The sequence below is a fragment of the Sorex fumeus genome, unplaced genomic scaffold (assembly GCF_029834395.1).
Source record: "Sorex fumeus unplaced genomic scaffold, SorFum_2.1 ptg000064l, whole genome shotgun sequence".
NCBI classification, from domain to species: domain Eukaryota; kingdom Metazoa; phylum Chordata; class Mammalia; order Eulipotyphla; family Soricidae; genus Sorex; species Sorex fumeus.
Genome location: NW_026606121.1, coordinates 6,148,635 through 6,216,167, shown reverse-complemented (window position 1 = coordinate 6,216,167; position 67,533 = coordinate 6,148,635). Strand labels below are relative to the sequence as shown.

The following is a 67,533-nucleotide window of genomic DNA, read 5'->3' as shown; positions in this document are numbered from 1 at the left end:
ATGGAGCTCAGGTGGAACTGCTCCAGCGTCTTCTGCAGCCCCGGGTGCGGCTGGAAGCCGCCGCGGCCGCCCGCCGCCGCCTCCATGGCGCGCTCGGGCGCCCCGGGCCGCTCCCGCTCCCGCGCGCCCGGGCCCCCGCGGCCGCCGCCCCGCGCGCCCCGCCGCCGCCCGCGGCCCCGGCCCCGACCGCCCGCCGTCGCCGGCTCCCCGCGGCCGATCACGGCCGCCGCCTCGGCCGCGAAGGCGAAGGCGGGCGGGGCGAAGGGGTCCCGCCGCTGGAGCCCGCCGGCGCCCGGGCCCGGCGCCACATCCACGCGCCCCGTGCCCCGCCCGCCGCCCGGGCCCCCCGCGCGCCCCCCGCGCGCCCCCCGGGCCCTAGGCGCGGGGCATGCCCCGGCGCGCGCCGCCAACGCCAACGCCAACGCTCGCGGGCCCGGGGCTCGCGGGGGGCGCGCGGGCAGGTGCCGGCGCCGCGAGGCGCGAATCGCCGCGGCGGCCGAGGCCGAGGCGCCCGGGAGGAGCGGGGCCGCGGGGCCCGCCGGGCCGTCCTCGCGCGGCGCGCCCCCCGCCGCCGCCGCCCCGCTCCCCCCACCGCGCGCCGCCCGCCCGGCTCGTCGCGCCCGCCCGCCTCGCGCCCTCGGGGGCGGCGGGAGGCGCCGCTCGGCGGCGGCCCTCAGCGCGCGGCGGCCGCGGCGGCGCGGGGCTCGGCGCACATCCTCCCGGCGGCTCGCTCCGGCTCGGACTGAGCGCCCGGCGCTGAGCTCACGCCGCCGCCCCGCCCCGCGCCGCCGCCCCGCCCCGCGCCGCCGCCTCGACGCGAGCGCCGGCCTGGAATGCGGCCGCCTCCCGGCGCGGCGCTTCCAGGAACGCGCGCTCGGCCGCGCTCGGCCGCACTCGGCCGCGTCCGCCGGGGCCTCGGTCCCGCCCCCCCTGCCGCGCCTCGGCCCCGCTCGGCTCCGCCCGGCCGCGCTCGGCCGCGCCCGGCCGCGCCCGGGCCCCGCTCGGCCGCGCTCGGCCGCGCTCGGCCCCGCTCGGGTCCCGCTCGACCCCCGCCCGCCCGGGCCTCGGCCGCGCTCGGCCCCGCTCGGCCGCGCTCGGTCCCGCTCGGCCGCGCTCGGCCCCGGCGCCCCGCCCGTCCGCCCGCCCGCCGGAAGGCCGTCCGCGGGGGCGGCGACGGCGCCCGGGGCCCCCCTTCCGGCCGAGGCCGCTTCCTGCGCGGCTGGGCAGGCGCCCGTCCAGCCGCCGCCGCCCCAAACCCACACGCGGGCCCCCACAACCGCAGGCAGCCCGGGGCGGTCGGGTCGCGCGGCCTGACCCCGCGGACGCGGTGCCCCCGCTCAGGAAACCGCCGCGGGCGCCGGCTCGGGCCACCACGCGCTTAGCCGAGACCCCCCCCCAGGGGAACCGCGGAGGGGCCCCGGGCCCAGCCCCGCACTCCGGCACGGGAACGCCGGGGGCCAGCGCCCAGGAGCCCCCGGCGTGGCGGCGCGCTCCAGCCCGGCCACGCATCCCGAGACCCCGGCCCGAGAGGGCAGCGTGTCCAGAGCCCCCCAAGCAGGGCTGCTCAGTGAGGTGGACCCCAGAGCCAGCGCGCTCTCCGGGGACCCCCAGTGTGCACGTGCACTGGTGCCGGCTGTGCAGGGAATGGTCGCTTGCCCCGCTGTGCCCCCACCCCGCTGCAGCGCTCCCTGCCCCTTACCCTGAAGGGCCAGGCCTGGGGTCCCAAGCCTGGGGGCAAGTGGGGCTGGTGGCAGCACTTACCAGCCCAAAGGGCCTCGCCCCAGGGGCCCCGTCGGACAGGTCCCGTGGGACAGGCCCCGTCGAACGCTCTGTATGGGCTGAGCACAGTGACCGGTGACCTTCAGAGGACTTGCTCGGCGCTGGCCACGATGCCATGTGCCTGCAGCACTCAGCACTGACTGATCCCGCACATGAAGCAGGATCCCCCACCCCCAGCCTTCTTGTTAGGTTTTTGTAGCTTGAGGTGGTTGAAAAAGACAAAACTTTCAAGATGTGTGGTAGGGGCTGGAGCACAGTGGAAGGCATTTGCTTTACACTTGGCCAACCTAGGTTCGATCCCCAGCACCCAGTAGGTTCCCTGGAGCACCGCCATGGAGGAGCCCCTGAGTCTCACCGGTGTGACCCAAAACAAAGTCAAGGTGTGAGGGTCCAGCCATAGTTCACTGGGCAGGGTGTTTACCTGTATGTGGTGACCCAGGTTCGAAATCCAGCACCCTCTAAGTTCCCCCAAGTCCACCAGGAGTGAGAACTGAGCATCACTGGGTGTGGTCAGAGGGCTGAACAGGCCTGCGTGAGGTGCAGGTGTGAGCCCTCAAAACCACCATGAGCCCTGCCCTGAAGTAGGGTCGGGAACCCCAGAGCACCACCAGGTGGTACCCAAAAGTCGGCAGCTGGTCTGTTCACGCTGGTCTTGCACATGTGACATATTCCTCATTACATCCCAGCTCACACGGTCTCCTGGGGGGGAGTTCTGATACCACACGGATCATTATCCAGGCCTGGTCACGGGGGCGGGGGGGGCACCCCTAGGTCCCTGAGCACTGCCAGCAGTTCCCCTCAGAGACGAAAGCAGGGGCGAGTAGTGCGCTCTGCCTGTCCCTGCAGAACTGGGCCCACACTGGGATGCTCTACAGCGGCCCAGCACTGGGCATTGTGTCTGCCCACCAATGTAGGCAGAGCAGCAGGGAAACCAAGTCAGGGAGTCTGCGGTGCCTGTACCAGGATCGGAAACCCGGGCCACAACACGGCGCCACCCATCAGAAGGCAGAGAGACACCTGAAGAACTGGAGCATGAACTTGGTAGGAAGGAGGCCTGGGTGCATCCCTGGCACTCACGCTCAGCACCAAGCCCAGAGGAGCCCCTGAGCACTGCTCCACGGGCCTGGGAGACGGATAGGAGTACTCTGAATCTCCAGCAGCAAAAGCATAAAGGAGGGACCGGAGCAACAGAACAGGGGAGGGCCTTTGTCTTGCATGCAGCGAACCCAAGTTCAACCCCAGGCATCACATATGGTCCCCCAACACCGACAGGAGTAGTTTCTGAGTGCAGAGCCAGAGTAACCCTTGAGCATCGCCAGGTGTGACCCAAAAAGTCAAAAAAAAAAAAGCACAAAGGAGGGGCTGGAGCGATAGTACAACGGGTGAGGTGTTTTCTTTGCACGCGGTGGCCAACCCAGGTTCGATTCCCAGCATCCCATTTGGTCCCCTGAACACTGCCAGGAGTAATTCCTGAGTGCAGAGCCAGGAGTAACCCCTGAGCATCACCGAGTATGACCCAAAAAGTCAAACAAACAAAAAGCACAAAGGAAGGGCTGGAGTGATAGTACAACAGGTAAGGCGTTTGCCTTGCACACGGCCAACCAGGGTTTGATTCCAAGCATCCCATATGGTTCCCCTGTGCACCGCCAGGAGTAATTCCTGAATACAGAGCCAGGAGTAATCCCTGTGCATCGCCAGGTGTGACCCAAAAAGCAAAAAAAAAAAAAAAAAAAAAAAAAAAAAAAAAAAAAAAACCCAAAACACAAAGGAGCAGCTAGAAAACAAGTGAGCACCGCTGCCCTGCATGGCCGGAGCACAGACCCTGGGACATGAGCCCGGTGCCATCTGCAACCTGGACTCAGTGACAGAGGCATGTGCTCATGCTTGTACCGACCCTCCGACTACTGGGCACGCAGAGGGGTGTTGCAGAGGCGTGTGGAACGGAAAGCACCATCCAGCCCCTGGACAGGCGTGCCCAATTCCCACCCACCCAGTCATTTTGATAGTAGCGCACTTTAGCCTTCTGTGAAGGCTGGGTGATGAGTGGACAAAACCCCGATGGCACTGAAGCAGACGGTGCCCCAGTGGCCCCACGGGCGAGCTCTGGTGTCCCTCCTAGAGAAGATGAGGGCAATGCTAACTGGAAAAGGCACTTTGGGCCCTTCCTCTTCAGTATGGATGAGCCCGGAGCGGTACAGCCCAGTGGCAGGGTGAGGCCCAGAGCTCACCCCAGCTCAACCCAGGCTGTCCTGCCGGCACCGGAACCTCCCAACTAAGTCCAAGGCTCCCGGGTATCCCAGGGCTCTCTGCTGACCCTCAGGAGCCACCCCTCAGGCTGGCCCCACACCATGCGGGTGGCCAAGCCGCAGTCTACCTCTGGGGATGGGACATGTGGCTTGCACATGGTGTCCAGTGGGTTCACTGGCCTCTGGAAGTGGAGAGCCCACTCATTACTGCAGACAGTGGCCCCCTAATCCCTGCTGGGCAGTGCCCAGCAATCTGTCCTGGCATGGGAGGCCTTTCCCCACCACCCCTCATGCCGCAGGCCCGAGTGCCCAGTCCCACCCAGGCAGCATGGGGGGTGTGGGGCCGGCCACGACCAAGCCAGCCCGTGCTGCCTGCAGGACCCTGACTCTCGGAGCGTCCCGTGCCGCTGTGGAATGTGGGCCTTGCTGGCCATGACCGGCCTGGGGCTGGCCACACCCAGCCGATCACAGGCCACCGCCTCCTGCCTGTGTAGCCCTGTGGCCTCTGGGCCCCAGGCCACACTTGCTCCTCGGGGTAAGGGCCGGGGCCCACAGGACCCTCTGTGGCCTACTGGGCAGAAGGGGCCAACTGGTGGGGGGGACGAAGCAGGTGCCCTGGGGATGCTGAGGCCCAGCAGGACCTTCTGGTTGGAACCAGGTCCCGGCTCAGATCACGGCTCATGTGAAAAAGGGGGGCAGGGGTGCCCTGAGACCCCAGGCACAGGGAGGAAAGGGACACCCTCAGACACTGGCTCCCAGACATCAAAGGGCCCCAGTCTAAGCCCCAGCCAGGCATGGCCTGAGCATCACCCACTGAGTCCAACCCCTCTGTCCGCCTGTCCTGTCCTCCTGCCCGCCCTGGCCCTGTCCCCAGCCTGGGGGGGGCTGTGAAGTGAGCCAGCCCACTGCCCACCCCAGTTCCCTCTTCTGCACTAGGGCTGCCCCCCAGGGCACAGGAGCGGGTGGGAGGCTGGGGAGGCAGCAGAGGGGGGCAGACAGTGCCCCCCCAGAACGCAGGACAACCTTGGACCGGAAGAGGTGGAAGCACTTGGGAACAGCACCTGGGGGGGCCCGGCAGAGGCGGGGGTGGGCGGCCACGGCCCCTCCCGCTCCGGGGGAGAGGCGGGATGGGGGCCTGGCGGGGGGGGGGGGGGGGGGGGCCGCGGCGGCCCCTCCCGCGGCCCCTCCCGCGCTGGCTTCCCGCCGCTCTGGCTGGGCCCAGTGAGCTCACTCTTACATAAGGCATGTGAGCTATTTCTTGGGGGATGGAGCGCCCCTGCCTGGGGCCCCAGCCCCCTCCCCCTCTCCAAACACCCGCGAGGCGGCCTCGAGTGGGCGTGGCGGGCGAGACCCCCGCCCCGGCGGCGGGGGACCCCTCCCTGTGCGCGGGTGTGCAGGAGGGGGCGGGGAGGGGTCTTCCCGCTCGGCTGCATGTGTGCACGCCCCCCCCAACCGCCTGGGGCCTGGGCCAGATTCGGGCGGGGCTGGGGGACGGCGAGACGTGGCGGGCACGGCCGGGGTCCCCGCTCGGGTCCCAGGATGTGGTGGGGGCGGCCTGGGCGAGGCCGGTCAGGGTCCCCGCCCCGAGCACCGGGCACTGGGGGGCGAGCCCGGTCCTGGCCGGGAGGGCTCCGGGGGCATGGCCGGGGGTCCTGGGCGCCGCGGACCCCGCGGGCGCCCCTCCCTGGGCTGGCGGGGTCGGCGCTGCCTCCGGGGCTATTTTTACCCGCCCTGCGCCTTCCGGTCTCCATGGCGACGCCTCCAAACAGCAGATTCCAGGCGCACTGACGTCACCTCCCTTCCTGCCCGGGCCCGGGCGCCCGCCCCTCCCCTCGGCCTCCCCGCCAGACCCCCGGTGTCGGGAAACAATCCCGCAGCTGCGCGGGCGGCCCGCTGCCCCCCGGGGCAGGCGCCCGGCCGGGGTGGGGGCGGGGGCCGCCGCCTCCCTGGCCCGACGCCCCGTGGCCCCACATAGAAACAGGTGACCAGGACCGGCCAGCTGGAGCCGGAGGCCGCCGGGGCCGGTGTGGGTCCAGGCGCCCCCCGGGGTGGCCCTCGGGCACGACCGGGGACCCGCCGTCCCCGCTGCCCGGTCCTGGCGGCCTCCGCTGGCCCCGGCCAGCACGGTGGGCCCGAGGCCGCGCCTAGCGACCGCGCTGCCCGGCGAGCAGGGCCGGGTGGGCGCCTGGCGGGCAGGGGAGGGGGCTCTGTGCGCGCATTCCTGCCGACGCGGGGTACAAAGTCCCAACTCGCCTCCTGATGGCGGGCAGGCGGGCACGTCACAGGTTTGGGCACGAGGCGGGCGGCTCGGGAGCCCCGAGCTGCACGTGCACAGAGGGGGTGCGCAGGACCCCCCAGCCCGCCCGGGTGGGGTGGGAGGGGCCGCCCCCTCTTCTGCGTCTCTCCTGCGGCTTTGGGGAGGCCCCAGGCCAGGTATGAATGCAAACTTGGCTCACTCCCCACGCCCCCGTGGGCAGAGGGCCAGGGATGAGCACAGAACCCGGGGTGGGGGGCGAGTGGTGATGGGAACTCAGGTCCTGGGGGAGCGGCCGGGAACAGGGCTGGCCCAGCAAGCCCCAAGTCCTGCAGCAGGTGGGTGCTGTTCCCTAGGTGCATTCCTGGGATGTGGGGGGTCACCCCTAAAGCACTGCTTGGGAGGAAGAGACCCCACCACCCAGCCCTGCTGCCCCTCCACGTCACTGCCCAGGAAATCCACACTGGAGCATTGGCTCAGGCTGTTTTCCTGAATGCTTCGGCCTGGAACTGTCCCCTCCTGGCTCTGCCCAGCATCTCCCACTGCCCACTGCTAGGGATCCGAGGACAGCGCGTCTGTGCCCTCAGTTACCAAGCAGGGAGCTCCACAGCTGTAGGAGCTCAGGGGGCACTGGCCAGACTGCAACAGAGGCAGGAAAGGATGGGGATGGGTTGCCTCCTGGAGCCTGTACCTCAGCTCAGCGATGGTACTGGACACAGGACACCCCAGGCACAGGGCCATACAAGCACCCAGCAGAGACAACATTCGCATTCATGTATGTACGGCCGCGTACATATATATACACGCTCAACCTCAATCATGCAGTGCACAGCACATACAAACATGGGCTATGGGAGCAGTCATACATGTGATTACACATGCACACACAGCACATGCCCGGAGCATGTATGAACATGTGGGCACATAAATATACACGGGATGCACACACAAGCAGAGGCTGTACACTGAACTGGAAGCACCGAGTGGGTGTTGCAGGAGAGAAGCTGTAAGGGGCGGGGTTTCCTGAGACTGGGCGGGGCCCCCTGGGGCGGGGCTTCCCAAGGCAGGGCGGAGCCTCCTGGCGGGGCTTGGATGGGGATGGGCCTTCCTGGGGCGGGGCTTCCTGAACTAGGGCGGAGCCGCTTGGGGTGGGGCTTCTTGAGGTGGGCCGGGCCTCATCACCTCCGGGGTAGGGTTTAGCAGAGGTCAGGCCTGTCCCTCCCAGTGGGGACAGTGGGACCTGGCAGCAAGGCCCGTGCAGGGACCAGGAGAGAGGCCCTCCACTGCCCGCATCTGGACAAGCAGCTGGGCCCCCAACCTTGTGCCCCTTCCCCCCGGAGTCCCATTTGTCTTGGTTGCTGTTAGTAGCATAGGAAGCACTCACAGCAGCCTGCAACGCTGTCGCTGTCCCATCTGCCCTCCTGGGCTGGGACCCCTCACCAGGGCAGGCCAGACCTCCCCCACTCTTGGGACATTGGCTCCGGCCTCTGCCATTTGCCCTATGAGCCCCCAGCACCTTTCTCAGGCTGCGGACCCCCAGTCCTGCCCTCTGCTCTGCCCCAAGACGTGCACTGGGGAGGGTTGTCGGGGGCAGGACACTCTCGGGGGACACCAGCTCCAGGCCTGATCCAGAAGTTGCTCATCTCCCTCCTCCCCTTGTGGGACTGGGGAGGGCATAGTAGGGTGGGACTTGCACCCCTCCTTGGCCGTGGCCTCTGCAGCCATGGGACAGCCAGGGCTTCACCGTCTCTCCTGAGGGGAATCAGGGGCCAGCTGGGGCCCAGGCAGGCGGACGGGGGAAGAAGTGCCCGCCCTTAGCGGGAGACTCGTGGGGCTGCGAGAGAGGCTGTGCCTGCCACTCTAGCCCATGTCAGAGGCTGGGTGGAGGGGCCTGGGGGGAGTCACAGGCCCTGAGCTCTTGGAGACAGTGAGGTGGAGGGTGGCCATGGAGGTGTGAGGTGGGTGGCTCCCTGCTTGCAGTTGTGGTGGCCTTTTGCCCTGTCTCAGTCCCTGTTGGGCAGCTGGTCGCTCGCCCCATCCTAGCAGGTCCCACTACCAGCCCCCTACCTGCCTCTTTGTTAAGTGACCTGACTGGGTCCTGTCAGCCTCAGGCCAGTTCCCGTCATGGGGTCAGCAGTGATGGAGGCTGGGGAGGGTGGGAGGACGCTCTGTCAGCACCTGGCCCGGTCCACCGAAGGAGAGTGGAAGGAGGCCGGTGGGCCTGACTGGGGCTGGCTCAGGGAGGGACTGAGGGGCTGGGAGGGGGAAGCAGGAGTTGCTGGAATCCCTGGGGGCACCGTAAGGGTGGAGAGCTTGGCCACCTCCTCCAGGTGTCACTAAGGGACTGTGGCCAGCGAGGCAGTACAGTTTCCTGCGCAGGCCACTGTGCACGACACCTCCCGGGGCCCCACACGTTCTGCATGACCGTGGACATTGGTGCACATTTTTCTTTCCATTTTGTGCTCGGGCCTACTCCATAGGACCCAATGGTGTCCTGTGGATGGCACCCAGGTCAGCTGCAAGGCACGTGGCCTGCGGATGCGGACCTACCTCTGTCCTTAGCTATCCCGAGCCCCTGGTTCCGTGCTCATCTCTGAAAAGAATGTGTTTTCCTGGGACCAATCTGAGTCCTTGCCTTGCACTTGGCTGACCAGGATTCCACCCCTGGCACCCCATATAGTCCCCAGAGCAGTGCCTGAAATGAGCCCTGGATGCTGCTGGGTGTGACCACCCCCCCTTTTTCCTGTCACCACTGGGGGCCCAGCCCTGCCCAGCCCCCACCTTGCTCCCGACGCTTCTCTGCTGGGGGGTACAGACTCCACCGATCTCCGCAGGGAGCCAGCCCTGTACCAGGTCACCCCACCCAGTGGGGAGGGCCTGCAGGGGTCAGCCTCTAGCCCGGCCGTTGGGCTGGGGCTGGGGATCATCTGGAGGGTCAGGACTGAAGGGGCCCGGGAGGGTGGGGAGAGGCACCTGGGCATTGGGAGGGTGTAGTTCCACAGAGGGGCCAACTGCAGGGGACACCCTGTTCTCCTGGGTCTCCAGCCTCTAGGGTGTCCCTGTCACAGTCATCCTCATGCTCAGGCTGGGGGGCCGCGCTGTTCTGAGGGGCCACGGGTGGCGGCGGAGTCTTGGCTGGGGGCTGGGAGGGCGGAAGCTGCCGGGATCGCGCGCCCCTACCCGCAGCGCGCAGGCTCCGAGGTCGCGGCGCACGTGGCTGCGCGTCTGCTGCCCCCCAGTGGCGGATGGCACGATGGCCGGGAGGTGCCCCTGCCTGTACCCCAACACCTCCGCTGGCCACTTGGTCACCTCATTTAACTCATTCATGGGGGGGGGTCATACCCGGCGATGCTCAGGGGCGCCTCCTGACTCTGCACTCAAGAATCACTCCTGGCGGTGCTCGGGGTGCTCTGGGGTGTCGGGGATCGAAGCCAGAATTCGCATGTCCGCTCCGACAGGGTCGGGCTCAGCGCTGGCACGGACTGGCCCCGCCACCAGGATGATTCTGGCCTCCAACTCACTGTGGTGATGTCAAGGGTCCAGAACCCGGTACCACACAACTGGGGGCACTGTCAGAAGGGCTGTGAGTGTGCACTGTGTCAGTGTGTGTGTACGTGCGAGAGGTTATGTGTCAGTGAGAGGTGCATACGCAAGTCAGTGCGTGAGGGTGTGCGCGCGTGTTGGTATGTGAGGTGTGTCTGCGTGTCAGGTGTGCGTGTCACTATGTGAGGGTGTGTGTGTATCTGTGTGAGAGGGTGTGTATGTCAGTGTGTGAGGGTGTGTGTGTTCCCATGTCTGCGTGAGAGTGGATGTGTATGCACCTGTCAGTGTGTGAGAGGGTGTGTGTCAGTGTGTGTGTGCGCCGTGTGTGAGGGTGTGTGTGTGACAATGTGTGTCAGTGTATGTGCGTGTGTCAGTGTGCACGTGTCATTGTGTGTGCATGTCAGTGCGTGCATGTGTCATATGTGTGCATGTGTGTGTGAGGGTGTGCGCATCAGTGAGGGTGTGTGCGCCATGTCTGAGGGTGTGTGTGACAGTGTGCGTGTGTCAGTGTGAGGGTGTGTGCGTTGTCAATGTATTAGTGCATGTGCGTATGTGCATGCGTCGGTGTGTGCATGTGTCATTGTGTCAGTGCATATGTGTGTCAGTGTAAGGGTGCGCCATGTCTGAGGGTGTGTGTGCGACAGTGTGCGCGTGTTCAGTGTTAGGGTGTGTCTGTGTGTGCGTGTCAATGAATGTATCAGTGCATGTGTCTGTGCATGCATCAGTGTGTGTATACGTGTTAGTGCGTGCATGTGTGTCATTGTGTGCACGTGTGCATGCGCGCGCGCGCGCCCGTCGGCGCCATGGGCGGGCCGTGCCGCGCGACCGGTACCGGGCGGGGCAGGGCAGCGGCCGCGGCCCGTCGTTTCCTTCCGGGCGGATGGAGCCGGCGCGGAGGCCGCGGCTGTCGCTCAGCCGCCGGCGGCCCCCCGAGCCCGAGCCCGAGCCCGAGGCCGAGCCCGAGCCCCGCGCGCCCCCCGCCGGTCCCTGGACCCCGCGCGAGCACGAGCGTCCGTGGTCGGCGCTGCTGCGCGTGGCCAGCGCGGAGCTCGGCGCCGACGGGGCGTGCCCACCGCTGCCCGCGCGGCCCGGCCGGGAGTCGCGCGCGGCCCCGAGCTCCCTCCGGCCCCCGCAGGAGCGCGCGCGCGCCCCCGAGGTGTTCTCCGTGGGACGCGAGACCTTCACGTGGCTGCCCCTCCCGCCCCGCGGCTCCGCCGAGCTCCCGCCCGCGTGAGTAACCACCGCCCCTGCGGGTCCGGGAATCCCGAGCTGCCCGGTGGCGGGAAGTGGCCGTGCAGGACCCCCGGCCCGGCCGGACACGCGCCCGCGGCCTTGCGCCTGCGCACGCGCCGTCTGCACGCTGCCGACTCCAAGGCTCCGGAGCGCCCCCCTGTGGCCGAGCACGGAGCCGGGCCGGGTGTCCGGTTCCACCTGCTGGGCGGGGGTCCTCTCCCCAAGGAGCTGTCCAAGGAGCTTGGAGAAGCCCGTGGTGAGGCTAGACCTGTGGCCTGCGGGGGCACCCTCCACGGAAGCACACCCTGGAGCAGCTGGGCTCGCGTTTGGGCTGGATGGAGCAAGGTCTGCGGTGCTGGGCAGGAGATGCAGTGAGCCCGGGCGGGTGAACACTTAGGCCAGGGACCCAGACACCTGCCTGTGTCCTGCGGGGTGACGACTGCCCACGCCTTGGTGGGTGGGCTTCACCAGAGAGGCCATCCCGGGGACTCATGCCAGCCCTCACCCAGTCCATCTGCTTCCCAGGCACTGGGTGGGGGAGCGCTGGCCTCTTCTTTGCAGGCCTCAGGTGGGCTGGGGGACGGACTGCCTGGCTCCTACTGGCTTCCCTGTCCTGCACCCTGGGGAGGGGGGTCCCCCTAATCTGCCTTGTCCAGCCACCAGAATGTCAAGGGTCTGCTGGCTGTTGTGGTGTGGTGGGCACTGGAGGGGACTAGCCTTGTGGATGGCCCCTGACATTGATGCTGTCCTCTCCTTGCAGGCTGACCCAGCTGGATGTCGATGGCCACCTGGCCCAGTGCCTGGCAGGAGGTACCACGGCCGAGATGTGAGGAGGGCAGGCCTGTTTGCCCTGGCCCCGCTGTGTGCTGGGCTCGCCTGTGCCCCCCTGTGCCCCCCACCCGCTGTGACCTTAGACCTGAGCACTGGTCTCTTCCTCCTGCCAAGTGACCAGAGGGTGTGGCACTCAGGAATCGCCAGAGCAGTGTCTGGTGCAAGAAGACTCTCTGAAGGCTAGGCCGGGCCACCCTACATCACCTAGCCGGAAGCCCTGATTCTCACCTGGAGAGACCCCATAGGGGTTCTGCCTTGCACAGTGCAGAACCAGGTTTAATGCCTGGCATCCCTATGGTCTGCACACCATCAGGAGTGATCCCTGGGCAGAGCTCATCTTCCACCCCACTGGCCCTGGCTTGAATTCCTGGCACTGCATATGGTCCTGAGCACGGAGCCAGGACGACGCTCTGAGCATTCTGCTGGAAGGGTCCCTCCCCCAAATAAAAGTCTTCAATCTCAGCATCGTTATTACTGAGAGAAACTGCCCGGTAGCCTAACGGACACATGACGTGGGCCCTGCTCGTGTTTCCAGAAATGTATTTGTGTGGCTGAGTCTGTGAGTCCTTTCTCCTCGTCGGTCTGGCGGGACCCAGGGCCCCTCAGCAAGCGCGCACGCGAGGCCAGTTCCGGAGCAGTTGCAGGCACGGCGCAGGTGTGCAGCCGAGTGCAGGCTGCTGGCTCGGGCCTTTGCTGGGCTGTGTCCGGGCCACCCAGGACCATGCGGAAAGGAGGCCCAGCCTAGCCGTGGTCTGGGTGTGGCCATGGCCGCGGGTACAAGCTCTGTTCTGGGGCAAGTTCTCACCCTCGAGTGTGGACGCATCTCCCTCGAGCACCGGGTCCCTGGCACCGCGGCCCTGGCCAGCATGCATGCGCTGGGCCTCACACGGACTCCTCGGTGGACAGCAGCAGTGGGCTGATATACTCGAAGCCTTCAAACTCGGACTGGTCAATCCTCTTGAGGGCGTCCCTGCGGGCACAGGGGGCCGTGGCTGCCCTGCCCCCCCAGCCTGCCCTGCTGCCGTGCGAGGGGCCCCGGGCTTACTCATCGTCCGGGGTCAGCTGCACCGGCTCGCTGGTGAACTGGGTATCAAAGTTGTCCAGTCCGTAGTCATCGGTGATCTGTGGCTGAAAAGGCGGCAGCGCCTGCTTCTTCTCCAGCTGTGGACACAGGGTCACTCTGGCCACGGGGTAGAGGCACGGCACCCAGCACAGGGACCCTGACACCATATCCACTCCCTGTCTGCCCCCAAGACCCTCCCCGGGGCCTTCCTGCTCCTTCTGCCCCCGAGCTAATGCTGCGTGAGACCCTGCTTTATGCCTGGACACGTGGGTGTGCCATGGGCCTGTGCCCACCACCTGTGCCCAGCGCTGAGCTGGAGCCGTGAGGTGCCTTGTGTCTCCCTGGGCCACACTGCAGTGGGGCTAGACCCGACTCCCTTCCAGGAAGGGCAGGGTCTCCCCCAAGGTGGCCCCACGGCTTCCCTTCCTGTTGGACATGCTGGTGTCACCTGATGACCAGGGGTGCCTCGTCCTGGCACCAGTTGCCCAAGAAGTGCCCTCACCCCGAGCAGGCCCTCCCCGCCAGCCTCATGCCTGACCCCTCTTGCCCACCACCAAGGCCCCGCAGTCAAGTATGGGAAGCGTGTTTGTGAGTGCATCTGTGTTGTGTGCAGGTGTGTATCTGCTGTGTGTGCATGTCTGTGCAGATGTGTTCATGTCTGTGTGCAGGTGTGTATCTGTAGTGTGTTAATGTCTGTGCAGGTGTGTATCTGCCTTGTGTGTGGGTATGTGTGCAGGCACGTACTGCCATGTGTGTGCCTGTGTAGGTGTCTGTCTGCCATATGTGCGTGCCTGTGTGTGCATGTGTATCTGCCATGTTTGCCTGTCTGCAGTGTGCATCTGCTTTGTGTGTCTGTGCGTGGGTGTGTATCTGCAATGTGCATGTGTCTGTGTGCGGGTGTGTATCTGCTGTGTGTGCGTATCTGTGTGCAGGTATGTATCTAGCATGTGTGCAGGTATGTATCCTCAGTGTGTGCGTGTCTGTGTGCAGGTGTGTATCTGCTGTGTGCGTGTCTGTGCGCGGGTGTGTATCTGCCATGTGTGTGTCTGTGTGTGGGTGTGTATCTGCCATGTGTGCATGTCTGTGTGTGGGTGTGTGTGTAGGTGTGTATCTGCCGTGTGCATGTCTGCAGGTATGTATCTGCTGTGTGTATGTGTGTGTGTGTGTGCGGGTGTGTATCTGCTGTGCGTGTGTCTGTGCAGGTGTGTATCTGCCATTTGTGATGTCTGTGTGTGGGTGTGTGTGCAGGTGTGTATCTGCCGTGTGCGCGTGTCTGTGTGCGCGTGTGTATCTGCCATGTGCATGTCTGTTTGTGGGTGTGTGTCTGCCGTGTGAGCACTGCATGTCAAAGCTTTACCAGGTCCCAGTCGATGCTGCGGAAGAAGGCGTGGGATTTGATGTCAGAGAAGCCTGTCTGTGACCGGCAGCCGAGCCTTTCTTTGGGGTCCTGGGGTCAGAGTGGAAGTGGAAGGTCAGCGAGATAGGACACGACAACAGTGGCGCCTCGGGCTCGTGGGCGTGCGGGACCCACCTTGTTGAGGAAGCCCTTCAGGACGTGCGAGGCCTTGACCGAGAGGAAGCGGGGGATGCGGATGGGCTTCTCCAGGATGACTGTGGGGACAGGGCCGTGAGGGGCTGGCGGGGCAGGGAGGTCAGCAGGGGGGAGCGGGTGGGGGCTCACCCTGGAAGAGGTAATCCTCGGTGTTCATGTCAGGGTTGTCGGTGATGATGTCGAAGGGGGACCGCCCTGCCATCATCTCAAACATCAGCACGCCCAGCGCCCACCAATCCACGCTGAAGCCTGCGGAGTGCCCAGGTCACACGCACGCACGCACGCCCAGCCCAGCCCCCAGGAGACCTGCACGGAGTGTTTCCTGGGCAGAGGGCCCGGAGAGGACACCAGGTCACAGATGCCCTCTCTGCTGATTCCTCTGCCCATGGTACCTGGAGTCCCTTGTCCCATCACTGGGACCACAAAGGTTACCATGGCCTCACAGAACCCTGCTGGACACACACATGACCCTGCTCTGAGCACATGTGACCCTGTGCCTTCTCGCACCCACAGGGGCTACAGGTTTCGGGCCACTCTGTTGGGGGGGGACAGACTCCAGGCCTGCCCATCACCCTGCCTCCGCCTATGGCATTGCTGTGCAGTGGGCAGGGCTTGGGGCCCCGAGGACAGAGACGGCAGGGGCTGTGTGCTGGTCTTGCCAGACTGGTCAGGGATGTGGCTCTGGGGAGGGGCCCACTATCACACCACCTCACCGTACTCCTCTCCCCGCAGGATTTCAGGGGCGATGTAGTTCGGGGTCCCACAGAAGGTGCTCGTCGTGTCCCCGGGGCCCAGGCCCTCCTGTGAGGACAGAGCGGTTACCGGGAGGCTGGAGTTGCACGCCCACGCCCACTGGAGGGGGCCTTGCCTTGCACATGCCGTAGTCTGTCAGTTTGATGTGGCCGTCGGCGTCCAGGAGCACGTTGTCCAGCTTCAGGTCCCGATAGATGATTCCTCTCTCATGTAGGAAGTTGAGGGCGACACAGATCTCAGCGGCGTAGAATCTGGGGGCAGGCAGGGGACTGTGAGGTCAGCAGAGGGGCAGCATAAAGCCTCGGCGACCCACAGCACACAGCAGAGCAGTGACTGTTCCTTCAGTGCCTGTAAACAGGCCACTGTTCCCCGACACACCTACACCTGTAAGCACACGTATGTTCCACATGCCTGCCTACACACGCATGCCTGTACCCGCACACCTCTGCACCTGTATGCACTCCTGCATCTGTATGTGCCTGCACAAACATGTACATGCCTACATACCAGTATGCATCCCTGCACTTGCTGATACACCTGTACACACCCCTGCATCTGTATGTGCCTGCATATATCTGTACATGCCCCTGTACCATACATGTCTACACACCTGTATGCAGCCCTGCACCTGTACATGCCTACACAACAGTACGCATCCTGCACCTGTACACGTCTACATACCTGGATGAAGTCTGCACCTGTACCCGCACACACCTGCACACAGCCTGCACCTACACCTGCACACACCTACACGCAGCCTGCACTTATACCTTATATACCCGCATGCAGCCTGCACCTGTACCCGCACACACCTGCACATCGCCTGCACCTATATCATTATACACCTGCACACAGCCTGCACCTATACCCGCAAACACCTGCAGACAGCCTGCACCTGTACCCGCACACACCTGCTCATCGCCTGCACCTATATCATTATACACCTGCACACAGCCTGCACCTATACCCGCAAACACCTGCAGACAGCCTGCACCTGTACCCGCACACACCTGCACATCGCCTGCACCTATATCATTATACACCTGCACACAGCCTGCACCTATACCCGCAAACACCTGCAGACAGCCTGCACCTGTACCCGCACACACCTGCACATCGCCTGCACCTATATCATTATACACCTGCACACAGCCTGCACCTATACCCGCAAACACCTGCAGACAGCCTGCACCTGTACCCGCACACACCTGCACATCGCCTGCACCTATATCATTATACACCTGCACACAGCCTGCACCTATACCCGCAAACACCTGCAGACAGCCTGCACCTGTACCCGCACATACCTGCACGCACCCTGCACTGTATCCACACACACCTGCATGCAGCCTGAACCTATACCTGCGCACACCTGCATGCAGCCTGCACCTGTACCCCCACACACCTGCACTCAGCCTGCACAGACAGCCTGCACCTATACCTGCACACACCTGTAGACAGCCTGCACCTGTACCCACACATATCTGCACGCACCCTGCACTGTATCCGCACACACCTGCATGCACCCTGCACCTGTACCCGCACGCAGCCTGCACCTGTACCCGCACACACCTGCATGCAGCCTGCACCTGTACTCGTACACACCTGCACGCAGCCTGCACCTGTACTCGTACACACCTGCACGCAGCCTGCACCTGTACTCGTACACACCTGCACGCAGCCTGCACCTATACTCGTACACACCTGCACGCAGCCTGCACCTGTACTCGTACACACCTGCACACACCCTGCACCTGTACCCGCACACACTTGCACGCAGCCTGCACCTTTACCTGCCTACATACTTTTTTTGTACCCATATGTGCCTGCACACACCTGCATGCACCCTGCACCTGTATATGTCTGTACACACCTGCTAGCTGAGGTGATCAGTGCAACAGAGGGGAGGGGCTGGACCTGGGCACTCTAAGGGACAGTGGGGATCCTGGGAAAACGAGGGTGGGGTCCCAACAGCTCAGTCCCTTGGCCTGCACCCGTGCACTGGCAGGCAGGACCCTACCGAGCTGCTACGCCCCAGTTCACAGCAGCACAGTCCCTGCAGTGCCAGGAAGACCCTTCCCCATGTCCAGCACAAGTCTCATCCCCGAACCATCTGCACTGGGTGTCTGCACCACAGACTGGAGGTTCTGGCCCATGAGGACAGTCCATCAGACCTGAGGACAGACCCAGATGAGATCCACCCAGGGAGGCCCTGGCAGCCCCCAAGTCCCAACAGGCGGAGGTGGGGCGGGCAGTTTCGGGGACATGCTCTTTTCTGGGCAGATGGAAGGTTCTGGTGGTGGGAGGTGTGGTTGGCACCCCAGGAGATGCATGGAATGGGGGTGCAACCTGTGAGTCTGCCTTTCCTCAGAGATCACCTGGGTGATCACTGCCATTCTGGAACTTTCAGAGAGAAAGTAAGGACAGGGTAGGGGTGAAGACAGGAGAGACAAAACGGTGCTTGGGACCCCCATCTCCACCAAGCACTGAGCCAGGCCAGGATGCACCTCCTGTGGGTCCACAGCGGGCTTCTGAGCCAGGCCATCTGCTGGGGTGCCAGCAGGAGCAGCCATGCAGAGACACTTCCCTCCTGTCCCACCCACACCCTCCCCTGTCTCCACGCCCCCTACCTGCCTGCCCAACCCTCCCCTGCGCCCATGCCCCCCCTCCTGACTGCCCAGAGCCTCATCTGCGCCCATGGCCCTATTCCCACCTGCCCGCCCAGACCCTCACCTGTGCCGGCACCCACCTGGCGTGCTCCTCTGGGAGCTTCCTCTGCCTCTGCATGTGGAACATGAGGTCCCCCCCATTGACGTACTCGATGACCAGGAACAGCCTGAGGGGACAGGTGGGGCACTGAGGGGCTCCTTCTGGCGCCCTCCTGTGCCAGGTTGGCTGGGTGTCTGCCTACTGTCTCCTTGGGGGGTCAGAGTGGAGCCATCTTGGGGACAGATCCTTAGGGTGAGCAGGGAAAGCACCCCAAGGGCAAGCAGTGTGAGGGTCAGGGGACAGCCCAGAGGGGTGTCCATCTGTCTGTGTGTGCAGAACAGTGCGTGTGGAGGACCGTGAATGTGGAGGAGCATATTATGCAGAAGACTGCGTGCATGCAGAAGAGTGTTTGTGTCCGTGCAGGAGAGTGTGTGTGCAGAAGTGTGTGTGCGGGAGTGTGAGTGCAGGAGCATGTGCATGCAGGAGACGGCATGTGTGCAGGAGGGTGTGTACACAGGAAAGTGTGTGCAGGAGTGTGTTTGCACAAGAGCATGTGTGTATGCAGGAAATTGCATGTGTGCAGGCAACTGTATGTGTGTAGGAGCCTGTGTATGAATGTAGAGATGTATGTGTGCTGGAACGAGTGTGTGCAGGAGAATGTAGGTGTGCAAGAGACTGTGCGCAGGAGACTGTGTACAGGAGTGTGTGCACAGGAGCACGTGTTTGTGCAGGAGATTGCATGTGTGCAGGAGAATGTATGCATGCAGGAGACTGTGCAGGAGAGTGTGTGTACATAGGAGAATATGTGTACAGCAGTGTGTGTGTACAGCAGAGTGCACATAGTGCAGGAGAGTATGTATATAGGAGCATGTGTGCACAGAAAAATACATGGGCACATGTAAGAGTGCATGCCTGGCTCTGTGTGAATGTGACTGTGTGCTGTGCTACGGGCCCAGGGCCCAGGAGGGGTGGGCAGGGGAAGGGGAGCATGTCAGCTGGATGAGCCGGGCTGGGGGCTTCCAGCAGAGGGTAGGTGCAGTGTTGGTGCCCCAGCACCAGTGAGAAGAGGCAGTGGAGGGCCGTGAGGCTGAGTGCAGGCCCCACACACAGGAAGCCTGGTCTGACCCAGCACAATGGCCCACACACAGCAGGAGCAAGCCCAAGGCGTGGCCCCTGAACCAGAAAGACCCAGAGGTGGGGATGAAGCGCAGGGTCCCCTGCACTGCCCCCACAAGGTCTTTCTCACATTTGACAAGATTCCCCATTCAGGGCAAACCCACTCGAGTTTCAGAAACATGGGCTGTGAGGTCAGTGCAGCAGAAGTGGGGGGGGGGCACGAGCCAGCCAGACCCCTCTTGGTTTGGTTTCTGTGCCACACCCAGGGGTGCTCGGGGGACCACATGGGATGTTGGGACGAGCTGGTCGGCTACAGGACAAGGGTGCTCACAGCTGTGCCATCACTATGGCTCCAGCCCTAAGTGCTCCCCGCCCCCCAGGCCCAGGCCTCCAGGTGCTCCTTGGAAAGCCACAGCCAACTCCATTCCAGGAGAGCAGTGATGGGTGGGTCCAGGAGCCGTGCAGAGTGAGGTGTGTCATGTGCATGTAGGAACCATGTGGTGTGGGGTGTGAGCTGTAAAGTGTGAGTGTGAGGTGTGAGCTATGTGGTGTGAGCTGTGTGGTGTGAGGTGTGAGCCATGTGGTGTGAATGTAAGTTGTGAGCTGTAAGGTGTGTAAGGTATGAGCCATGTGTGTGAGTCATGTGTGAGGCACGTGGTGTGAGCCTCGTGGTGTGTGGTGATCTGTAAGGTATGTAGTGTGAGCTGTAAGGTGTGTGAGGTATGAGCCATGTGGTGTGAGCAGTAAGGTGTGAGCCATATAAATCACCAGATGTGAGTCTCCTATGTGGTGTGACCCATGTGATGAAGGTGTGAGCTATGAGCCATGAGGTGTAAACTGTGTGGTGTGAGCTATGTGCTGTGAGCTGTAAAGTGGTGTAAGCCATATGAGCTGTGTGGTGTAAGCTATATGAGCTGTGAGGTATGAAGGCACATACCATGAGCCGTGTAGTATAAGGTGTGAGCTGTAGCCATGTGTGAGGTGTGAGCCGTGTGGTATGACCCATGAGGTGTGAGCTGTGTGGTAGCCATGTGGTGAGAACTGTGTGGTGTGAGCTGTGTCATGTGAGTCATATGGTGTGACCCATGAGGTGTGAGCCAGGTGGTATGAGCCGTGTGGTGGTGGTGTGAGGTGTGAAGCGTGTGGTATGAGCCATGAGGTATGAGCTGTATAGTTTGAAGTATGAGCTATGAACTATGTGGAGCCGTGTGGTGTGAGCCATGTGGTGCGAACTATGAGCCGTGTGATATGAGTCATATGGTATGATCCATGAGGTGTGAGCCAGGTGGTGTGAGCCATGTGGTGTGAGGTGTGAAGCATGCGGTATGAGCCATGCAGTGTGGCTGTACAGTGTGAGGTATGAGCTATGAACTGTGTGGCATGAGCCGTTGGTGTGAGGTGTGAACTGTGTGGCATGAGCCGTGTGGTGTGAGGTGTGAAGCATGCGGTATGAGCCATGCAGTGTGTGATGTGAGTAGATGCCAGGATTTTATCAGTGCATGTCTGTGGCTCACCACCCTCCACGTGGTGCTCTCAGCCCCACAAGGGTCACCAAGCCTCCTGAGGACAGTCCCTGCCTTGTGCTTGGTTGCCAGGGTCAGCCCTGGCTGGATGCGTGTCAGCCTCCTCTTGCCCCCTCCACAGCACACACCAGCACGTGGCTGTATTGCCCCCTCCTTCCTGCCTGAATCACTTCCGGAAGCGCATGCTCTGGCTGAGCTCCTGTCCTGTTTCCGCCCAAACAAGCTCGGCCCCTTCCCCCAACACTGGCCCTGCCAATGTGCCTAGGCTGCCCCAAGGATGGGGATGGGCCTGCCCGAGGCGCCCCACGGAGTCTGGGGGCGCTTGGAGGAACCTCCTGACCAGGGCTGTCCTCACACACACACACACACACACACACACACACGTGCACCTCGCGCCCCTGACTCGGAGGGGACAACATTCACTCCTGGACACTCAGGACGTCCATGGGCTGCTCTGAGCCAGCCACCATGTGTGATCTGCTTCAGCCCCCCTGCTTCCGATTGGCCATGGGTGGCTTCCCCTCGGGGGACTCTCCTGCCATGGGACAATGCTTTCTCCCGCCCCCGGGGCTTCTCCAAGGTGGCCTGGATGCTTGTGCCCGCGGAGTGACTCTGGCAGATGTGGCGTTTGGCCCTGGCCCCAGTCCTGGGGTAACGTGATTGGGGAGAAGCCGTGGGGTAGGGAGTCAGTCAGGAGACTGGCAGTGCAGGGGGCATCCGGCGCTGCTGGCCTGGGCATCTCTAACTTGGCAGGCTCAGAGTAACAACCACCCAGAAGGCCGCTCCTGGGAGCAGAGGCCAGAGCAGCCCCCGTGGAGGGTCCTGCTGACCCACAGTGCAGGAGAGCATGGGACAGGTCATGGACAAGTTGACCTGAGGAACAGTACAGAGACCAGGCACTGGGTGGGGGTGTCTATCTGAGATGCCCACTCGCCTGAGCCACTCGCATGACTGGGTCCCTCCCTTGGCCCTAACATCGGGCAGAAGAGCCACACCTGAACTAATCTGGGGGCGTCCGAGGCACCAGGGCTCAGTCTAAGCCTGGGGCGAGAGCATGGTGGGGAGGGTGCATGCCCTGCATCCCACAGGGGCCCCGAGCTGCACCAGGAGACGTGTCAGGCCTGAGCACAGCCCCTCCTGAGCCAGGAATGGGGGTCACTGCAGAGGCGACACAGCTAAGTGCACGAGGACCCAAGGCTCTTACCGGCTCGTCGTCTGGAAGCAGGAGTGCAGGCCGACCAGGAAGGGGTTGCTGGACGCCTGCTCGAACACGTGCTTCTCCGTCTGCACCCAGTCTATGTCCTGTGGCAGAGACACGCGTCAGTCCTGCAGCCTCTGTCTCTGCTGGCTCAGGGGCAGCACCACACCCTGACACCCTCCCACCCCCCCACCCCCTTCCACACCACCCTGACCCGGGCCCCGCTCCCTGGCCCCCAGTGCCCGTACCCCATCCCTGTCCTCCCCCGCCCTGTCCCCAGCTTCTTTCCTTCCTGCCAAGATGAGGGGAGTGTGTGGAGGGCAGCGCAGGGCCCAGCCCTCATCTCCAGATGAGCAGCCCCCACACTGGACTGTGTCCCCACCTCTGCTGCCGGGTTCCTCATTCTGAGGGGGCCAGGCAAGTGAGGGGCAGCGCCCTCTGGTGGATGAAGGCCATGTGCGGCCTCTATGGGACCCTGCCTCCATCCACTAGGCCCCACTCACTGCTCCACAGGTCAGCAAACTGGAGGCCAGCTCTGCACCCTGCGCCTGTCTGCTGGTGCGGGCCTCCACCACCACCCGCCCCTGCCCCGCACCTGTCCCTCCTCCCTGTCCATTTCCTTCCACCCTGCGCCTGTTCCCTGGTGCCTGCCTCTCTCCCCGCTGCACCTATCCCCACTCCCCTGCCTGCCTCCCTCCCCCCTGCACCTGTCCCCTGGTGCCCACCTCCCTCCTGCACCTGTCCCCCTGCAGCTGTCCCTCCTCCCCTGCCCACTTCCATCCCCCCTGCACCTGTCCCCTGAATGCCCTCCTCCCTTCCCCCTGCACCTGTCCCCTGGGTGCCCGCCTCCCTCCCCCTTGCACTTGTCCCCTGGATGCCTGCCCCTCTCCCTGTGTGTCATCCTGTGTCTTGCTTGTGCCTTTCTTTGAACTGACACTGACCCTGGTCTCAGGTCCCCAGGGACCCAGGCAGCACCAGACAGAGCTCTATGTCTCTAGCCTCACTTTAGGGTCTGCCTAGTCTCGTGCCAGGCTCGGTGTGTGCCCTGAGCTTGGGGAGACAGTTGGCAGGGCCTGGCTTGTGGCCACTGGGCACCACTGTCATCCCATCTGCCCATTCCCCCGCTTCCTGGAGGCCACCTGCTGGACACTCTTCAGCATCTTGGGGCCCAGGGGTAGCCCCAGCTCCTGGGCGTCTGTCAGGGTCCTTCAGGCGCCCCTGCTCCTGTGCCAGACTCCCACCCCGGGGGCAGACCTGTGCCAACGAGCACAGACGACAGAGAGTGTGTGGGTGCCCGGCCCTGAGTTTTGTGCCAGACTCAGTGGTGGGATGACCAGCAGTTCCGTAATGGACCGGGCTGGCCGTAGGTAGGGCTGGTGGGGGAGGCAGCACCGTGAGGGGTGTCAGGGAAATAGGGGAGCCTCTGGTCACACGGGGCAGAGCACTGACAGTTGGGCGATGAGGCAAAGTGGTGCCAAATGTGAGGGGCCACGTGCATGAGGTCTGCGGGGGTGTGGCGCGGCCAGGGAGTCCCTCTTTTGGGGGCGCACTGTCCCCAGCACCCGTGAAAGCAAAGCAGAGGCTGTGAGCTGGGAACAGTGGAGCAGGACACAGGCCCACATCTCCTGGGACCGGCCCCTCAGGGAGCCTCGCTGCCTCTGTCTGGCCCCACCCTATGGGGCAGAGCATCGAGGCACTCGTTTACCTAAGCCCGTACCCCTCAGGCACACACGGCCCAGCACATGACCACGAACCCTCCTCACATGGATCTATCTGCGCGAAGCAACCACTCCGCACATGCAGCCTCTATGGCACATACAGCACAAGCATGCACTCACACTGCACACCCACATACAACACACACGTGCACTCCTGCTCGCCTACCTACATACACCACACATGCATGAATTCCCGTTCGCATACCCACCCACATCCATGTACTCACCCTTGCACAACCACCCCCACATGTGCACACTCATCCCGCAAACCTGCCCAATAGGCTAACACTTGGCTCAGACCCCGCCCCAGCACGCCCGGGCGCACCTCGTCATCATGCACCAGCTCCTTCTTCACCACCTTCATGGCGTAGACCTGGTCGTTCTTCTTCAGCCGCACCAGGAGCACCTTGGCGTAGCTCCCGCGCCCAATGACCCGGATCAGGTCAAAGTCGTGCAGGCCGAGCCCCTGAGAGATCTGGATGCCGTCCATGCCGGCAATGACAGGCTTGAGGTCCTGCAGAGCAGACGGTGCGGGGTGGGCCTCTAGGAGCTCATGGCCCAGCCCAACTACTTGCCCCGGACCCTCAAGCTGCAGGGGATGGGCCACACAGGTGAGCCCGAGGGGGCAGTACTTCTGGACACGGCCTGAGGCGGCGGCCCGTGCTGTCCTGTGAACACTCCCGGTCACCCTCCCACACCTCCCAGCAAAGCATCCTGTGGCCAGAGTGCTCCTGATCCCGGCTCACACCAGGCCCAGCCGATGGCCCTGCCAGACCAGCTGCCAGACCAGCCTGGCCCTGCTGCCCGCCAGACCAGGTGCAGTTGACACCAGCCCCAGGCCCCAAGCACTAGTTCCTGTTTAGATTCTCGAGTGTCAGAGATGAGCCAGGGGACTTCTCAGAGGGACACTGAAAAGGGCAGCGAGCCACTCTGCACACTCACCTCAGAATCATCTTTAATGTTGTCATGTTTCCGGCTCGAAGAGATATAGGCAACTAGTGAAGAGAGGAGGGAGAGAAGAGCTGGGGCCGGCGGTGCGGCAGAGCTGAGACAGACTGTCACCCGCACATACCGGAGCCCAGAAAACACAACTTCCTGGGCCCATCCAGGCTAGTGCTCTGAGCATGTGGGGCCCGGGGGCCTGTCAGGTACAAAGATTCATCTAGAGGGGACCAGGGAGAGGTCAATCTTCCACTTTCTAACCTGAGAGAACACAGGTGGGCAGAGAGGGACAGGTGGGAGGGTGGCTGCCGGGCAGAAGTTGATGAATAAGTGGGTGAATGAGTGGGTGGGGGGTAGGTAGGTGAGTGGGTAAATGGGTGGGTGAGTGGGTGGATGGATGGATAAGTGGGTAGATGGGTGGGTGATGGGTGGGTGGATGAATGAGTAGGTAGGTAGGTAGTGGATGAAAGGGCAGGGGTGTGGGTAGATGGGTGGATGAAAGGACAGGGTGGGTGGGTAGATGGGTGGACGAACGGGTGTGTGAGTGGGTGGATGGATGGATGAATGGATAGATGGATGGGTGGGTGAGTGGGTGGGAGGGTAGATAGACAGAAGGGTGGATGGGTGGGTGGGTGGATGGATGGGTGAATGGATGGGTGGGTGGGAGGATGGGTGTAGACTGGCTGCAGGGGCCGGTCTGGGGGGCCCAGCTGGGGCAGTCCCAGCACCGAGTTCCTTCTAGAATCTCTAGGTGGGAGGAGAGAAACTCTCCACTGCACACTGGGAGACTTGGGGCGCACCCGGGCCCACCCGGCCCGGCAGATGGGGGCTGGTCGAGTCGCTTACTTCCGCCGGTGTCCTCAGAGGGCACATCGCCACCACCGTCGTCCGCTGCAGGTTCCTGGGCAGGCATGACAGAATCCTGAGGGAACAGGGAGTGCCACAGTGACTGGGACAGGGCCCGAGGCAGAGGCCACAGGGTCCACCCGTGATACTCAGCTCTCCCCCCTTCCCCCCACAATCACACCCCAAGCACCGTCCCAGACCCTGGGGTCCGAGGTGATGTCCTAGTAGAGGCCCTTGGCCTGTGTGTGGCCCGGAGGCTCAGAAGCTGGGCCTGGCAGGGCAGTGCCCTGACCCCTGACAGACTGGGGACAGACCCAGAGTGGCCTTGAGCACTTGCAGGCTCAGAAAGAGGACCCCAGCCCAGCTACAGCCAAGTTTAGGGCAGAGAGAGGCACGGCCCAACTGGACCTGTGGGCCACGACTGGCACTGCTTGACCCCTCCCCTCCCCCCTCACATACGACCCACCGCAGGGTGGCTGGAAGAAGCCATGTCCACTCATCATACGGCCCCCGCAGGGTGGCCGGATGAGGCCGTGGACACTCACCATACAGCCCCCACAAGGTGGCCGGACGAGGCCGTGTCCACTCACCATATGCCCCCCGCAGGGTGGCTGGACGAGGCCGTGGCAGCGCTTATGCACCAGCAGCTGGCAGTGGAGGCACCTGTAAGCCTGCCTGGCGAGGCCCCATATCCTCTCGCTGCACTGTCCGCAGGACGCTCCCTATGGAGATGGGACACAGGGGCCACTGTTAGGCCAGGCCCCCGAAGCCCGGCTGCACTGAGGCAGAGCACTCTGGTCAAGCTGCTGGGGTTCTGCCAGGTCCTGCTGTGGGTCTGAGCCTCCCCCCAACCCCACTGGGTACAGGGAGGCTTCCTGGTAGTGAGGGGGGCAGCTCACCCCCACCTGCAGCCCGGGTGATGGTCAGGGCTCCCTCCCGGGCTGCTTGGGGACAGGGTTTATTTTGGTCTCTTGGGCCACATCCAACAGTGTTCAGGGGTTCCTCTTGCTGTGGGGGGGGGGGTCCAAGCAAGTGCCCGCTCTGCTGAGCTGCTCTCAGCCCCTGGGGCAGGGTTACTAATCGACTCTGTGGCTCTGGGGAGTCTGAGTCTCATGCATGCGGGGTCTATACTATACTCCAAAGCCACACTCTGACCCAGATATGTTCTAGATTTTGGGGACTGGGGCTGTACCCAGGGACGTGCAGGAATGACTGGCACTGGGGTCGGCTGCAAGGGTGGCACCTTAACCCTGTGTTCCACTTTGGAAGGACGAGTGCTGGCACACTGCAGGGGAGGGGGCTACAGGTCAGGGCCGCGTCTGCCGAGCAGGAGCCCAAGGGCTGCTCTCATCAGCATGTGCGCAAGCCCAGCCCTGCATCCACTGCTGGCCACCAGCCCTTGCCTGCAGCAGCCCTGCCCACCACATGGGCAGTGAGGAGTGCTGGCTGCCCTGGGGCCCCGCACCCGCACTCACCCGGTTAAAGCGCTTGGCCTGGAAGAGATGACCGTTGGTACAGTGCAGCTTCCGCCATCTCCGAGCCCCACGGCGGTAGATGGACTCTGCGAAGGGGGACACAGTGAGCAGGCCCGGAAGCGACGGGCAGTGGGAGTGGGCACGGCCAGATGGGCCACGCCATGTGCTTGGGTGGGTGTGTGTGTCACACCACACAGTTCTGTGTTCTTATGTCACATGTCATGTGCCTGTAGGCTGTCACGTGTCCAAGTCGTGTGTGTTGTGTCACTGTTATGTGCCTGTATGGCATCATGTCCCATGTGCTTCTGTGTGCTGTCACATTCCATGTCCTGTGTCACATGTCTCATGCGCTTGTGTGTTGTGTGTGCTGTCATGTCCTGTGCTCACACACCCTTGTGTCATGATGGGCGCAGGTGCCAGGGGTCGGATATGACCCTGCTGCCTGCCTCAGCCTGTGCCACGGGGGCACCAGGAAAGGGCCAGGGCCTAGCAGGGTCCAAACTAGGAGGTGCTTCAGCCTGTGCCCAGCAACGCCCAAGTACAATGGGCCCTGTGCACGCCTTATGTGATGACACATGGGTTGCATATCATACCATACGTGACCTACACAAGACTCACATGTCCCATGTGGCCCTGCACATGTTCCACAAGTCCCTCACATGTGACCTACACACAAGCCAGACAAGTCTCACATTCAACACACGACCTACACACAAGTCAGACACAGCCCTCGTGTCACATGTGACCCTGCATGTGGCCCATGGGCACCACCAGCACCCAACCCCGCATGCACACGTGACCCGGGTGGCTGCACAGTCTGGAGCACGGGGCGTGGGTTCCCAACTCCGCTCAGCTCGCACCTCAGAGGAGGCGTCCTCCCGGATTCTATAATTAGGCGGCGGACGCTAACAACCCGTTTCCAGGGCAACCAATATCTGAGCACTGCCAAGGCACAGAAGGCGCTCAGGAGCTCAGAGCAGCAGCCAGGAGCACAGGCCCCACCCTCCGTGTGTGGGCGGGAGGCCCAGGAGGTCAGGGACAGCCCTGTTTGACTCCCCACAGCCTGCATCCCCCCCCCCCCCGCCCCCCCTGGAACGCCGGCTGGGGCAAACAGCATATGCGTCCCTAGGCCTGAGAGTAGGACCATGGCCAGCTCCTCCCTGGTCTCACCCCTGCGGGGCCTTGGTTACTGGCTTTATTCTGGATGCCATGACTGGTCTCAAACTGGAGCTTGGGGTTGGAACGTGCCCGGATGGAGCGGTGGGGTAGGGGGTGGTCCTGAGAGCCAGGGGCAGGTGTGGGCACCTGCCCAGGGAGAGGCACTGTCAGTACAGATGGTCCTGGGACAGTGTGGCTCGGCCCTGGGCAGCATGGGGAAGGTGGCAGAGTAGTGTGTGTGGGGGGGTCCCACAACCCCCTCCCCCCATAAAGCCCAACAATGCCAGGTTGGAACCCAAAAGAAGGCATGGTCGCCACTGGGCAACCAGCTGACCCTGTGCCCAACTGCACCTGCCACCTTTGGTTCCTGCAGTGGCCACATGTCACCTTGTGCCAGGGCCTTCCTGGGAGGTGCTTGTGGGTCTCCAGCCCTCACTGGGAGGCCTGGTGGGCCACACACAGGAGCCCTGTCCCTGCAATGCTTCCAGGTCGGAAGGGAACAACAGAGGGATAGAGGTGTCAGTCACTGGAGTCTGCATGGAGGCAGCGGCTTTATTCCAGGTGGGGCTGAACCCCAGAATCTGGCAGCAGCAAGGAGGTATGACAGTGGCAGTCGGCCTTCACTGTGGAGATGGAGACAAGGCTGTGCTGGTTCCGCCTGCGCCTAGTGGACGCTGCCCAATCACCCTGTCTCTCCAGGGTCCCTATCTCTGTAGCGCCTGGTATCTGTCCTGAAGTAGTCTCAGGCTCCAATGTCAGACCACAGGCTGCTGGGGGACCCGAGGGGTGCCTGACTTAGGGCAGCACCCCTTCCTTGCCCCCCACACTGGCCAGGTCCGCCCCTTCTGCCTCTGACACTTCTGAAGACTTCCCAGACGGACTGTCCGACCCCTCTGGTCTCCTTGCCAGTCCTCAGCCCAGGCAGGGTGGCCGCCATCCCCCAAGCCCCAGTGACCAAGACAGCCTGTGGTGCCCTTGCCGGGGTAGGGCTGCAGGAAAGCCCACAGCACCCGGCCTGGGCCCCAAGGGAGGCACACGAGACTGTGGACTGCACGCCCCTGCCCTACACCCTCCCCAGGTTGGCAAGCCTGAAGCCCGGTGCAGAGGGTTTCTGGCACTTCCTTAGCCCGCCCAGAAGATTGGTGTTTCATTAGCCCTGCCCAGGTCAAGCCCCGCCCAGGAGGCGTGACCGGCACTTCCTCAGCCCGCCCAGTAGTGTGATTGATGCTTCATCAGCCCCCCCCCCCCCCATGCTAAGCCCCACCCAGGGCGTGACAGGCACTTCCTCAGCCCGCCGGGTGCTAAGCCCCACCCACAAGCATGATTGGTGCTTCATTAGCCCCCTCAGTGCTATGCCATGGCCAGAGGGCGTGATTGGCGCCTCATTAGCCCGTCCTTACTGAAGCCCTCTGAAAGGTGACCAGAATTTCATGGTGTAGATTGCAAGTACAGGAAGTATCCCCCCCACAGATCCGGCCAGGTACACCGGTGGGAAGCGGCTACTCTGCATGGTGGCAGGAGGCCAGCAGGCTCAACACAGCACCTCGGGCACTGGGCTAGGGGCTGGTCTCTGCCCAGAAGACGTGTGGGTAATCCAGACATTCCATATACGAGATGCCCCGTCTCTAATGCACACCTGCAGCTCTGCTCCCTGCTCCCATGGGCCTGCTGGGTAGCTGGTGTGGATCTCCTACTCAGCATCTATTACACACAGACTAGGGTTCCCGCGTAAACTTCTATGGCAACCCCCAGTGTCTCACACATGCAAGGTTAATACTCGACCACTGAGCCACAGGAACGTGACCGTGTGTCCATTCAGCTCTCTCATGATCCACTTTGGGCCTAGTACTCTGAGAACCGGCTGCAGGACCCACGCTGGTCTGCAGCTTAAGGGGGTGTGGTCCAGCCTGGGCTAGCACGTGTTGTTAGCCCAAACCCATGGGCATCTACTGCGGGTCAGCTATGCGTCTGTCCCACCCCTCAGTGTCTCCCAGGGGTCTCTGGGTCTGCATGATCTCTGCATCCGCCATCATCTGCCCCATGCTGGGGGCCACAGTGTCAGGAGGCAGATGGACACACTTGTGTGATGGGCAGGGCTGCCAAAGGGGACAATGCCTGGACTCTGTCACCTCTTTTCCCAGACCCACCTGATCCCTCACCCCCAAGTAACAAGACCACAGGTGTGAGAGTACAGAGCTGGAGGAAGTGCATATGAACACACGCACTCACACCTACACAGACACACCTGCCAGCACCTGCTCACGCTGCACACCCACACACAGCCCCACCTGCACACACCCGCACATACAACCCCCACACCTATGCATGCACACACACACACACCTGCATACATACACCTGAACACACACCCCCACTTGACCTGCACACCTGCATACACACACCTGAACACATACCCCCACCCGACCTGCACACCACACACACGCACACCTGCACATACACGCACACCTGCATACACACACCTGTGCCTGCACATGCAGCAGCAGATGCCCCACCAGGGCTCACAATGTGTGCACACACACACTCCTGCACAGCATAGGCCAGACACCGCTTCTGTGAACATCTCCCTGTGGGGGTCTCTGTGGGGCAGTGACGGAAAGGGGACACTGAAGGAACAGGCTGGAAGCTGGGGCCTGGGAACGTCATAGCACCCTCCTTGTTTATCAGAAGGGGACTGAGACTGGGAAGAACGAATGAAACATGTCCAAGTCGAGTCCGCCATCCCAAGCCCATTATTGGAGCTTTGGCCCCGGCCCTGAGAGCCAGAGGTGCAGCCGTGGACACCCCTTCAGAGGCCTGGGTCCCACACCGTGAGGAGCCTGGTGGCATGACGGTGTGGCCGCTGACTCGGGAGATGCTGACCTTGGCCTGCAGGGACAGTGGCCGAGCACAGGGGCGCTGAGGATATGGGTAATGCTACCGCCTTCAGAGGCCCCCCAAGACTCCTCTGTCTGCCTGGCCATCTCCCGCCAGCCCCCATCCCGCCCACACCCTCGGCTCGATGACTCCAGATGACTCCATGTGTGCCTGCCGCAGACATGTCCAACCGGATCTCCAGGTGGCGATTAACCTTCGCGGCCACCTGGGGAGCCAGGTCCAAGGGTTGGGGGTGGGAGGCCCAGGAGGCCTCGGGGAGAGGCCTGCTTGGGGGAACAGTGCTCTGAGTGAGGAGCTGAGTCAGTGACGGCCAGACCGGTGCAGCCACTTCTCACTCCCGTCCCACAGAGCATCTGTCCGGCTCCTGATGACTCCACAGAGGGAAATCCTGAACCTCAGGTCAGAACGGTAAAGGGAGGTGGCACCGTTGGCAGAGATAAAGGCGTGGGAGGCGGTGGCTCTGATGGCAGAGGCTCTGTGGCTGCAGCTGATAGCAGAGGTTCCGAGGCTGCGGCTCTGATGGCAGAGGCTCTGAGGCAGTGACTCCAGGAATAGAGGTTCTGACAGTCATGGCTCCAAGGCTGCCTCCAGGGACCTAGGGGTGGCCAGACTGGCCTATACAAGTTCCCTTCTGGCCACTCTCTGCACAGATTGGGAAGCTGCAACTCACTGGGCGTGCCGCCTCGGGGATGGGTCCCAGGTCCTTGCACCTCCAGATATGCCCTGGCCCTCTGTGCCCTGTGCAGGGGGCCCGGGGTGCCCCTCAGGCAGCCTCTGATGAGAACTTGCTCTCCCAGCCTGTCCCCACTTGGCACTTCTGGCACCCAGCCTTGCACCCCGCAGGCATCATCAGAGCACCCGTAGGCCCGGGCCTGGGAATCACCATCTGGGAGGAAGACTCCACGACTCAGCACACCGAATGGGCAGGAACCTGGGGACCTGGAAAACAACTAGCCCAGAGCTCGAGGCTGTCAGATCTAATGGGCAGCAAGGAGCAGCTGGCCGTGTCCACGTCCCTGTTCGACGGGGGCAATCACTACAGGCTACCTGGGAGGCAAACCAAGCTGGGATGCAGTGACTGGCCCCCAACTGGACAGGGAAGAAGATGAGGCAGAGACTGGAGAGATGACTTCTGGGAGTCCACAGCACCTGCATGCACCTGCCCACGGTCCCACACCTGTCCACACAGTCCCACACTTGCCCACACCTGTCCATATAGTCCCACCCCTGTCCACACGGTCCCACACCTGCCCACACAGTCCCACACCTGCTCACATAGTCCCATACTTGCTCACGCTCCCACACCTGCCTGTTCCAGCCTATGAGCCTTCTGTGTCTACACTGTGTTTACAGTCCACTCTTTCCTGCCAGTGTAATCTATGCCCCACATGGCTGACGCAGGGCTCAGCACCCTCTACCCACACAGGTACCTGGGCACCATCAGGTTCTGACAAGGAAGAAGGTTCAGGGGCTGCCCATATCCCCGGGGGAGCAGCTTAGGGTCCAGAGGGCCCACAGTGAGGGGAGTGTCCTTGACCTGCTGACTAGATCAGTAAGGTGGTCCTCACAGATCTTCCCTGAGGGTCTTGACCACAGATTCCAGCCTTGTGGTTAGAAATCAAATGCTGTATTTAGGCACGCCCTAGGTCCCGCCCTACTCCCCTGCCCTCCCCCCGCCCCCCAAGCCCTGAGTGCTGCTTGGGCCGGGAAGGGAGTTCAGGGATGAAGGGGCTCGGGTTTGATCCCTGGAACTGCACAGACCCAGCACGGGCCCACACATCCAACTGGCCAAGTATCACTGGGAATGGCCCTGGATCTTGCCGAGTCCAACAGGGTGTTACTCAATGATGTTGGACTTGACTACACAGGTCCCATGACATGATACACATATGTATGTGCAAAATACACATACATACATACAACACAGTACCACATAGCTGTACACACACATACAGGTGTAAACATGAAACACAGTCTCACAGACAAAATGATATAGCCACCACCACCACACACACGTATACCAAAACACACTCCCATATATACACACCACACAGCCATTGCACACCTGTAAACACAAACACATGTACACATGGAATACACTCCAATAATCACACACCACAGAGCCAACACACTTACACACATACATGGACACATGAAACACTCCCATATACATACACTACACTTGCACACACACGGACACACAAACACACTCCCATATACACACACATACATCAGAAAGGCACATGTACACACTCATGCTGCAAACTATACACATGACACGTAGGCACGGCCTGCTGTGTGGTGGGAGTGTCCAGTATGCCCCAGACACGAACGCTTTGCCAGGCTGGTGCACACAGCCTGTCTGAATACAACGCACCGGCTGGAGCCACCTGAGCTGTGGCACAGCTGTGGTGCCTACTGGTTCTCTCCTAGCTGGGTGCAGATGCAAGGGTGCTGGCATTCTTGAGAGGGCGAGTGTGTCCCATCTTATGTGCACATGCGCATGCTGTGTCTACAGAGTCTGGGTGAGCAGGGCAGCGCTGATGCTCGCAGACAGAACCTAGCTCTGTCCTGGGTCCTGGTGGCAGCCGCCCGGGGCCTTGAACTCCCTTTCCCTGGTCCTTGCTGTCTGTTGGGGGTCACCGGCTGTTGGCCCTTGTTCCTGTCCCTGCAGGTCTCGGTCCGTCCATGCCTGCTGGGGTGCTGCCTGGGTTCTCTCTGTGCCATGGCTCCTGACAGGGTGTCCATACACAGACATCTCCCACGCAGCAGGTGGCCTCTGCTCCAGCTGCCATGTCCTCCATGTGTGCGAGCTCCTGGCGGGGCCCAGCCGTCACCACTGTTCTGTCCCTGCACCAGGGCAGGTCGCCGGGATGCCTGTGTGGGCCCCTCCAACACCGTTTCCTTCCTTGGCATCCAGGTCTCTGCTTCATCTAGAGTCTCCATTTGTGGGGGTGTAAAAGTGGGACCCAGGTTTATTCTTGGGCCTGGACCATGAGCCTAGCTGAGGTGACCTTCCTCGCTCCACCATGCAACTGTGGCGCCACTGGCACAGATCAAACATCGATGCTTGTGTGGGTTAGTTTTGGTCTTGTCCAACCTCCACTACGTCTATTCTTTAATTTCCTACCAAACCACCTTGATTACTGTTTTTCTATAATAATGAATTGAGATTAAGTAATGGGAAGTATCCATTTTTCTTTTTTCTCAAGTTTTACTAGTATTCAGGCTTAAAAAATGGTTTCCATGTAAACCTTACTATTTTTTGTTCTGTTCTTTCAAAAACAGTTTTGGGTACTAGGGAGACACTTGCCATGCCTATGGCTAATTTGACTTTTGGCCCCTTGGTGGTTCCCAGCACCATCAGGAATGACCTCTGAGTAATTCTGGGTATGGCTCAAAAGCGAAAAGAAAAAAAAAAAATCATTAAAATTCCTATAAGAATTGCATTGGCCCTATATACTACTGTTGGTAAAATTGGTATTTTGACTACAGTATCTTCCCCTTCCACATACATGAAATGTATTTTTAACTGTGTGCTTGAGTAAGTCTTATTTACTGATTTTGTTTGGGGGCCACACCTGGTAGTGCTTAGGGCTTACTCCTGACTTTGCACTCATGATTCACTCCAGGCAGTGCTTGGGGATCCATATGGAATGCCAGGGGGTCAAACCCGGGTTGGCTGCGTGCAAGGTACGTGCCCTCAACACTGTGCTGGATGAGTTTTGTTTAGGACAACGGAAGGGGTGGAATCCAAGTTCAGGCAGGCTGTGTGAAGGGGCCCCTGCCCGCTCCACACCGCTTTCCTTCCCCTCGGGCACTGCTGTGGGGGCTGAAGGAGTCTGTGGGTCCTTGCCTAGGGTCTCCTGTGAGATTCTGTTCTTCTCGGAGCTGTTCTTCTGTGGGGGGCGGGGAGGACTGGGCCTTCTCCAGGTGGTGCCTCAGCTTTATTCTGGGTTTTGGGGTTACACCGGCAGTGCTCCGGGGTCCCTCTTGGCAGGGTCAGCACACACAGGCCAGAGCGTTCCTCACCAAGCGTGATCATGGGCCCCTGCTGTCTTAGACAGTCCCGAGTTTCATCACAGAAGCTCAGCCACATGCAAGTCCTGCCACTGGACTCTCTCTGGCCCCAAGATTTGATTTTTTGGGGTATGATTATAAATGAGATTGTTTTCTTAATTTCATTCCCTTATACCCTGTTTTTTGCTTATAGGAATACAGTAGTTAGGGGGGAGGGTGTGTTGATTTTACAACCTGCCACTTTGAGGTACACATTTTGTGTGGTTTTTTTTTTTGTTTGTTTTCTAGACATAGCATCTCTACAGATAATGCCACCTCCCTTCTAATCTAGATTCCCGTATTTCTGGGCTCCTCACAGGTTGGTAAACAATAGCATGCCTTCCCTCTGCAGGGAGTCTGTCCCCGGGGCAGGTCTGTGACCCCAGGAGGAGACACCTGGGTCCATGAGCCACAGCCTGCAGCAGGCATGCGAGCTGGAAGAAGGGAGAGCAAACCTCCCGAAGCGCACCGGGCCTGCAGGACCCCCCAGTCCATCCTGTGCCCAGTCCCAGGGCGGGAGACACTGGCCTCACTCACCTCCTAGAGGCGCGAGGACAGACTGAGGGACCCGAGTGTGGCTGGCAGCCGTATCTGGCCGGCCCCTCCCCAGCAGCCCAGAGCAAGAAGGAAGCAGGTGACAAGGCCCAGTGTCACTTCCAGTGACCACCCAGGAGCTGTGAGCCTGTGGCCGCCCTCCAAGCGGACCATATGTAGAGGGGTTACAGCTGAGGGTTAGTGAGAGTTGGGGGGAGCACCCGAGGAGGAGCCTCTGCAGCTGGAGAGGCTGTGCCAGGGTTGGCTGGCACTTGTCTGACAAAGATGCCTTTAGGCCGCAGCCGTGCCAGGCACTGAGTCGGCTGAGGCCCCAGGCCAGCCCTGCCCCCAGGCCAGTGTGCTCCTGCGTGACCCTGTGTGGCCAGTTCTGTCTGGCGGTCACTTTTCCTTCTGCGGGTCGCTGCTGGCTACACCCCTAAGCAGGAGGCAGTGAGCTGCCACCAACGGGCGGACACAGGAGCCGCCAGCTCCTTGAACGGTGACTCTGGCCGGTGATGCCCCACTGCCCTACTGCTCTGCCCCAGGAAAGCGAGTGTCTAAAGCCCTCAGAGTTCCCGATGGCCAAGCACAGGACATCCTGGGCTGTTAGGGCCTGGGGGTGGAGGGGAGGGACGCTGTGGTGTCCCTTTGCTAAAGAGCCCCAGGTCTTCTGAGTGCTAGCATGAGGACCGTAGGTGTCACTGTCACAGGTGGCTACCTTGTGGTTCCAGGGGGTCCTCTGTAGCCCTGAACACGCTTGACCCTATCAGTGAGGTCACTGACCCGTTCAGAGCTGCCTGTAAGCGGTGGGAGCAAGGGAGCCCGAGGGACTGGGCGGTCAGCACTGGGCACATGGCACCTGCCTGACCAGCAGGCACTGGGCCCCAGAGATGAGTGCCTGGAGGCCCGGATGCAGCCGAGATGCCCTTCAGAGGGGACGGGAGAGCAAGTGCATCTGCCGGACAGCACCAAGGCCGAGAGTGGCCGCCCACAGCACCCAAGTGCGGTCCCACAAGAGTGGGGAGACACTGTGCAGAGGCTGTGCCCAGGGGCCGGCTCCAGGGAGTTCTAAGAACTGGCACAGCGGAGAGGGGCAGGCGCCCGAGAGAAAGGGCTCTGCTGAGTCGCAAGCAGAGGCACAGGCGTAGCACATGAGAACAGGCACAGCATAAGCATGGTACGTGAGTTGACATGGCACCACGGTGCCTGAGCACAGACATAGCACATACGTGGTACATGAACACAGAATCACACACTAGTCTAACACGCAGAGCACACAGTCCCAAGCATGCACCTTCATATCCCTTCTGGCCTCTGCTGATGGTCACGGAACCCAGTTTGGTGGGGATGCTGACGGGGGCCTCACGGGGGAACACGTGGGAAATCTGTTCCATTTCAATTTTGCTGTGACCCTAAAATTGCTCTAAAAATAGCCTGAATGGGGGCTGGGGAGGCAAAGGCTGTAGCCATGACCCGGGCTCAACCCCGAGAACCATATCAGGTCATCCCGCTCCATCTGGTGTGGCCTCCAAAAGTCTTAGGAATAAGAGAATTCGGGGGACGGGTGGGGGTGTGAGGTCAAGGGTCTGCCCTGCACATGGGTCTGCCCTGCACATGTGACCCCTGTGGCCACAGACAGGGGCGAGCGCAAAGGCCGGCAGACAAGTCCTGGCCCACCAATGGGTTGGCTCTCTTCACCCCATGGATCACACCCCCCCGAGCACCTCTGCCACCAGGCCCGGAGAAACATGGACCCGAGTCCCAGCCTGCCGTGCAGCCTGGAGAAGTGTCCACATGGTGCAGTGGAGCCCAGGGAGTCGCGTGTGCTCAGGCTCTAACAGCTCTATCACAGGAGAGAGGAGGGAATCTCTGAGGGTTCACTACAGGAGAGAGAGCAGAACTTCCACTCAAGAATAAGAGGAAGAAACCAAGTCACGCCGTGAAACTCTCCAGCGGCGAGTCTAATCAGCAGTGCCTCTCGTGTGCCGAGACACTAGCAAATTTAAAATGATCCTGGGGGCCAGAGCGATAGCGCAATGGTAAGGGCATTTGCCTTGCACACGACCAACCTGGGTACGATCCCTGGCATCCATATGGTCCCCTGAGCACCGCCAGGAGTAATTCCTGAGTGTAGAGCCAGGAGTAACCCCTGAGCATCACCACGTGTGACCCAAAAAGAAAAAAAAAATCCCGTGCCGGCCGAATGGACAGGACAGTGGGGAGGGCACTTGCCTTGAATGTGGACAACCTGGGTTCAATCCCCAGCACCCAGATGGTCCCCCGAGTCAGGCAGGAGGGATCCCTGAGCAGAGTTGGAGTCTGCCCTGAGCACAAATCTCAACCAAATACCAGAGAAAGAAACAAACAGTCCTTGACTATGATTCCTAGTTTATCCTCAATCTTATCTTACAGACAAGTTAGCAAAAAGTATCATGCTTACACATACATGTGTACTCACACAGACACTCGTGTACATGTAGGCACACAGATGTACATATGAGTTCACAGGCAATAGCTACAAGGCACACATATACTCACATGTGTGCTCACAGTGGACATAGCCACACATACACCCACACACATGTACACGCTGTCACACACATATGTGGTCATGCAGGAGACACGGATGAACGTTCACCTACACTTAGCCACTTGGACAGCACATACGTGCATGCAGCCCCTACTATTCTTATAAAGATGAAGGTGAAGCAGAGGTGGGGGACAAGGAGAGGGAGGGGGGCCAAAGGGGGGACAGAAGAAGGGTCAGGAGGGGGAGGGAACAGAAAAGGGGAGGGGTTAGGAGGGGGAGGGGACAGAGGAGGGGTGGGAAGGGAGGGGCACAGGAAGGTGTGGGGCAGGTCCCTAGCTCTTTCTGAGCAGGATGAAGAGGCTGAAGAGTCAGTTGGAGGCAGCTCAGCCCTGGCCCTGCTCCGGCACCAGGAGGATGAGGGTCGGGCATGGGCACCCTGAAGTCACAGCACAGACCAGGTGTGCAGCATGGAGGAGGCGGACAGAAAGGGTGGAACCTATCTGAGTCCCACCCCAGCCCCTCAGGAGCCATGAGCCTGCTCTGCTGGTTGGACGGTCAGCCATGTCCAGGGAGGAAGGACAGATGGCCACTCGCCTGGAAGGAGGGAACCACGTGTGGGAGAGAAATATGTCCCGGCACTCTGGGGGCGGGTGACAGGAGCAGGGATGCAGCAGGGAAACCTGCCTGAAGTCCTGGGGGCTCTGGGGACATGCCCGGAGTGGAAGCTGGGCTTGGGCAGGGGCTAGGGCACTGGGCAGCCACTGAGCCAGGACAGCCAGAGGGGGACAGCGCCCCGCCCCAGGCACCCACAAGGTGCTGGCTCGGTGGTCACCACCAACTGCAGCGCTGGGAAAAGGCATGGGAGCCTGTTGTCTGAGGCAGTGACCAGTCGGGGCCAGGCTGGAAGGAAGGTGTGGAACTGACTGGAAGCCGGAACAGCAAACAGGAGCGGATGTCACAGCAAGCTGGGCAAACCCCCAACAGGGACAGGCCGCCCAGGGGCCATCACCCCACAGCCAAGCCTCAGACAGTCAGGACAGAGGGAGATGCGTGTCCAGATGCCGTGCAGCGTGGTGGGGCACGGGGGGTGCGGGCTGGTTGTGCTCCCAAGGCCGGTTTCCTGTCAAACCTCAATGCACCAAGTCGGCCCTCAACACCTGGGCCCAACAAAGGGCACGAGAGCCTGGCGCCCGGAGTCCAGGGCATGTGTGTGCAAGGGAGCGGAAGCTCAGCATCTCCCAGACAGACAGCAGGACAGGGCAGGGCTGCCGGGGTGCCGGGGGGAGGCCGCCTTGGCTGGCAGGGCCTGCGCGCCCCCACAGGCCTGAAAGCACAGGCAGGGCCAGATGCTATGCTCAGCAGAAACTCACACGCAAACACATGCTCCCAGAGCACACACATGTACACATGTGCTCACGTGCACTCACACAGCCACACTGTCTCTTCAGAACACCTGGGGAAACTTCTCCGGCCACGCTAGTGCCACATGCACACTCTCAGGGAGTCTGACCAGCGGCTGGGCCAGGCCTAGGAGCCTGGGAAACCCAAACGAGACGGAACCCTCAACCTCCCGGGAAGACAGGAAAGGGACACAGGTGGGCGCGCAGCACACAGTGCCCTCCCCCGGGGCTGAGCTCCCAGGTTGCTCTGTCTCGTCAAACTCACACCAGACCCCCAACACCCAGGTGGAAATAGGTCAGGTCAAAAGGGAGTGTGAGGCGGCGGCTGCCAGGCGCAGCCGCCCCCCCCTCCAAAAGGCTGTGAGGGGGCAGCGTGGCACCTGCCCCCGGAAGTGCTGGGGGCGGCCCAGGAAGCTGGCACAGGGTGGTATGGCCAGGTGCCCTGCCCAGCCCCGGAGTGTGCCCTGAGGACCCCCTGTTCCCTCCTGGGGGGTGCGGCAAGCAGGAGCCGGGACCACCAAACCCTGTCGGCACCCAGAGGCTGCACAGGGGCCCCTGGTCACTCCCGCCAGGCCACGGAGACTGTCACTGACAGGCAGGGGTGGCCAGTGGCACTGCCTTGCTGAGACCAGAACCGTCTCCACGTGGAGGAGGCAGGACCCGCCTGACGGCCTCAGCGCAGCACTGCTGGGTGTTCTGGGGGGACAAGTGCTCCCTGTCTGCCCCCTGCTCACAGCCCATCACACCCACCCAGTGAGGGAGGCCAAGGTGGCTCCGTCCCCTGCAGGGCACCGCCAGGGAGGCGGCGTGAGGCACGGGGAAGTATGACACAGCGGATTCCTGCAGGCAGCACCCCACACGTGCCAGCCCCTCAGCAGCCCCCGTCCCAGTGGTCCCGGCAGGGGGTGGGGGCGCTGTCCGCTGCTGTCCATGTTGTCATTTCACAGAAAACAACCTGCAAAATGGACGTCAGGGAAGTGCCCCTTCCCACAGCTCTCCGGACGGCGCAGCCCCACACATCCGGGTCTACCTCCGAGCACCTCCGAAGGCCTCGGGCACCACAGCCCTGAGCATCAGTGCCGGCTGCGGGGGCTTGAAAGGGGCCAGCAGGCAGCAGGCCTCACCGGGAGCTGACCCCCACCTGCAGCCACTCGGGACTGAGCACAGGATGGGGGTGGGGGGAGGGGGAGGGAGAGAGAGACGAAGAGGAGGAAGAGGAGGGAGAGAGGGAGAGGAGGGAGGGGAGGAAGGGGAGGGAGAGGAGCTGTGGGCTGGGTGAAGGCACCTCCCAGGCAGGCAGACCCCCCTTCCCAGGGAGCAGCCTCCGTCCAACCCTGCACCCCCACCCGGCGCGGCCTGTGCTCACCCGCTTTCTCCTGCCTCTCTGCGGGCGGCTCTATGGGGTGGGCATGCTCACGGGCATCTTCCCCGTCTTCACCGCTGCTGGGCCACAATGGGGGCCCCACGAGGAGAAGGAGGAGGTATTTAAAGGAAGGCTGGTCGTCCAGTCCCCCGCCACTCGTGCCCCTGCCTCCTCATGTCCCCAGGCCCGGGTGGTACCCGGCTCCCCAGGGAAGCGGAGCCAGCGCCGACGAGCACCAGCTAAAACACGGCCTGGATGCCGGGAGTGACGTCACGGCATCAAGCGCCGCCTCCGGCCGCGGCTGCCTCCAGCCGCACACAGGGGAGGCCAGGCTGGGGCTGGGGCTGGGAAGGGGAGGTGGGGGCGGCCAGGTGGGGGTCTCACCTCGGGCACCCTGGCAGGCTGGCACTGTCAGCAGGGGCGCTGGGCTCAAGGCACAGCTGGCAGAGAGGACAGCGGGGACAGGACACCTCAGATGCCCCAGCCCCCAGCTCCCAGTCCCACGCTCCCAGCCCTCTGCACCCTGAGTTCCCAGCCAGCCCCATGGAGAAACCCGGAGGTGGTCCCCAAGCGGGGACCTGCTTATGGCGTGGACACAGCAATGCAAACCTGAGGATACGGGCAGGGAAGCGCAGACACACAGGGGCTGTGGCCGTGTGGGCACAGCCGTGTAGCCAGTGTGTCACGCTGTGGTGTGGATGCTGGTGTGGAAGAGCAGGAGCGGGGCTGGGTGCTGAGGCTTCAGTGCCCTCCACTCGGCCAGCCTTTCTGTCAGGTCTGGGGAGGGAGCCAGGCTGGGTCCTGCCACAGCCTCAGCCCAGCTGATCCCCAGCCAGGCAGGCCGCTCATTTCAGGTAGAAAACAAGTTTTTCCAGTTTGTGGCAAGCAATTTGCATAAAGCAGGATGAATCTGGATTTTCACTAGGACAATAGGCACAGGGGAGGGATACCAGGATTAGGAAAGGGATCCCCAGTAACTGGGCTCTGGGCTCCCCCAGTCTGCTTTCCTATCTTTCTCTCCATGTAGGGAGCCTGAGATGCAGGGAGCCTGAGCGCCCCTGGGGGAGTCAGCACCCTGGGGGATGTAAGTATCCCGCGGGAGGGAGGGATGTGAGCACAGCTGGGGAGCGGGACACTTCATCAGCCCTGCCATCTTCCTTTCCTGTGGCCTCTGCAGTGGTCTGTGGTCTGGGCAGCATCTCACCCCTCCTTGGCTCAGGTGCACTGGGCCCAACGCAGAACAAAACCCCATGGTTCCTTCCCAGCCCAGAGAAGCCCCACAGAAGGGCATCAGGTCCACAACAGGACCCACCAAAGGGGGAGACTGGGAGAGTCTTGGTCCACAGGCTCTCGAGAAAGGCCAGGGAAGGACTATGGATTGGAAAGGGGTCCATGAACTGACCTCTGTTCACGTATCACAGAAAACCCCAACGACTATACCACAGGGTGAGGACAAGCACCGAGCTGGATGCAGACAAACCCACAGCACCGACTGCAGCCCAATGTCCAGGCTACAGTGCCAAGTCCTGTCCAATGTCCAGCCCACAGCCCGAGTCCTGTCCAACGTCCAGTCCACAGCCCGAGTCCTGTCCAACCTCCAGCCCACAGCGCCGAGTCCTGTCCAATGTCCAGCCCACAGCCCCGAGTCCTGTCCAATGTCCAGCCCACAGCCCCGAGTCCTGTCCAATGTCCAGTCCACAGCCCCGAGTCCAGTCCAATGTCCAGTCCACAGCCCCGAGTCCAGTCCAATGTCCAGTCCACAGCCCCGAGTCCAGTCCAATGTCCAGCCCACAGCCCGAGTCCTGTCCAATGTCCAGTTCACAGCCCCGAGTCCTGTCCAATGTCCAGTCCACAGCACCGAGTCCTATCCAATGTCCAGCTCACAGCGCCGAGTCCAGTCCAGGTTCAGCCCACAGCGCCGAGCTGGGCGTGAGCAGACACTGGCAGTGTGGACACCGGGACCCGTCCATGTGGCAGTTGCCGAGCCCAGGGAGGACGTGGGAAACAGGCTTCCATGGAACTAAGTTCTGGGGCTGGAGCAATAGTAAGGCAGGCATTTCTATTTGCCTTGCATGCAGCTGACCCAATTTGATCCCTACCACCCTGGAAAGGCCCCGGAGCCTGCCAGGAGTAATTCCTGAGCACCACTGGGTCTCTGTCACTGTCACTGTTCTCCCGTTGTTCATCGATTTGCTCGAGCGGGCCCAGTAACATTGTGAGACTTGTTATTGTGTTTGGCATATCAAATACGTCACGGGTAGCTTGCCAGGCTTTGCCGTGCGGGCCAGATACTCTTGATGGCTTGCTGGGCTCTCCGAGAGAGGTGGAGGAATCGAACTCAGGTCAGCCCAGTCAGCCGCGTGCAAGGCAAACACCCTACCCACTGTGCTATTGCTCCAGCCCCACCACTGGGTATGGCCCAAAAAAGGAAAAACAGAAATTCCATAGACAGGAACCCAGGCCAAGCATAAGAAACTGGGTTCCCTCCCCAGAGCACCTGGTCTTAGAGCCCGCCAGGAGAGACCCCCCAAACAAATGAAGAAAACTGTGCCGCTCAGATCAGATGTCAATCAGTGCTGCCCAGGGGGAGAATCTGTCATAGGGACCAGCTCACGCCTGTCACACTGGCCTGCAGGGCACTGACCCACGAGCGCTCCGGGAAGGGCAGGTACTGGCCTGGTCAGGAATGTGGGTGGAGGGTCATCTGGGCAGTTCAGAATGAGGGCGTGGACAAGGGACAAGTGGCTCGCAGAGAACCGCCTGCCTGCCCTTCAGCGCTAGAACATTCTGTCTGTGCAGTCTGGACACACAGCCTGTGAGTAGACAGTGCAGAAGGGTCTCTGCGGAGAAGGCCTCTCCCACCCCGCCGCAGTCCTACCTTCTGGCTGACCCTTGGCCCTGGCAGGGCTGCAGGAAGTGAAGGAAAAGGAGCACAAGTCAAGCCCAAGCACAGGGGCATGCCGGTGGGGGGTGTCCTGGCTGGGGCCTGGGGGCAGTCACAGAAGCCACTGGGTCGGCAGTGCAGGGAAGGGCACCCCCATCAGCAGGTCACTGGCCACCACCTGGGAGGGGCTGTGGAATGTGCGCCAGCAAACAGTCCGCCTTTGAGTACCCCCAGGCATCCGAAGGGCCAGACTAAGCTGCTCCGGGCAGGGCAGGGCGTGCCTCCTTGTCCAGGGGCCTCTAGGGTCAGCCCTGATTTTTGCCACTTGGCAGCCACCGCACATCTCCAGCCTTGGGGAGACAAGCACTAGCCCATCAGCCCCAGGAGGGCCTGCGGGAGCCCGAGTGACCGCTGTGCTGGTGAGCCGGTGACCAGGCAACAGCCCCTGCTCTGGCCCCCCCAGCTACAGTAGGGCACAGTCGGGCAGACGTTATGGGGCCTGGTCCGGGCAGACAGACGAACACTGAGGGCCAGAGCAACAGTACAGGGGAGGGCGCCTGACTTGCGCGCAGACGACCCAGGTTTGATCCCTGTATCCTGGAGGGTCCACCAAGCACCAGCAGGAGAAATTCCTTAGCGCAGAGTCAGGCGTAAGTCCTGAACATTGCCAAGCATGACCCCCAAATGAACAAACAAAATAATGGACGTCGCAGGGCCTGGTCAGGGGCAGATGCAGATGGACGCCGCAGGGCTTGGTCAGGGGCAGACGCAGACTGTCCCAGGGTCCTGGATCTCCTTAGGGGTCACAGGCCCTCCTAGTGACCCCTCAGGCCCTCATGGAACCCAGGTGGTAGCCCCGCTGAGGGCAACAGTGACCTACAGTAAACCCACACAGCACTCACAGACAGCCATAAACTCACACATGCAGAGGGACACAGATACACCCACAGAGGGACACCCAGACACCCCCAGACACTCCGGACACATCCCCCAGACACACCCCAGACACACCCATAGATACACAGACACATCCACAGACATCCCCACAGACACCCACAGATACCCACAGACACACCCACAGACACACACAGACACACCCACTGAGGGACACCCACAGACACACAGACACACCTGTAGACACACACAGGCACACCTACAGACACCCACAGACTAACAGACACAGATACCACAGACACCGATACCCACAGACCCACAGACCCACAGAGACTCCCACAGACACCCCTGCAGAAGGGCACACCAGGACACACACACACATGCCAACAGACATAGACCCACGGAGTCACACCCGCACAGACGCACAGGTGAGGGTATCAGAGTGGACACCAGCCTTGGAGGCCCGGTCCAGGGGCTGTGGTACTCACTGTCCTCGCCGGGGCAGGGCAGGCCGGGCTGTGCAGGGACGCTCGGGAAGACTGCAGAGGGGACAGAAGCCAGGTAAGCGGTGGCACCAGCACCCCTGTCTGCCAGAGGGGAGCCCAGAGCTCGGCCTTGTGGTGCAATGTCGACTCCGAAGCCACAGAGGGCTGCCCTGGGCTTGCCAAACCCCTGCCACCACACGGCCAGGTCTCGTCAGGGGTGTCCCCTCAGCCTCAAGCACAAAGGGCTGCAGTTCCAGCTTGAGGGACAGTGAGGGTCAGGGAGAGACAGTGAGGAAGTGGCAAAGCACTGCCCGGCCATTGTCCTTTTGGTCCCAGCTTTAGCTCAGCTGTCCAGGATGCATGCTGGGGGCCACTGACACTTGGGGGGCCTAACAGCTGAAGGATGACACACCTGGGGACCTCACACACTCAGGGCCAAACACCTGTGGGATCATCCACCTGGGGGATGATATACCTGGGGGCCTCACATCTGGGGAATGATGCACCCAGGGGCCAAAAACCTGGGGCATCTTACACCTGGGGATGGTATACCTGGGGGCCTCATACCAGGAGCATGATGGCATGCCTGGGGGCCAAAAACCTGGGGCATCATACACCTGGAGTGTATGATGTGCTTTGCCGCTTCCTCACCTCCCTCCCTGACCCTCACTGTCCCTCAGGCTGGAACTGCAGCCCTTTGTGCTTGAGGCTGAGGGGAGACCCCTGACAGGGGGGTCATACACCTGGGGGCCTCACACCTGGGGGATGGTACATGTAGGCCAACCACAGATGTACATACAGATGTGGCCGTTCAACCAGTTACTGAAAAAAACCCCAAACACTGGGAATCTAGGGCAGAAACCCCAATTCTTGGGCTGAATAAAGTGCTTTCCCAAAACCTAATTTCTGACCAGCTCTGAGCTTCCCACTGGGAAGACACCAGCACCCAGGGAAGAACCCCCCTTCTACCCCTGTCTAGGGCCCTGTCCCCCCACCTCTCACCCCTGTCTGGGACCCCATCCCCTCACCTCCCCGCCTGCCCGGGGCCAGTCCCCCACCACCTCTCACCCCTGCCTGGGGCCCCATCCCCTTCTCCTCTCTCCCCTGCCCAGGGCCCCATCCACCCATCTCTCTCCCCTGCCTGGGGCCTGACCCCCTCATCTCTCCCCTGCTCGGGGGCCATCCCCCTCACCTCTCTCCCCTGCCCAGGGCCCATCCCCCTCAACTTTCTCCCCTGTCCATGGCCCCATCCCCCCTCCTCTCTCCCCTGTCTGGGCCTGTCTCTGACACTGCCTCTTCAGGGCCTAGAACACCTGAAGGCCAGGATACCAGGGCAACAGAGATCAGCTCGGGTTCCTAGGCTGAGGGCAGGACCCCGCGCGGCCTTTGCCAGAAGCACCATCACTCCTGGTGGGCTCAGGGGACCCTAAGGCTGGGGATCAAACCCGGGTCACATGTGCAAGGCACCTACAGCTGTTCTGCCACTCCAGGCCCAGCACTTTTGCTTCTACCCAGGAAACATGAGAGTTGGACAGCTGCGGGGCCCCAACGCCTGCGTGCCCGGCACTGCCCTGCACGACCGGATGCAACACTGACCGTGGAAGACGAGCACTGCCCTGCGCTGACAGGCCAGGCGGAAGGCCTCCTCCAGCTCCATCTGTGAGGACACGGTACAGGGGTCGCCTGCAGGCGACAGATAGCACTGAGACCCAGGACGGAGCAGGCGCAGGAGAAACCTGACAGTTGCAGCCAGCTGCCTGGGGTCACAGGGACCCGACCACTGACCAGGGAGCAGGAGGAAGCGAGGGCAATGGGGCAGCCTCACCACCGACCAAGTCCAAGAGATCAGTGCCCACCTGCAGGAGCACGGAAGGAACTGGGAGAGGCCAGACGGGACAAGGGGTCTGCAGATGAGGGGGAAAGGAGGGCTAGGGGCTGCAGCTAGGAGTTGGGAACTAGGTGAATAGGGGCCTGGAGGACAAGGTCTGGGGGACGGGGGTCTGGGGGAAATGGCCTGAGGGACAAAGGCCTGGGGAACAGGGTCTGGGGGACAGGGTCTAGGGCACAGGGTTTGGGGGACAGGGTCTGGGGGACAGGGGTCTGGGGGACAGGGTCTGGGACAGGGGCCTGGGGGACAGGATCTGGGACAGGGTTGGGGAGAAAGGGTCTGGGACAGGGATCTGGGGGACAGGGATCTGGGGGACAGGGATCTGGGGGAAAAGGTCTGGTGGAGAGGGGTCTGGGGAAGAGGGTCTGAGGGACAAAGGCCTGGGGGAGAGGGTCTGGGACAGGGCTCTGGGGAACAGGGTCTGGAGGACAGGGGTCTGGGAGAGGGCCTGGGGGACAGGGGTCTTGGACAGGGGTCTGAGCGAAAGGGGTCTGGGGGAGAGGGCCTGAGGGACAAAGGTCTGGGGAACAGGGTCTGGGGGGCAGGGTCTGAGACAGGGATCTGGGGGATAGGGTGTGGGGGACAGGGTCTGGGACAGGGCCTGGGGGATAGGGTCTGGGACAGGGATCTGAGGGACAGGGTCTGGGGGACAGGGTCTGGGGCAGGGTCTGGGGGACAAGGTCTGGGGAACAGGGCCTGGGGGACAGGGTCTGGGGAACAGGGCCTGGGAGAGGGCCTGGAGGACAGACGTCTGGGACAGGGGTCTAGGGGACAGGGATCTGGGGGACAGGGTCTGGAGGACAGGGTCTGGGTGACAGGGGTCTAGGCGACAGGGGTCTAGGCGACAGGAGTCTGGAGGACAGGGGTCTAGGCGACAGGGGTCTGGGGGACAGGGGCCTGGGCGACAGGGGCCTGGGCGACAGGGTCTAGGGGATAGGGTCTAGGGGACAGGGGTCTGGGGGACAGGGGTCTGAAGGACAGGGTCTGGGGCCAGGGTCTGGGAGAGGGGTCTGGGGGACAGGGTCTGGTGTCAGGGATCTGGGGGACAGGGTCTGGGGTCAGGGGTCTGGGACAGAGGTCTGGGGGCCAGGGGTCTGGGGGCCAGGGACTGGGACACGGTCTGGGACCACAGGGTCTGGGGGACAGGGTGAATGAGAGGCAGGGTTTGGGGGACAGGGTCCCAGGGACAGGGTCTGGGACAGGGGTCTATGGGACAGGGGTCTGGGGGACATGAACCTGGGACAGGGTCTGGGAGACAGGGGTCTTGGGGATAGAGGCTTGGGACAGGGTTCTGGGGGACAGGGCCCTGGGGGACACAGATCTGGGACAAGGGTCTGGGGGACAGGGTAGAGAAGGATCTGAGGAACAGGATCTGGGGTCAGGGGTCTGGGACAGGGGTCTGGGGGACAGGGGTCTGGGCGACAGGGACCTGGGGGACAAGGGCTGGGACAAGGGTCTGGGGGACAGAGTGAGAGGCAGGGTTTGGAGGACAGGATCTGGGGGACAGGGTCTGGGGGACATGATCTGGGAGACAGGGGTCTGGGGGAGAGAGGCCTGGGACAGGGGTCTGGGGGACACGGGCCAGGGACAGGGGTCTGGGGGACAGGGTCTGGGAGACAGGGTCTGGGAGACAGGGTCTGGGAGACAGGGGTCTGGGGGACAGAGGCCTGGGACAGGAGTCTGGGGGACAGGGGTCTGGGACAGGGCCTGGGGAGCATGGTCTGAGGAGCAGGGTTGGGGCTGGAGCGATAGCACAGTGGGTAGGGCATTTGCTTTGCACGCGCCCACCAGGGTTCAATTCCAAGCATCCCATATGGTCCCCTGAGCATGCCAGGAGTAAATTCCTGAGTGCATGAGCCAGGAGTAACCCCTGTGCATCACTCGGTGTGACCCAAAGAGCAAAAAAAAAAAAAAAACCAAAATAAACAAAATTGAGGAGCAGGGTCTAGGACAGGGTTTGGGACAGGGGTCTGGCAGACAGGGATCTTGGAGACTGGGTCTGGGGGACAGTGGTCTGGGCGACAGAGTCTGGGGGACAGGGTCTGGGGGACAGGGGTCTGGGGGACAGGGTCTGGGACAGGGTCTGGGGGACAGGGATCTGGGGGATAGGGTCTGGGGGACAGGGGCCTGGGGGACAGGGGTCTGGGGGACAGGGACCTGGGGGACAGGGGCTAGGACAGGGGTCTGGGACAGGGGTCGAGGGGACAGGTGCCTGGGGGACAGGGTCTGGGACAGAGATCTGGGGGACAGGGTCTGGGAAACGGTTTGGGACACAGGATCTGGGACAGGGGTCTGGGGGACAGGGTCTGAGGAGCAGGGTCTGGGGGACAGGGTCTGGGACAGGCATCTGGGGGACAGGGGTCTGGGGACAGGGCCTGGGGGACAGGGGTCTGGGATAGGGCCTGGGGGTACATGTCTGCAGGCTCCTGGGCTCAGGACCAGAGTCTGTCCCTGCCACAGGGCCTGAGCGTGTCCCTGCCCCCAGGCCCAGACCTGGTTGCTGACTAACCCCTTCCAGAGCCCCAGCCCAGCGGGCAGCCACAGTCCCTCCCCGGGACGCACCTTCGCTGTCCACCCACTTGAGGGTGAGCGGGTGGCTGCCGCTGAGCCTGCACAGGCCACGCACTTCCGCACACAGCTCCTGGAAGGTGGTGGCTGGGTCCACGCTGCTGATGAACAGGTCCCTGGGGGGGCACACGGGCAGGGACCGTGGGTGGCTCCCACAGAAGTCCCGGGTGCCACCAGGTTCCCCCAGATGTCTCAGAAGAGCCCAAGCTCCTGATCCTGACCCCCACCCCAGGCGCACACAGCCCTGTTGGGGGTCTGGGAGGCGACTCCAACCCCTCTCAGGAAGGACATGAGAGTGCTTGGGGATGCTGCTCACCCAGAGATAAGGGAGGGATACTGCCCCCAGGCACTGAAACAGGACCCTTCAGGGGCCCCATTGGCCCCTGGAGCTCAGCAGGCACCCACCCAGTATGGGGGTTTGCAGGGCTGAGGGTCACCCCCAAGATAGTCCCCTTCCTGCTGGAGCTGCTAAGAATCAGCTCTTCGGGGCTCCCCTTGCCCAGCCCAGTCTGGAGGGTCAGCAGAGGGGAAACTGAGGCAGGGGGCCACGCACACTCCCTCCTGGAGCCTTGGAAGGGGTGGCACTGGCTTTTGCCTTCAGCTGCCCCAGGACATGTGCCAAGAGAGGAAAGGGTGAGGTGGACCCAGGGCTCTGGGAGGCCGTCCCTGTCCAAGCAAGGGCAGGGGCTCCAAAGATGTCCAGTTGTGACTGCAGCCCCAAGGGGACCCTAACATCCAGCTTTTGGGGGGACCACAGCCTCCTTCTAAGAGACCCCGCGTCCACCACTTGTTCACCCCTGGTGGACAAAGACGGGGCCAGAGTGAAGATTAGCCTGGGCCCCGTGTTCTGACCACCCACATTCACACGTTCCTGCTGTCCTGAGTGGCCCCTGGGGACAGGGCTTGAGGATCCCCAGGGCCGAGTGTGAAAAAGAAGCCGAGGTGGGCGTGGGGGTGTCAGTGAAGCCTCTCTGCCCCAGCACCAGGCGGGCACGGCGGGAGGACCTGGAACCAAGCGCGGCCGCGGGACCCAGCCGGGAGCACCGCGCCGGCACCGCCCGCCCAGCCGAGCGCGTCCAGCCCACCCGCCCGCAGCGCCCGCTCCCACCGACTGGCCGGCGGCGCCCGCGCACCAGAGCACGGCAGTCCGTGCGGGGGGGACAGCAGCCCCGTCGGTCCGCCCGCCCGCCGGCCAATTCCCGTCCGCGTCCAGCAGCCCCGCCGGCCCGACGCGCTGCGCCGTCTAGCAGCCCCGTCCCGCCGCCCGTCCAGCGCGTCCCGCCGCCCGTCCACCCCGCTCCCCCGTCCAGCAGCCCGGCTGTCCAGCCCGCCGCCCGTCCAGCCCGTCATGCCCGCCGCCGTCCAGTCGCCCGTCCAGCCCGTCCAGCCCGTCCGGCCCGTCCGGCCGCCGGCCTCACCCGCCGTAGTGCGCCTTGAGGCGGACGCGGCCGCCGCTCCCGTCCATCTTGGGGCGCGTCCGGCTGGGCATGGCGTGGACGGCGGTCAGCGAGGCGGCCCGGCGCGCGCGTCAGGGCGCGGGCCGGGGCGCGGGCCGGGCGGGCCGGGCCGGGCGGCTCCCGCTGCCCCGGGGGCGCCGGAACATGGCGGCCGGGCCGGGCCGGGCCGGGGCCGGGGCCGGGGCGGGGGCGGTGGCACCTGCGGCCAATGAGGGCGAGGCGGGGCCCACCTGGACCAATGGCGCGGCGCGGGCCACCTGTGGGGCGGGGCGCGGCCCACCTGCGGCCAATGGTGGCGCGCGGCCCCTCGCGGGACGCGCCTCCGGGGCCCCGACGCTGCGCTCCGAGGCCAGACTCCGGCGGGCCGGGCCGGGCGTCGGCGGGGCGCGCCTCTCCCCCGACCCCCCGCCTGTCTGGACCGCGCCTCGCGCCGCCGCCCGGCCCCCGCGCCCCGACCCTCCCTCGCCCCCTCCCAGCGCAGACCCGGGAGCTGCCCCCCACCCACCGCCCCTCACCGCCCGCCTCACGCTCTCCTCCCCCGTCCCGCTCCAACTTCCCTCCTCGCTTTCTCCTGCTAACACCCAACGCTTTCCCTCCGCACTTCCCCTCTCCTCCCGCTCATCACATCCGCCTCTCCTCGGTTTTCCCCTCCTCACATTCCCCCTCGCCCCTTCTCACTTCCACTTCCCCCTGCACTTTCCCCCTCACTTCCCACCTCACCTCTCCTCGCATTCCCCCTCACTCCTCCTCACTTCCTCTTCACTTCCTTCCCTCCTCACCCCTCCTCACTTTCCCCCTCACTTCCCCTCCTCACTTCGCACCTTACATCCCCTCACCTGTCCTCACTTCCCTTCCTCACTTCCTCCTCACTCTCCTCACCCCCATCAATTCCCTCCTCATTTCTCACTCATCTACTCCTCTCACTTCTCCCCTCTTCACATTCCCTCCTCACCCCTCCTCACTTCCTCTTGACTTCTCATCTTCATCCCCTCCTCAGTTCCCTCCTCACTTTTTCCCCCTCATAACCCCTCCTCACCTCTCCTCATTTTCCCCCTCACTTCCTCTCCTCACTTCCCCTCCTCACTTCCCCTTCGCTTCTCCTCACCCCTCTTCAGTTCCCTCCCCGCTTCACCCTCCACTTCTCACCTTCACTTCTCCCTCACTCATCTCCTCACACTCAATCCTCCTTTCCTCACATTCCCCCTCACCCTTCTAGCTTCCTCTTCACTTCTCTTCCTCACTCTCTTCTCGGTTCCCTCCTCACTTCCCACCTCACCCCTCCTCACTTTTCCCCTCACTTCCTCTTCACTCTCCTCACTCCCCCTCAGTTCCCTCTTCACTTCTCACTCTCATCTCATTCCTCTTACTTCTCCCCTCCTCACATTCCCTCCTCACCCCTCCTCACTTCCTCTTCACTTCTTACTCCTCTCCTCAGTTCGCTCTTCATTTCCCCTGTCCTTCCTTCCTAGCTGCTCTCCCTCCTGCTAGGGTGTGTGTGTGTGTGTGTGTGTGTGTGTGTGTGTGTGTAGGAGGGCTGCAGAGTGTCTGTGTGGGAGAGGGAGAGGGCTCAGCACTCTAGGGTGGGGCTGGGGACAGGCGTGTGGCTGCCAGAGTGAGTGCTGTGGGGTTAGAAGCCCCCCAGCCCTGGCCCCTCACCCCCTTGCTGTCTTGAACCACAGCAGGGCACAGCCAGGACCGACCAAGTGTGAGGGACAGTCACCTTCCTGCCTCTGGCGGGATCCCCGGGGCACCTCAGAGCCCTGGACTGAGCACCAGAGCCTCTAAGAGCCACCTGTCACCTGAGCACTGTCCTGGAAGTGGGTCCCCGGTGCGCCCCCACTCATTGCTGCAGCCCCTCATGACAACCAGAAGCTAGTTCCACGCCCTGGTTGCCCCCTACCCCGCAGGTGTCACTTCTGCCCCATCCTCCCCATGGTGTCACTGTTCGATGGCCAGCACTGTTCCCTCCCCAGCCACCTTCATCCTCTGCCGGGATGTGGTGGCTTGGTGCCTGTGACCTGCAGAGGGAGGAAGGAAACCAGCTTATAGATGAAGATCCTCAGGACCAGTATGGGGTCACAGTGGCTTCACGGGCAGGGTGCCGCTTCTGACCCCCTGATCATGTACCTCAATGGGGGGCGTGGGGCAGACCGTGCCATGTGCTGCCCGCTGTGGGCCGGGGAGACTCCAGGCACGGATCTCTGAGCAGACCTGGCCGCTGGCAGCTCAGGCGTCTCCTGTGCCCCAGCCCCGCTCTGGGCAGCAGATGTTTCCTCTGCCGCGCGTCACGGGGTTTGCGGAAAATGACAAACAACAGCCTCCACCTCTGTGCACTCATTTGTTCCACTGCTGCTGACCCACTGGGCCCGGTGCTGGATCCCGCCAGGATCTGGGTGTGGGGGATAACCAGACATGGCTGCTGGGGTGCAGGGGTCACAAGGCTGTGGCAGTGCTGTGGGAGGGGTGCCCTGAGCAGCCCTTCCCTGAACATGCGACTCTGAGAGAGGCCTGAAGCTTTCAGGGAGGGCAGCGCCCTCCAGTGGGGGCTCCTGCCCTACACCTGTCTGACCTCACAGGCAGCAGCTCCTCTGTGTGTGTGTACACATGTGCTTGTTTGTGTGCACATGCTTGTGTGTGTGCATGTGTGCATGCTATAGCACATGTGTGTGCATGCTTATGTGTACACATGTGTCTGTGTGTGTGCCTGTGAAGGCATGTTGCATATCCATGTGTCTGTGTGCACCTATGTCTGTTCTTGTCCCTTTGGACCTCCTCACCTCTCGGCTGCATTCCTGGGCTACTCCCTTCTCCCTCATTCATCCTCTCTCTTTTCCTCCTCCCCTTCTTCTTTCCTCCCTCCCTCCCTCCTTTCCTTCCTTCTGCAGGTCCAGCCAGGCTGGCAGTGCCCTCGGAGCTGGTGGCTTGGCGGTTGGTGCAGTGCAGAGATTCCCCAGTAGAGGGTGTTTGGGGGCAGGAGGAGACAGGGTGGTTCTTACAGTCTAGGTAGGAGTCAGGCTCAGCCTTGGGGGGAGCTGCCCCGTGACCCCCAGCAGTGCCCCTGTTGGGATCCCAGCATCATGACTTCCGGGCCTCTTACTGTCGCTTGCTCGGTTCACCACTGGCCCATCTCCCCATGGACAACTGCTCCCTGCTCCGGTCAGATGCAAAGGTCTGTAGATCCTGTGAAGAAGGTTGCAGAGGGAGGATGGGAAGGGCAACAATGCCTTGCATTCTGTCCACCTAGGTGTGTCCCCCAGCACCTCATAATCTCCTGAGCAGGCCAGGAGTAGCCTTGAGAACAACTGAGTGTGGCCCAAAGATGTCCCCCTCAAAACAACACCTTGTGAAGACCCAAGTAAATTTGTCCTGTGTATGCATGTGTATATGTGCATATGTCTGTGTGTCCCTGTGCCTGTGTGTATGTGTCTGTGTGTGTCTGTGTGTGCGCATGCCTGTCTGTATGTGTCTGTGTGTCCTTGTGGCTGTGTGTTTGTGTGTATGTGTCTGTGTGTGATTGTGCCTGTGTATGTGTCTGTGTGCATGTCTGTGTATGCATGTCATGTGTCCATGTGCCTGTGTGTATGTGCTTGTGTGTTCATGTGTCTGTGGTCCATGTGCCTGTGTGTGCATGTGCATATATATACATGTGCCTGTGTGTATATGTCTGTGTGTGCCTGTGTGTGCATGTGCCTGTGTGTATGTGCCTGTATGTATGGGCTTGTTTGTTCATGTGCCTGTGTGTGCATGTGCTTATATGTGCATGTGTCTATGTATGTGTCTGTGTTTGCATGTGCCCATATGTGCATGTGCCTGCATGTATGTTCCTATGTGTGCATGTGCCTGTGTGTATGTTTCTATGTGTGCATGTGCCCATGCCTATGTGTGTGTCTGTGTGTGCATGTGCCTATGTGTGTGTCTGTATGTGCATGTGCCTGTATGTGCATGTGCCTGTGCGTATGTGCTTGTGTGTGTCCCTACACGTGTGTGACATGTTTGTACATCTGTGTGATGCGCATGAGCTGGAGGGCTACTGGGGTTGTCCATGTGTGCAGAGAGAGAGCAGAAAGGAGGACTGGCAGGAGAGGGTGTCAGGGTTTTGGGGAGGGACCTGGTGAAAAGGGAGGGATGAGCCTGGGCCTGCTGTGCTCCACACACTCCCACTGGGCTCACACCCTGTAGTGGGACGTGTTCGTGTTGTCCTGTCAGGGCAGTGTGTCATAGATGACTCCAGGGTCCAATCCTGAACAGGTGCCAAGGCTTCCTCCTCTTGGAGGACCCTTTGGTTCCAGGGTCAGTTGGAGATATGTGGCTCCCTTCTAACGTGGCTCCCTCCTAAACGTGGCTCCCTCCCAATGTGGTTCCCTCTTAATGTGGCTCCCTCGTAACGTGGCTCCCTCCCAACGTGGCTCCCTCCCAACATGGCTCCCTCCTAATGTGGCTCCCTCCCAAAGTGGCTCCCTCCCAATGTGGCTCCCTCCTAATGTGGCTCCCTCCTAATGTGGCTCCTTTCCAATGTGGCTCCCTCCTAATGTGGCTCCCTCCCAACGTGGCTCCCTCCCAGGACATGGCTCCCTCCTAATGTGGCAGCACAGCTTCACTCTGGATAAAACCCCATGAGCTGGGGTGGCCCAGTGTCATGTCCTGCTTGCACTATGGCAAGATGTGCTGTAGCCCAGTCCCCAGTGCTGCTGTGGCCTGGACGGCAGGAGGCAGAGAGAAGCCCCTGCTGCACCCTCGTGGGCACTGGCCCAGATTATATTTAACCCAGAGCAAGTGAGGGCTGAGGAGGTGGCTCCCACGCCACGGTGACCATGGCAACTGTATGGCGGAGCAGGCTTCGGGGAGTCCTGTGCTCAGCCTTCTCCCAGTTTCCGGGAGCCCACAGCTTCCCTGCTGTGCCCACCTGGAGAACCCCCCACCCCCACCTGGGACCCCACCCGTCTGCTTTGCTTCTTCACTGTCAGAATGCAGGCCAGGCCCTGGGCCCCCCTGGGACTCAGGCCCAGGTGACAGGTGACAGGCAGGAGCTATGGGAAGAGCCGCAGACAGGAGCACTGGGATCCTCCTGGAAGGGTGCTGCAGCCCCCAGACCTGAGATGCTCCCGCTGCTACCTGCAGATGGGGCAGGGGGAAAGAGGAGGGAGGTCAGGGGCGGGCAGGGAGGTCAGAGGCCCTCAACCTTGTGCCAGGAACAGTGCCCTCGGGAGCTAGTACAGGTGGGCGCTCCCAGGCAGGGGGGCCCTTGGTGGGCCTGGACAGCTGCCGCATACAGCACTGGCCGCCCCTGCCCCGGGCCCCAGCATGAGGGCCTGAGGCTGCCCCCAGTCTTTTTGTCCATGAACCCCACTTGGAGAGTTGGCTGCGGCGCCCACATACTCGCCTGCCTGAACCCCAGGCTTGATTTCTAGGTGGACTGGAGAAGCCCCCTCCTTACTTCCTTGCTCCTGCCACCTCCAGGATGTCTCCGAGGTCCTACTCACTAGGAACAAGGGGTCCCTACTTGAAAGAGGGCTCCTGCAGCTGGGGAGGCTCTGGTGAAAGCAAGACAAGGACAGAGAGAGACAGAGACAAAGACAAAAGAGACAGAGCGACAGAGAGACAGGACAGATAGGCAGAGACAGATACAGTAAGACCCAGAGACAGAGACACGGGGGCGCCGGAGAGTTGCTCTCAGGAAATCTCCCTGTGCTCAAGTACCATCTCAGACCCTGAAGCTCTGCTCGGAGGGGACCCTGATTTTCCTCCCCTGTGTCCTCCCTTCTGAGCCTGGGAGGTGACTGTGTGCATGTCCACTGCTGTTGTGGGGTACCACTCGGCACCCCCCCACTTCAGGAAAGCACTTGCCCAGCACCCAGGAAGCAGCTCCAGGCCAGCCTCTGTCAGCCATGCCCTGTCCTGTGAATGACCGTGAGGGGACCCTCCCTGCCCTCTGCCAGTCTCCTGGGCAGGAGGAGGGGGCAGGAGCAGGCAGTGTGATTGCAGGCTGCAGGATCCAACAGCCCACCCTGCCCGCTGCGTGGGTGCCCAAGGCAGCGAGGCGGCTTTAAATAGCATCTGTGGGAACGAGGGCGGGGGCAGAGAAGGCAGGAGGGGACAGGGAAGGAGGGGGGGTACAGGGAAGGCAGCGGGGGACAGGGAAGGCAGGTGGGGGGACAGGGGATCTAGGGGCAACCGGTGGGTGGGGCAGAGTTCCTCCCTGTGTGGGGCTGGGGTGGGCCCAGGCACCTGCACCAGGGCCGAGAGGAGAAGGCTCACTGGCCACCTGCCTGCACCCGACTAGCTGTCCCAAACAACACTTGCTCTGACTCCTGGTCCTGCCCCAGGTGCTGGCCAGTGCTGGTGTGAGACAAGGACAGAGAGAGACAGAGACAGAGACAAAGGAGACAGAGAGACAGGAGAGATAGGCAGAGACAGATACATAGAGACCCAGAGACAGAGACACTCATCTGCCAGGCTGGTACCCCAGGCGCTGGCCAGTGTAGGTGCAGCCCTACTCGTCAGCCAGGCTGGCACTGGCCCCTCAGACCTGACCGGGGTCCGAGTGAGGGGCCGCACCGGAACTGGAGCTGCGGGTCAGTGTGGTGCTGGCACAGCCCGCTGTCCTCTGCTCGGACACAGCAGTGTTCTCTGGGGGGTGGCCAGGGAGGACAGGCAGAGCCCTTCAGCTGACCACTGGGGGAGGGGGAGAGCAGAAGCCCCCAAGTGCTCTGGACCCACTGATGGACGATGGGCAGCTTGCTCGAAGTCTGGCCTTCCGGAGCAGCTGTGGCTAATGGCCCTGAGTTGCCTGTCAAGCGTCACTGCAGAATGGCAGGGGGCCGGGAAAGGGTGATGCCCGGACACAGCTCGCCCTGAGAGGGAGGTAGGCGCAGCACAAGAAGAGGCAGAGGCTCCCGCGGACCCAGGGCTTTATTGGCTTCATGGCACCCCGATCCTTGAGGGCAACCCCAGAGTCAGGCCTGGGCACAGTGGCCATTTGGGAGTCCCCCCCCCCAGATTGCCCGGGGCCCAGCGGGAACAGCCTCAAACCTATCTGTACTGAGAAGGGGGATGGCAAGGGGCAGGCAGGAATGAGGAGGGGATGGGCAGGGGGGAGGAAAGGGGAAAGGTGGGGGGCGGGCAGGAGTGGAGGACAAGCAAGAGGGCAGGAGGGGGGAGGGAGGAGAGCCAGGAAGGAGGAGGGATGCAAGAGGGGAGAAGGGATGGGGAGGAGGGAGGAGGGAGGAAAGAGGACAGGTGCGAGGGGGAATGGGGACGGGTGGGGGGGTGGGCAGGACAGGGACAAGCAAGAGGGCAGAGAGGACTGGGGAGGGGGAGGAGAGCTAGGAAGAAGCGGGGAGGTGGGAGGGCAGGTGTTGGGTGGCTTCAGGAGGAAGGTTGGGTGGCCTGGAGGGGAGCCATGGGGACTCGGGCTAGCCCACTCTGGCACTTGGGTCTTCACAGGGCGTAGGCCGCCCAGTAGATGACATTGACGGCGGCAAAGGCCGCGGGGAACACGGCGCGGGCGTAGGTGTCGATGGAGTCTGCATCGATGGGCTTGAAAAGTGCACGGAGGCTGCCCTGGGTGGCTGCCGGGGCTGCCCCCTGCTTCTTCATCTCTCCTGTCTCCACCTCCACCGAGCGGTAGGTGCCCATGAGGTTCCCGGGGACCAGGCGCTGAGGGCCGGACAGGGCCAGCTCCCTGCTGACGCCGGCCGCAGAGAGCGAGAAGAGCACAATGGCGTTCCTCACATCCATCTGCAGGGAGAGGAGGGCAGCTCACGGGGGCGCCCGGGCGGGGCAGTGACACGGGCATCCTGGAACTGCCCGCCGGCTCACCTCCACCCTCTGGCTCACACTCTTGGCCTTCTGCTTCTTCCTGTAGTCGGCGTTGAAGTGAGCGAAGGCGTACTCCACCAGCGCGGCAAACACAAACACATAGCAGATCCAGAAGTACACGTCCAGTGCCTTGATGGCCGAGGCGCGCGGCAGGGAGGAGCGGGCACTCACCATCAGCGTCGTCATGGTCAGCACGGTGGTAATGCCTGCGGGCACCGGGGTGGGGTGGTTGGAACCCCCAGCCCTGCCGGCCACACCCCGCTGCTACTGGCCCCACTGCCCCCAGACTCCCTTGCCCAGGCATACCGAGAGACACACGGGCGGGCACGGCTGCCTGGCTGATCCAGAAGGAGACCCAGGACATGGCCACCAGGAGGACGGATGGCATGTAGGACTGGATGATGTACACACCCCGGTTTCTCCGCAGGTGGAAATGCAGGCTGAGCCTTGGGAACTGGCCGGCTGCCAGAGAACCGTCTGTCCCCTAGGGCCCGGCTCATCGCGCCCCACGCCCACCCACCTCTCCATACTGTCCAGTGACCCCTCTGGCCCCTGAGGAAGGACAGAGTTGGATCAGGTGTGGGCCTTGAGTTTGCTGGCCCCGCTAAGACCCAGGGAAGGGTGTGTGGCCCCTCCCTACCCAGGGGCAGGCAGCAGGAGCAGGGAGGGGACAGGGCAAAGCAGGCAACTGGGGGACTTTACCCAAAGCACACCCTGCTGCCCAACCTTGGAGCACAGCGAGTCCCTGGGAAGGACAGAGGGGCCCAAGAGAAACCCTGTTCACTGTCCGCTCCTGCGTGGCTGCGGCGGTTATCTCATCCCTGGGAAGAGGCCCCATACCGGACTTAAAGTTCATCAGCTCCGAGGTGAAGCGGTAGCTGGTGATGGTGAACTGCGCCAGCTGCAGCTTGTCCAGCCCGTGGATCTGCTCCTGGTTTTCCGACCAGTAATAGATGATGTCCTCAGATGAGTAGCCGTCTGTGGAGCCACACAGCCAGGTGACCAGGTGAGGGGGCGGGGCCAGGAGCCGGAGCCGGTACCGGGCCACACCCCCACCGCCAAGGCCACGCCCCGAGAGGCATGCCCTGTGAGGCCACGCCCTCAGCAGGCCACGCCCCTACGGACCCCGCCCTCTGCGGACCCCTTTCCCCCTGCCCCTCTGCACGAGACCCTGCCCCTGGCAGGCCCTACCCGGTGAGGCCCCACCCTCCACATGAGACCCCGCCCCCGGAGGGCCCCGCCCCATGAAGCCCGCCCCCTTATGCAAGGCCCCTCCGTGTGAGACCCCGCCCACCCCGTGAGCCCCGCCTCTTCTGTGACGCCCCACCCTGTGAGAGAGCAGTGTGGACACCCCCCCCCTCCCCGCCACCTCTGGGCAGGCTGCATTGGCAGTGCCCTTCAGAGTGCTGGTGCTGGCGACATAAATACCAGAGCCTGGCGCCACGGAGAGGCTCCCCCCAGAGGGTGCTAGCCATGGAGCAGACCCATGCCTCCTGACCCTCCTCATTCTCAGGGTGGTCCTGCCACAGAGCCAGGCTGAGTTCAGCGGAGTCCTGAGCCCTGTCTCCCAGCCCGTTCCCCACAAGGCCACTCACAGCTCTCCAGATGCAGCATGCACTCCTGCTCGTCCATGGGGTACTTGGCCAGGTCCATGTCACAAGCCACTGTGGATGTGATGCTGTCAAAGCAAAGTCTATGGTGAGGGTGGGCATGGACAAGGTGCTGCCAGCAGCTCCTGCCTGAACAAAAACGCCAGCCTCCTGACTCTGTTGCAGCTGATGCAGCTGGGAAGGAACAAGAGCTCTACCCTGGGTGACTGTACTCGGGGCCTGTTCTGGGATCAAGAGCTGGGTCTTGCTCGTTTCTATTGGTGAATGCAGCACTAATGCTGATTGGGGCGAGGAGGCAGGGAGGTCAGGTCGGCCGCAGTGAAGGTCCAAGGTTCTGCCAGCCCAGGGAGAGTATGGATTGTCCAAGACAGTTTGGGTTCTTCTTGGTCAGGGGACACACTTGGTGGTCCTCAGGCTTTCTCCTGCCTGTGCTCAGGGATCACTGCTGGCTCTGTACTCAAGGCACCATATGTAGTACCAGAGGTTGAACAGGATGGCCAGAAGCAAGACAAGTGCTTCACCCCACAATACTATCTCTCTGCCTCCACACCCTGAAAAGTGTGGACTCTTATGCCAATATCCCACTTTTATTTTATTTGTTTTGTTTTTGGACCACACCTGGAAGTGCTCAGGGGTTATTCCTGGCTTTGCACTCTTGGCAGGGCTTGGGAGACCATATTGGATGCTGGGACGGGCATCAAACCCGGACTGGCCATGTGCAAGGCCAATACCCTCTACCCGCTGGACTACAGCTCTGCTCCCAGTGTGAAGATAACAGCCTCCTCAGACTGTGCTTTGGGTACCACATTTGACATGACCCTCCACCAGCCCAAAGATGAAGCCTTTCTGAAGGCTCAGATGAGGTTAGTATTGTATAGTAACAAAGCATGTGCATGTGTGTGCATGTGTGCTGCGAGTGCAAGCCAGGCCACGTGCATGCACAGTGTGAGCTGTGCCAGCGAGCCTGTCCCAGTCATCCTTATGTAAAGGGAGTATTTTTACTGATGGTCTGTGGGTGTGTTTGGACATCATGCTGGAGTGCACGGCAGAGCCCTCTGTGAGACTCGCTTTACTGTGGCACACCTGGAGCAAGAACCACAGCACTGTAGCTCCCCCAACGTTCACACACATGTGAGCAGTGACTCCCACCAGCCCCCATGAACTGGGTTCCATCTATCCTTGGCACAGTGACGCCAGCTGACAAATGTCAGTGTTCATGTGCCTCCACACAAATGCTTAGTGTTGGGGCCTGAGCAACAGCACAGCAGGTAGGACACTGGCCTTGCACGTGGTCGACCCGGGTTCAATCCCCGGCACCACTTGTGATTCCTGAGCACAGAGGCACGAGTTAGCCCTGAGCATCAAAGACCCAAACCAAAGCAAACACAAACCCAGTGAAGAGGTGGCAGGCGCCAGCGTCACCTGAATGATCTGTGGGGACAGAGGGAAAGAGGGCGCACCCTGCCTAGGGCTCACCGGATGCTGTAGAGAATCACCCCATCGGGCTGCAGCCGGATGAGCTTGTTCTCCACCGTCACATCGTGGAACCAGGCCGACTTGGCGTTGACGATGAAGGTGTCTGGGAGCCAGAGCTTGTCGACGAAGCGACTGTCCAGTCCCAAGGTCTCGTTGGTGTGGCTGTAGGAGAGCCGGCTGTCCCTCCAGCTCTGGTGCACAAACACCGTCATGGTGTACTCCTGAGGGGTGGGAGGCTTTCAGCATGGACACAGTCCCGGGGTCCAGGCTGTGGGTGCGGGACGGGCAGCACCTACCATGTTGGCCTCTGAGATATGGTCAATGCTGGCCACTTCGATGGCCAGTGCCACGTTCACAGGTGGTCCTGCAAGGAAGGTGCAGAGCTGTAGGGGTGGCACTGAGTCTGTGCCCCACATACAGGAAGGGGGCGGGTGCCGCTCAGCCTGGGAGGCCTAGCCCCTTTGCCCCAGCTCAAGGTCTGATGGCCCCCGGGGAGCTGGTCTCTCCTGGACTCCACAGCAGGCACAGTCAGCACACCCACCTCCAATGCCGGGCCGGAAGTTGCGGGCGTAGCCTTCCACCAAGCTGTCCAGATTGGGGAGCCAGGAGATCTCCAGGTTAGAGCCGACATAGTCCCCAATGTCACTCACAGCTCTGCAGAGGCAAAGCCCACAGTCTGGCCGGGCCCTGGGAGAGCTTGGTCCCAAGTGCTGAGACGGGGTGGGGCAGGGGGTGGGCAGGAAGACCCCTAAGGGACTCGCATTAGGAATACTGAAGCCTCCCCACTCCTCTACTTGGTGGACCAACACCAGCCCCTGGCCAAACCCGGGTGGCTCCCCCCATCCGTCCCCCGAGGGCAGCTGGCCGCAAGGCTCATCTCGCTCGCTCAAGCCTGGACCTCTGCGAGAGCAAGAAGGTGTCCTTCAGCTCTGAGGATGGTGGCATGGACGCTCCCGAGGCTGAGGAAGAGGAATGGCCGTGGGGTCCCACAAATGAGCCAACCAGACCAGACTGTGAGCCCAGGGAGGCCACCATCCTCCAGGCAGGCCCCAGAGCCCCTGTTTCTACATGCTCCTGGAGACACGCTCATGGAGTGGGCTAGCCTGATGGTCGGTCACATGGGCTGCTTTGTCCCACAACCCAGGGTCGGCCCCTGCTGTGTGGAGCACCTCACACGCCTGTCCACTGCACCCCGGGTGCCCTTTGCAGGGGCCCGCCGGGGTGTGTGCAGGGTGAGGGTCTGAGGAAGACACTGAGGTCCTTTGTAGCCTGTGAGGCCTGGGCAGCTGTGCCAAGTAGCCGGGACACTGGGTACGGCCGCCCCCCTCGCCACAGCCCCTTGTCGTGGACTGCAGCCAGGAAACCCAGGCGCTTCTCAGGCACACAGGGCCCGGGCCGGGACGTGCCTCCTTGTGCTCCGCCTGTTGCCCCCACAGCTCCCATCGCCAGGGTCCCACCTCAGACTCTGACAGCCCTCCAGACCCCAGCATTTGGCCCTGCCTCTCTCTCTCAGGACTCCTACACCCTTGCTTTCTCTCGTTGACCCCTACACATCTTTCTAATCCCGTCCAAGTCCTCCCCAGGGAGTTATTCCTAGTCACACCCACCCACTCACCCATCCACCCATCACACCCATTCATCATCTACCCGTTCACCAATCTATACCCCACCATCACACACCATCAATCTATCGTATCACCGTCCACTCATCCACGCCAACCATCTGCCATCCAACCGCCATCCATCCATCCATCACCCTGCTACCCATCCACCCCACCCCCCACCCCGCAGCCTGGAGGGCTCCTGACTCAGTTGGTGGCCATGGGAGGGCGGTGGTCTTGGGTCCAGCTCTCTGTGGGAGGAACCGCACCACAGTTTGGGTGCCAGAACCCTAAGGGCCTTCCACCTCAGGCCCGCTGTTCCTGCTGCCTCTGTGCTTCTGACCCCCCACTCTTCTGACCCCAAGGGGCACAAGGACTGCTGTCCCTCAGCAGCACCTGGCACTGGGCGTGACTGAGGGGTGGGGGGGAATGTCTTCAGACATGAGTCTGTGGGCTGAGTCTGGCTGCCACAGTGACACCAGCACCTGGTCCCGGTCCCCAGGGCGGCCCAGTAAGTTGGCAGGCAAGAGCGGGGACGCATAGCGGGTCAGTCCCTGAGGTCGCAGCCATTGGAGAGGGCTTCAGCCAGGGAATATTCACCATGTTACCACCGTGGACAGAGTCCTCCTAGCCCCTGGCCTGTACCCACAGGAGCCCTGAGTTGGGTTCAGCCCCGGGGCGAGGGGGGGGGGCGGGAAAGGGCTGGAAGGCTGGTGGGGGAGCCCCAAGTCCCCAGCTGATGGGGCCTCGTGTTGGCTACCAGCCTGGAATAGACCAGAGTGTGTGTACAGTTCTGGCCGGAGTATTGCTGCCTCAAGGGCAGAAACAGGCCCAGGAGTTGCCGGGAGAGACTCCCGCAACCCGGTAGAGGGGCAGGGCGGGCTCCCAAGTGAGCTTGGCAGTCAGGCGCGGGGTGAAGCTCCCGGCTTCGGAGGCAGCTGGCATCCCAGCCTCACCCTCTGTCCTTCCTGTTACCTTGAAGTCGGAGAGGAGCAGGAGGAGGAGCCGAGCTTCCCAGTACTGGTCCCCCAGCCCCTGGGGAGTGATCCGGGAGCACTGCCAGGTGTGCCCACCTCCCCCCCAAACAAACACAACCGGGATGCCAGGCTGTGCTCCCACCCCACCCCACCCGGGACCTGGGTCCAGTTCCCACCTCGCAGCAGCGGGTCAAGTGCCCTACCAGGACGGACCGCTTCGGCCGGCCGCGTTAGGGGGTGCCGCTGCAGCCTTAGCCCCAGAGCCGCACCGGCCTCCTGCGAGTTTGGGGGAGGGGCAGGCCCGTCGTCCGTCCCCTCGCGCCTGCCCCGCTGGCGGGGAAAAGCTCGCTCCACCTTCTGGGGTCCAACACCGCAGTCCTCCAGCCCTGAACGGCCCTTCCCAATGAGCGGGTCAGGGGGCGCCACCCGAGCCGGTCCCCGGAGAAGACCCCGGCGTCCTGCCCGCCCCAACTCCCAGCCGGGCTCCGCGCGTCCGCCCGGAGTTGCCTTGGCCCGGGGAGCGCCGCTTCAGCACCGGGCGCGGACAGCGGCGCGGGCAGCGGGGACGGGGAGCGGGCAGCGGGGACGGGGCGCGGGGACGGGGCGCGGGCAGCAGGGACGGGGCGCGGGCAACGGGGACGGGGCGCGGGCAGCGGGGACGGGGCGCGGGCAACGAGGACGGGGCGCGGGCAACGGGGACGGGGCGCGGGCAACGGGGACAGGGCGCGGGGACGGCGCGCGGAGACCGCGCGCGGGCTCACCTGACGCCGCGGAGCAGCAGGAGCGCGGTCAGCAGCCGGGCGGGCGCGGCCATGGCCGGGCAGGGCGGGCGGGTCGCTCCAGCCTCTCGGCTCCTCCCGCCGCTCCGGCTCCAAAGTTGCTGGCGGCGCGGCGGCGCGGGCGCACGGGCGGGCACCGGGCACGGCGCGCGGCGCGGGGGCGGGCGGAGCGCGGGGGGCCCCCTCGCCCGTCGACCCGCCCCGCCGCGCCGCTCCCGGGTCGGTCCGCGGAGACCCCCTCGGGCTGCCCACCCTAGGGCTGGAGGCGGCGGGACCGCGGGCTCGAGCGCCTGCTCCTGCCTCGGCTGGGGGAGCTGCCCTTGGGCGGGGAGGGGCGGGGGGGCGGCGCCGGCCTCTGCACCCCGCGCCCCGCACCGCCCGACCTTTGCCCCGCAGCCTGGCCGGCCCGCGTCTAGACAGGCGCCGCTGCTCAGGCGAGCCCACTGCCCGGCGCCGTCCAGGCGACCCCACCAACCCCACGCCGTTCCGGTGACCCCCACCAACCCCACGCTGTCCCGGTGACCCCCACCAACGCCACGTCGTCCCGGTGACCCCACCGCCCCGCGCCTTCCGGGAGACCCCACACTCCTACGCCCCCCTCCTTGGCAACCCTCTCTACAGCTGTCCCGGTGACCCCACCTCCCCACACCCTGGCTGGCAGCCTTTGGCCCCTCAGATGCTCCGTAGTCTGTCTCAGGCACTGTCTTTCTCAGCGTCTGTTCTGCCGCCTCTGGGGGTGCCCAGTCTTGGTGCCCCCTTTAGCAGGGAGCTGGTGTCACGGGGCTCCCTTCCACCCCGGAGAAGGCCTGGATGCTGATGGTCAGTGAGAACAGCCTCACCAGGTCTCACCCCTTCCTTCAGGCCTCTGGCTCTGCTGGATCAGGTTGCCAGCTGCATTGTTGGGTGACATGGGCTAACAGAAGAGAAGGGAGCAGGGGCCTGCACACACAGACCAGAGTCGCGACCCCCCCCACAGGACCCCCATATTTGCCTTTCCCTTTCCTTTTCCTCCCATCTTCCCACGCCTACAAGTTTTGCATCTCCATATTGTCCCAATTGCTTTTACTCTGGACCCAAAGAGGAGGGACTTCCATTTCCCTCCCAGTCACCCCCTGTCCTTCCTCCGGGGCTGCTGCTGCCAGAAACTCACGCCTACACTGGCCGTTGCTCACCGCATGTGATCCTGGGGTCCGATATAGGGTCGTGAAAGCTCTTGCACTGAGCATCCCAGGGCCCCTTTCCCGTCTTCAGGTGCTTTGGAAAACAGTTTCCTGCCCACAGGAGCCTCTGCCACACCCAGTTGATGTCCCTCCACCTGTCCCCAGGTCTCTTCATCTTTTGTTAGTGACTTTGGGTCACACTTGGCAGTGCTCAGTGCTCAGGGTTCTGTGCTCAGAGATTAGTCACGGCAAGGCTCAGGGGACCAGTTTCTGGGGATCAGACCTGGGCCCCCTACCCGCTGTCCCATCTCTCTGGCCCCCAGAGTCTCATCCACTATACAGAGATGAGCTCCAGTGTCCAAGACCATGGTGTCAATTTGGTCAACCCCACCAAAGGTAAGGAAGCTAGGACCGTGGTCCTGCGTGCTTGGCTCTCTGGCACACGCTTTCCTCCTGGGGAGAGCCGAGGAGTAGCCCTGTAGTAGCCGAGGAGTAGCTAGTCTCTAGGCATCAGATCCACCCCGCTGCGGCTTGCCAAGCACATTACGCAAGGGTCCCCAAAGATGCTTTCCGGGGAGCAAAGCACAAGAACCAAGGGCTCCCAGGTTCTTTTTTTTGGGGGGGGCTACACTTGGAGGCACTCAAGGGTTACTCCTGGCTCTGTGCTCAGGAATTACTCCTGGCGGTGCTCCAGGGACCACATGGGATGCCGGGGGGTTGAACCCGGGTTGGCTGCATGCAAGGCAAACGCCCTCTTTGCTGTACTATCGCTCTGGCCCCGACCCCAAGTCCTTTAACAGAATCCAGTTCCTTCACCTCTGCAGCGGTGGCACTGGCAGGGGCTGGGCACTGCCTCCCCCGAAGACCCTGGGGGTTCCACCGCTCCTGCCCAGTTGCTGATAAGAGCTTGGGTAGGTGAAAGGGGCCAAGTGCACGGGAGGAGGCTCTGGCTTCAGTCAGACTCTGGGTGACCCTATTCTCTCGTGGCACTGCTGTGGGCATTGAACAGGGATAGGATCAGAGGTGGAGAAATTTCCCCCTCTGCCCACAGGACTGCACCCCTAGCTGGGCTGTCTTGGCCTCCTTTCTTGGTTCCCTGCTGTGGCAGGCTCAGCCTCCTTGGCATGGCACTCACCCTGAGCGTGTGTGTTCAGTCTCTGCTTTTGCATGCAGGAAAACCTTCTGCTTCCCCTTGACACAGAACAGGACACACTCA

At 62.4% G+C, this 67,533-nt stretch overlaps 5 protein-coding genes across 6 annotated transcripts in view; 1 reads left to right on the top strand and 4 right to left on the bottom strand.

Annotated features, from left to right (window-relative positions):
• The window catches only part of SKI (SKI proto-oncogene), a 15,297-nt gene extending 15,154 nt beyond the window's left edge, over positions 1–143 (bottom strand). Inside the window, exon 1 of the mRNA XM_056128436.1 lies at positions 1–143. This exon is cut by the window's left edge and continues 889 nt beyond it. Within this exon, the coding sequence (XP_055984411.1) occupies positions 1–86 (86 nt within the window). The 5' untranslated portion in view covers positions 87–143.
• A 10,559-nt stretch (positions 144–10,702) lies between these two features.
• FAAP20 (FA core complex associated protein 20) lies at positions 10,703–11,885 on the top strand. The gene is made up of 4 exons (XM_056128339.1): positions 10,703–11,052; positions 11,121–11,311; positions 11,617–11,623; positions 11,816–11,885. The coding sequence occupies exons 1-4, from the start codon at positions 10,703–10,705 to the stop codon at positions 11,883–11,885; spliced, it is 618 nt and encodes a 205-aa protein (XP_055984314.1).
• Positions 11,886–12,388: 503 nt separating this feature from the next.
• Positions 12,389–40,999, bottom strand: LOC130036496 (protein kinase C zeta type-like). Its single transcript, XM_056128338.1, has 16 exons — positions 40,995–40,999; positions 40,724–40,884; positions 26,782–26,867; positions 25,897–26,028; positions 25,307–25,382; positions 24,461–24,513; positions 23,844–24,032; positions 21,807–21,904; positions 18,004–18,090; positions 15,370–15,505; positions 15,215–15,302; positions 14,631–14,750; positions 14,481–14,560; positions 14,307–14,396; positions 12,932–13,047; positions 12,389–12,856 (listed from the first exon to the last, which is right to left on the bottom strand). The coding sequence occupies exons 1-16, from the start codon at positions 40,997–40,999 to the stop codon at positions 12,769–12,771; spliced, it is 1,605 nt and encodes a 534-aa protein (XP_055984313.1). The 3' UTR covers positions 12,389–12,768.
• A 1,601-nt stretch (positions 41,000–42,600) lies between these two features.
• On the bottom strand, positions 42,601–50,952 carry LOC130036495 (protein kinase C zeta type-like). The gene is made up of 5 exons (XM_056128337.1): positions 50,858–50,952; positions 49,434–49,555; positions 46,580–46,666; positions 44,925–45,037; positions 42,601–42,660 (listed from the first exon to the last, which is right to left on the bottom strand). The coding sequence occupies exons 1-5, from the start codon at positions 50,926–50,928 to the stop codon at positions 42,601–42,603; spliced, it is 453 nt and encodes a 150-aa protein (XP_055984312.1). The 5' UTR covers positions 50,929–50,952.
• Positions 50,953–58,281: 7,329 nt separating this feature from the next.
• GABRD (gamma-aminobutyric acid type A receptor subunit delta) lies at positions 58,282–65,308 on the bottom strand. 2 transcript variants are annotated; one of them, XM_056128442.1, is made up of 9 exons: positions 65,140–65,308; positions 62,342–62,454; positions 62,097–62,203; positions 61,801–62,021; positions 60,310–60,392; positions 59,555–59,692; positions 59,021–59,176; positions 58,715–58,920; positions 58,282–58,633 (listed from the first exon to the last, which is right to left on the bottom strand). In XM_056128442.1, the coding sequence occupies exons 1-9, from the start codon at positions 65,190–65,192 to the stop codon at positions 58,334–58,336; spliced, it is 1,377 nt and encodes a 458-aa protein (XP_055984417.1). In that variant the 5' UTR covers positions 65,193–65,308; the 3' UTR covers positions 58,282–58,333. The 2 variants fall into 2 exon arrangements, with proteins under 2 accessions (XP_055984417.1, XP_055984418.1); XM_056128443.1 differs by having other exon boundaries at positions 62,097–62,164; positions 65,140–65,306.
• Positions 65,309–67,533: the final 2,225 nt, after the last annotated feature.

Bases quoted from the DNA above. Each gene is read 5' to 3' on its own strand.
- LOC130036495 (XM_056128337.1), bottom strand. From the start codon at position 50,928: ATGCCCAGCCGGACGCGCCCCAAGATGGACGGGAGCGGCGGCCGCGTC. The intron at 45,038-46,579 runs GTCAGTGTTGCA...TCCCCTCTGCAG, and splicing joins GGCAGTGCTCGTCTTCCACG to TCTTCCCGAGCGTCCCTGCA. The intron at 42,661-44,924 runs GTGCGTCTGTGC...CCACACTGCCAG, and splicing joins CCACTCTGATACCCTCACCT to TGTCTGCTCACGCCCAGCTC.
- GABRD (XM_056128442.1), bottom strand. From the start codon at position 65,192: ATGGCCGCGCCCGCCCGGCTGCTGACCGCGCTCCTGCTGCTCCGCGGC. The intron at 59,693-60,309 runs GTGAGTGGCCTT...GTGGCTCCACAG, and splicing joins CATGCTGCATCTGGAGAGCT to ACGGCTACTCATCTGAGGAC. The intron at 58,921-59,020 runs GTATGCCTGGGC...CGGTGCCCGCAG, and splicing joins GCCCGCCCGTGTGTCTCTCG to GCATTACCACCGTGCTGACC.
- FAAP20 (XM_056128339.1), top strand. From the start codon at position 10,703: ATGGAGCCGGCGCGGAGGCCGCGGCTGTCGCTCAGCCGCCGGCGGCCC. The intron at 11,053-11,120 runs GTGAGTAACCAC...GTGGCCGTGCAG, and splicing joins TCCGCCGAGCTCCCGCCCGC to GACCCCCGGCCCGGCCGGAC.
- LOC130036496 (XM_056128338.1), bottom strand. The intron at 14,561-14,630 runs GTGAGCCCCCAC...CTGTCCCCACAG, and splicing joins CGAGGATTACCTCTTCCAGG to TCATCCTGGAGAAGCCCATC. The intron at 13,048-14,306 runs GTAAAGCTTTGA...CTGTGTCCACAG, and splicing joins GCAGCATCGACTGGGACCTG to CTGGAGAAGAAGCAGGCGCT.